The 72,089-nt window shown below is 36.0% G+C and overlaps 2 protein-coding genes across 4 annotated transcripts in view; one reads left to right on the top strand and one right to left on the bottom strand.

Annotated features, from left to right (window-relative positions):
• Positions 1-13,145: 13,145 nt before the first annotated feature.
• LOC116017876 (myosin-12-like) lies at positions 13,146-16,077 on the bottom strand. 2 transcript variants are annotated; one of them, XR_004097983.1, is made up of 7 exons: positions 16,017-16,077; positions 15,598-15,775; positions 15,268-15,451; positions 14,325-14,411; positions 13,889-13,960; positions 13,698-13,770; positions 13,146-13,271 (listed from the first exon to the last, which is right to left on the bottom strand). XR_004097983.1 is itself a non-coding variant. In XM_031258534.1 (6 exons), the coding sequence occupies exons 1-4, from the start codon at positions 16,050-16,052 to the stop codon at positions 14,399-14,401; spliced, it is 411 nt and encodes a 136-aa protein (XP_031114394.1). In that variant the 5' UTR covers positions 16,053-16,071; the 3' UTR covers positions 13,540-13,770; positions 13,889-13,960; positions 14,325-14,398. The 2 variants fall into 2 exon arrangements, 1 of the variants encoding a protein (XP_031114394.1); XM_031258534.1 differs by lacking the exon at positions 13,146-13,271 and having other exon boundaries at positions 13,540-13,770; positions 16,017-16,071.
• Positions 16,078-46,814: 30,737 nt separating this feature from the next.
• Positions 46,815-72,089, top strand: part of LOC116015398 (phospholipid-transporting ATPase 2-like) — a 30,083-nt gene continuing 4,808 nt past the window's right edge. The window contains exons 1-19 of one of the 2 annotated variants that reach the window (XM_031255448.1): positions 46,815-47,076; positions 55,825-55,956; positions 56,204-56,417; positions 57,193-57,309; positions 57,718-57,810; positions 57,946-58,120; positions 58,681-58,847; positions 63,541-63,645; positions 66,241-66,338; positions 66,448-66,590; positions 67,922-68,018; positions 68,184-68,293; positions 68,374-68,538; positions 69,571-69,725; positions 69,885-69,965; positions 70,116-70,236; positions 70,788-70,900; positions 71,240-71,371; positions 71,940-72,089. The exon at positions 71,940-72,089 is cut by the window's right edge and continues 4 nt beyond it. In XM_031255448.1, coding sequence (XP_031111308.1) covers positions 55,832-55,956; positions 56,204-56,417; positions 57,193-57,309; positions 57,718-57,810; positions 57,946-58,120; positions 58,681-58,847; positions 63,541-63,645; positions 66,241-66,338; positions 66,448-66,590; positions 67,922-68,018; positions 68,184-68,293; positions 68,374-68,538; positions 69,571-69,725; positions 69,885-69,965; positions 70,116-70,236; positions 70,788-70,900; positions 71,240-71,371; positions 71,940-72,089 — 2,361 coding nt within the window. In that variant the 5' untranslated portion in view covers positions 46,815-47,076; positions 55,825-55,831. The remainder of the gene's footprint in view (positions 47,077-55,824; positions 55,957-56,203; positions 56,418-57,192; positions 57,310-57,717; positions 57,811-57,945; positions 58,121-58,680; positions 58,848-63,540; positions 63,646-66,240; positions 66,339-66,447; positions 66,591-67,921; positions 68,019-68,183; positions 68,294-68,373; positions 68,539-69,570; positions 69,726-69,884; positions 69,966-70,115; positions 70,237-70,787; positions 70,901-71,239; positions 71,372-71,939) is intronic. The other variant, XM_031255449.1, reaches the window with a different exon arrangement.

Here is a 72,089-nt window from a genome sequence, read left to right on the forward strand (position 1 = left end):
AAATTATTCATTTCATGGGCCTAAATTCTTTTTAATAAGCATAGTTTCCAAGAATGTCTTACCTTAAGCCCAATTCTTACAAGATTTTACTAATACATGCATATATGTACCTATATAAACTTCTAAGATATTTAATCGACTACCTTATGGACTTCAAATTATTTCCTTATGCTTGTATTAATTCTTGTAGCTCAACTTAGTCAAATATTTATATTCATATAAGCCTTGTAATGAAATAAGACCCATTTATTCAATTATTTTACCTAATACATATATATGAGTATATGTATGTATGTATATATATATATATCTACCTTATCCTATCCACCCATATATATACCAAGACTTAGATATTACAAGATCATTCATCCCTTCTCTTCTTCAACTCACACGCCATTTCCACCCTTCCCCTACCAAATATCCATCTTCCTTTCTTCTTCAATATTCAAGCTAAGATTCATACTTTATGCTATATCAAGTTGGATTATGGTAAAAACTCACCTTGTATCTCATTTTCCCCTTCTATTTCACTATTCTTATGGTTTCTTTCTATCTTTTTATGGTGGGTTTGGGGTCTTTTCAGTTTAAATTGTATTAAGTGTTACAATTTAATTGTGGAGTATTGAGTTATGATATGCATAATCAACATGTTTTTTTTTGTTTTTTTTTTAATGTTTATTGCATTAATTACTCGATTGTTATAATTATGCCATTTAGAAAAACATGTTCTTTTAAGTATGAATTTAGAGCCTTTTAGGTCTGAATTATATGCCTATTATGCATGGTATAGTGCATTTTAGGTGAATTTAGTGCCTTTAAGGATAACTTAAGCATATTATTGTACTCTTCCATTCTTACTCCACTTGTGCCTTTTAAAGCACATTAAAGCATTTTAAAAAGATAGTTCACCCTATTTTAAAAACCTAAACCATGGTGAACTCTCCTTTTTTCAGTTTAGAATCAATCAAACAGTTTTACTTCAAATATGAGAACACAAGATTTAGGGTAGTTTCTGGGGGAGGAATACTAGTTCTATGGCCCTGGCTTAAACGCCTTATTGCTACGTACTAGTTCCCTTGCGACGCTACTCTGTCTAAGGAGTTAATTTTTAATGAAGTATTAGCACCAACCAACTTTCCTGGGAGTATATCTAATGATTATCTATCATATATTGGTTTAATCAATTTGCTATACTTTAAATTTCCCTTTGCCAAGTGATTACAATTTTGTAATTAAAGAGTAGCCACAACATCTTTAATTGCTTGAATTGTCTTAAGATTAACTCACATAAAGAATTGGTAATGACCTTGTAATTAATTCTATGCGATATGACAAAATTTAACCCATAGGCAATTTTTTTGTATTTGTAGGATTGATTAGGATGAAATTCCAAAATATGTTCATAATTTGCCTACAGGGATTATGAATCGGTATATAGTTTGGTGGTTTTATCATTAAGGATAGAACATCCAAAAATCCAAATTGTGCCATATTCTTAAGTTCTATCATTTGTCTTGATGGGTTCATTTTGCCTAAAAATTTAGCCCACAGGTAATTTTTATGACATTTGAACCTATCTTTTGCATAAATTTACATTGGTAAAATATGTACTTCAGTACCTTAGTGCCTCGAATTTTAACCAACTTAAAATCTTTCTTCCTCAGCAACTATCACAACTGTCATGAACATTGACGTATCAACACTTACCTCAAACAATCATAAAGAATGGAAGGATGTCCTTCTTCCGTATTTTGGCTGGCTCGAGATGGACTATGTTCTCGACCATCCAGAACCTGCAGCTATCACCGCGGAAAGCACTGTAGAAGAGAGAGCTTTATGCTAGATGGGAAAGATCCAATCGTCTGTGCATTTTGTTCATCAAGTCTCGGCTTCCCAATGACATTTGTGGCATAGTTGACCACATTGTGAAGGTTCAAGAGTATATTAAGGCCATAGACGCTTAGTTTGATGGTTCAAATGAAGCCCTTGCAAGCACCCTAATAATGAGATTCACCTCCACCCGATTTCCCCCCACTAAAGGTGTGCGCAGTCACATCATGCAGTTGCGAGATATTGCGGCTCAGTTGGACAAGATGGATATCAAACTCCTAGAATCATTCGTGATGCACTATGCACTCAACACTCTCCCTTCTGAGTATAGCCCCTTTAAAATCCACACATGACCAGAAATGATCCATTAATGATTTAATCACTATGTGTGTTCAAGGGGAAGGGAGGGAGAGTGGGGGGGGGGGGTGAGTGTCATGCTTACAACTGGAAAGCCTAAAGTTAAGTCTAGGAAACACTCCACTTCGGCTAAAGGGAAAGGGAAAGTAACCCCTCAAGCCAACATTAAAAAGACTCAAAATGCTTCTTCTGTAAGAATAAGGGGCATATGAAGAAAGATTGTTCAAAGTTTAAGAAGTGGACTAACTCTGGGTGAATTGATTTTGGTTGAACAATCCACATTGCAAATTCTTTACAAGATATGCAAAATCAGAGTCCACCGAAAGCAAATGAGCGGAACATCTTCTCGGGAAATAAGATGGGCTTTTCGGTTGAAGCTGTGGGGACATGCAATTTGATGTTAGATACTAGTTTTGTTTTAGTATTAGAGCGGACATTTTATGTACCAAGATTTTCACGAAACTTGGTTTCTATTTCCAGGCTGGTTTCACCAAGTATTTATGTTGTGCAAATTAAGTACAAGCCAGACATATTGGCTTCAAAACAAACAAAGGAAGAGATTATACCTTTCTCAGCAATCCACTTCTTAAACATTGAACAGTCTTTCTTCATATGCCCCTTCTTCTTACCGAAGAAGCATTTTTTAGACTTCTTAATGTTGGCTTGAGGGGTTACTTTCCCCTTCCCTTTAGCCGAAGTGGAATGCTTCCCTGGCTTTGCAGTTGTAAGCATGACACTCTCCCCCTTGCTCTTGAAGTAGCCTCCCCTCCTCTTTCACACACATAGTGATTAAATCATTAATGGACCATTTTTGGTCATGTGTGTTGTAAGGGATTCTAAAGGGGCTATACTTAGAAGGGAGAGTGTTGAGTGCAAAGTGCACCACGAATGATTCTGGGAGTTTGGTCTCATCTTGTCTAGCTGAGCCACAATATCTCACAATTGCATGATGTGACTACGCACACCTAGTGGAGAAAAACCGGGTGAAGGTGAATCTCATGATTAGGGTGCTTGCAAGGGCTTTGTTTGAACCAGCAAACTGGGCGTCGATGATCTTAATATACTCTTGAACCTTCAAAATGTGGTCAACTGTGTCACGAATGTCACTGGGAAACCGAGACTTGATGAACAGAATGCATAGATGATTGGATTTTTCTCATCTAGCATAAATCTCTCTCTCTTCTACAATGCTTTCCGCGGTGATAACCGTAGGTTCCGAATGGTTGGAGAGCATAGTCCATCTCGAGCCAGCCAAAACCGAGAAGAAGGGCATCCTTTCATTCTTTATGATTGTTTAAGGTAAGTGTTGGCATGTCAATGTTCATGACAGTTGGGATAGTTGCCGAGGAAAAAAAATTTTAAGTTGTTTAAAATTAGAGACACTAAGGAACTGAAGTACATACTTTACCAATGTAAATTTATGCAAAAGATAGATTCAAATGCCATAAAAATTGCTTGTGGGCTAAATTTTTAGGCAAAATGAACCCATCAAGACAAATGATAGAACTTGGGAATAGGGCACGATTTGGATTTTTGGATGTTCTATCCTTAATGATAAAACCACCAAACTATATACCGATTCATAATCCCTGTGGGCAAATTATGAACATATTTTGGAATTTCATCCTAATCAATCCTACAAATACAACAAAATTGCCTACGGGCTAGATTTTGCCATATCGCGTAGAATTAATTACAAGGTTATTACCAATTCTTTATGTGAATTAATCTTAAGACAATTTAAGCCATTAAAGATGTGGCTACTCTTTAATTACAAAACTATATACCGATTCATAATCCCTGTGGGCAAATTATGAACATATTTTGGAATTTCATCCTAATCAATCCTACAAATACAACAAAATTGCCTATGGGCTAAATTTTGCCATATCGCGTATAATTAATTACAAGGTTATTACCAATTCTTTATGTGAGTTAATCTTAAGACAATTTAAGCAATTAAAGATGTGGCTACTCTTTAATTACAAAATTGTAATCACTTGGCAAAGTGGAATTTAAAGCCTAGCGAACTGATTAAACCAATATATGATAGACAATCATTGGTATACTCTCAGGAAAGTTGGTTGGTGCTAAGACTTCATTAAAAATCAACTCCTTAGATAGAGTAGCGTCGCAAGGGAATTAGTAGCAACAAGGCGTTTAAGCCAGGGCCATAGAACTAGTATTCCTTCCCAAGAAACTACTCTAAGTCATGTGTTCTCATATTTGAAGTTAAACAGTTTGAGTGATTCTAAACCAGAAAATGAGAGTTCACCTATGGTTTAGGCTTTTAAAATAGGGTGAACTATCTTTTTAAAATGCTTTAGGGTGTGTTTGGAAGCCCGGAAAATGACTTCCGGAAATCATTTTCCGTTGACTGGGGAAAATAAGCTTCATTTTGCGGAAAATGACTTCCGCCAAATTTGGGCGGAAGTCATTTTCCGCCCACAACAACACACACTCACATCACCGTTTCCGGCGGAAACCATGGTATGGTTTCCGCCGGAAACCAAGTGCTCTAGTTTCTGGCGAGAGAGCACTGCTCTGGTTCCCGGCGAGGAACCAGAGCTGCGGGAACCAGAGTGGTTTCCGCCGGAAACCGGGGGGGGGGGGGGGTTTCTTTTTTTATTTTTTATTTTTTTTATTTTAATTATTATTATAAATTATAAATATTATTTTAAATATTTTAATATTTTAAATAAAGTATTAAAAATATATAATTATATATTTCTATCCATTTTCCGGAAAATGAACCAAACACACAAATACAGTTTTCCAGAATGCATCCAAACACTGAAAATTAAACCATTTTCCAGAAAATGACTCATTTTCCAGAAGTCATTTTCCTGCTTTCCAAACACACCCTTAATGTGCTCTAAAAGGCACAAGTCGGGTAAGAATGGAAGAGTACAATAATATGCTTAATTTATCCTTAAAGGCACTAAATTCACCTAAAAGACACTATATCATGCATAATAGGCATATAATTAAGACCTAAAAGGCTCTGAATTTATACTTAAAAAAACATACTTTTCTAAAGAGCATAATTATAACAATTGAATAATTAATGCAATAAACATAAAAAAAAAAACATGCTCAGATTATGTATATCATAACTCAATACTCCACAATTAAATTGTAGCACTTAATACAATTTAAACTGAAAATTTAATATTAAATTAAAATTCAAACAAATTAAAAGCTTAATAATTTGTTCAAAAATTGAATAATAATTTAATATTGACTATAGGCAAAATTCAATTCGATAAATTAATAGAAAAAGTCCAAATATGATGAAGGTTTAAAAAAAAAAACTTAAGCAAGCCCAAACCAAACAAGCCCATAATTTATTTTATTTATTTATTTTTTTTGAAGGACCCCGACCGGGCCGGATTGGGCCAGACCCGACCCATAATATTAAGCTTCATTATCTTCTTCCTAAACTAAGCGTAGCAGCCAGAACACAAAGCAACCATGAAGGACGAAGCATAGTAGTGGAGAAGTGCAAGGTCGCCAGTCGCCTGAAGGAGGAGATAGTGGCAGCGTCATCGCCGGTAAGCTCGGCTCCGCCACCACCGCCCAACCTCTTCGCGAACCAGCACCGCCGCCCTCCGCCTGCCTCCGTTGCGTCGTGAACCAGTTCGGCCGCAATGGCCGCCGTCCCAAACGAGTTACCAGAGGAGCTCCGTCACGTCAGCCTAGAAGCCATTGACAATGTTAGTAGCCGAATGGAGAGAATGGCGGAGGTAAAAAACTCCAATTGTTTTCCGATGTCATCAATGGCCGCCAATGTGGATCGTAAATACGGAGTCCAACAAAAAATTCGGTGCCCAAATTTTATCTAATTGAAACAAATTTTATTCTTAATGCGGAAGGAAAAAAAATTTCTAGCGGCCCACAAACAATTGCAAAAGAAACCATTCACATATGCATACTCAATCATTCAATGCATAAGACATGTGAATACTAAATACTAAATATTTATGCAATAAAAAAAAACTAGGCAAGGATTAAATTAGCTCATACCAAATGTAAGCACATAATTCACACTTAGGCACATGATATGTGGCAATAAACGTAAACCCACTAACCTCCTCCAACTATAGCTTTATCTCGTTGATTGCTTGTATCCTTTGTGCTGAACAAGAGTTCCTCGGACTGGTGTAGAATCTTCTGTCACTTCTTCTCACTGTACTCTAGATAGTGTATGAGTCGTGAGGACTAGAACTAGAAGTCTATATATATATATACCTAAATCCCATCAATGTAGCCATGTAGGTAACCAACTCATAGTCACCCTAAATAATTTGCACCACATAAATACTTAATATTTAATAATAATACTTAAAAGGAAAACATTACATATCCATCTCACTGCATTCTTAGAATCACTGTGCACAATTCCTTTACGAAATCCTTTACTCCACAATAAACACAAGCCATGAAAGATAGCCCGGCCACACTTGTGCATTAATAGCTGAGCATGATCCAATACCTGCAGGCTGCAGTAAAACCAATTATCCATTTCTGACTGAGTGGTCCGGAGCACCTCCCTGGAGGCCGTTCGCTGACAATTCCATACTATACTAATCATAATAAAAAAACACACAGCGCACATACACAAATACAAAGAAAAAAATTAGGGGACAAAGGAAACAAACCTGTGGCTTTCCAGACCGAGCCGCTCTCGAGGTCGGGCAGTCTTCATCCATTTGATCGATCTCCCATGTCGTGTGAGATTTGGCCTGAGGATGTGGCCACCCAACGATTAATCAGCTTGCCACGAACCACGCACAATATAATGTGTTTTTGTATGTTCCGATCCGCAGCAGCTTGCCTTTGAGTCAATTCTGTTGGACCTCCCATCCTCTTCCGATCGATGTTACCAGTTGAATTGGGCCGTCTCCGGAACGACTGTTACAGAGTCGACGTCCATTGCCGTATCTCCGGCCTACTTTCTTCTTCTTCTTCTTCATACTATATATGTTCCAGGAGGTCTTCATCCTCTGCTGCTGTGACCATTCTTGACTCTTAGAGCGTGTTTTGCCTTTCTTGAGAACAACTTGCGAACCCTATAGACTTCAAGGAGAAATCAAACACAATTTTGGGGATTTTCAACCACATGGAGAATATGTCTTTGCCGTGTTTTTATGCTTCACTTATAAAAACTATTTTAAAATAAAATTTACTTTTTATCACTACAAGTTTCTATTGTGCAGTTACGTATTCGAAGTTGGGTTAACTAAATTTTAAAAAAAAAAAATCTATGAAAATGTTTTTTTTTTTTTTTTTTTTTTTTTTGTGAAAACATAAAACTTTTTAGCATTAACTTTTTGTATAAACTAGTATGCCACCTATGCAATGCATATTATAAAAATTAAAATATTATTATAATGCCTTGATAATAGGATATAAGTTCAAACTTCAAAGCATTGAATATGGTATAAATCTAGCATTGTTCCAAGCATTAGCAATTGAATATTTCACTATAATTTTGTATTTCAATATTAACTTGACTCATACACAAGCATATTACAGTTATTTAAAAATCAATCTCAAAACTAGATTTATAAATAGCATTTATAAATTATTAAACACTCCCTTGTATACAACTTTTGTAGTTAACGGATTGAAGTGTAGCTGTGGATGGAAAGAAAGTTGAGCAAGATGAATCTTCTTCGAGATGTTGTTCTCAAGGGATCACATGTGGGAATCGGTCAATGCATGGTTAACCACAAGTGAACAAGGACCACACGAAGCTAGGTTTCAAAGCTTTGGCAAGAAACATGTGTGAAGTAGAGAGCAATAACAAGAAGTAAGTAAAGGAAGCAATGTAAAGAGAGCAAAGTGCACAATTAAACAAGTAAACGATCAAAAGGGGAAAGGGACTTGGATTAAGCTTTCCTTGCTTAGGTGCAATGTAGATTCTTAAGTAGGAAGTAGGTTATGCATTTATCGGGATTCTAGGAAGATGTTATCCATTGTCAAGGCCGAATCGGACTCCTTGGTCTATCAATTAGTATAATCTTACCCCTTGTAATCACCCAACTACTTGAGTCATTTTATCAAAAACATTATGTCTACATCTTCTTCTAAGTTTTGCATTGCGACCTAAAGTCGGAATTACAAGTGGAGTAGACTTTGGCGTAGTCCCAATCTCTTGGCAACTACACACCTCATAGACTTCTTGTATGTTTGGGACTTGAAAGTTCGATTTAGCCTTGGGGGGGGGGGGTGAATTAGGCTATAAACAAATTTGTGTTGATTTATCCTAAGTGATTATATCCCTTAATTATATTTGATGCAATTCTAGGTGATCAAGTAAATATGCATAATTGAATGTACTTGAAATGTAAATAGTAAGGAAAAAGAACACGAAATTTAGAGTGGTCTGGCCGAGCCTACTCCACTACTTAAGGGAACCTCCCTGAGGATTTCTAACTCCACTATCCAGGCCTCTTTAAAACCTTGGTGTTCTTGAGATCTGGATAGTAACTACCGAGTAGAGAATACATAGTTAGAAGAAAATGGTTCTTCTTTATCCAACTAAGATCTTGGCTTTGAGAGTCTTGATATTCACTAAGCAGCACAAGTCTCTTGAGATCTGGATAGTAACTTTGAGTTTTTTCTCTCTCACTGGTCACTAGATGTTTTTGAATTGCTTGGACACTTTGAATATTTTTTGAATTGACCACCACCTTCGTTAGTCTTAGAAGGGTATATATAGGTGTGTTAAAAAATGGTCTGTTGGGTGGAAACTAATTTCAAACGGCTATTAATCAATGGGTAGAGACTGTCGCGGGTAATCTGGAGGGTAGGTGAGTGTGTCAGATTTTCTAACTGTTGGTGACTTTAATCTGCACAAATTGTCTAGGATTTTAAGGGAAAATCTTCCTTGGGATGTGTTTCTTGAACTCACTTTGCCCTAGACATATTCGCTCAGGTTTTTAATGTTTCGAACTATTGGCTCAGAGAATGTCTCAATAGTTCATTCGAATGGTTAATTAAATAGGTTAATGTTTCGAACATTAAACCTCTCAAATACAAATAGTTAATCTTACCATTCGTCCATATTACTCATCGAAAGGTATGTCCTTCCAACTTTCGACCTTTTGCAACCTTTTGGTTATGAATGGTTGACCTTAACATTCGTTCTTCTTAACTTCAAAAGGTAGGCCATTCCACCTTTCGGCCTTTGCAACCTTTCGGTCTTGTAGTCTTCTACTCTTTGAATCTTCGTCTTCAATTGTTCGAGGTCTTCTTCTTGAACTCTTCGAAGGGTAGCCATTCAAGTTACTATTCGAATTTTGTTATTGAGACTAACCGAAATGTAACATATCGAGTTATCATTCGAATTGTTTTGACTATTTGAAATATGACTTCTTGTGTTACTATTCGGGCTATTCGAAGTTTTGAGCAGAATAACTCTAAGTCTAGAAAATAAAATAATTTGGGGACTAAAATTCCTAATCATTTGGTATCATTCAAATCTAAATACAAAATGTTCCTAACAATAACTAAGTAAGAAAATGTAATAAATAATTTGGTAATTAACTTACCAATACTAAATGCTTGCAATCAATTAAGAGTGTAAATAAGTGATTACACATTCTCAGGCAACATACTACTTATGTATTTTGTAAGCACAGGAGCACCAATAGAAAATGTAGACTCTGATGCAAATAGTGGTTTGCAAAATAATATAAAATGTGGACTCTGATGCAACTAGGGTTGAGCAAAATAACTGGATGGACTAAAAAACTTATCAGTGATAACCAAACCGCCTAAAATTTTCAATTATCGGTTCGGTTGAAGTTATACAGTTAAAAAAAGTCTGTTATTTCAATTTTTCGATCGGTTATTGATTTTTTAAAATTAAAAGTAAAATATTGACTGAAAAATCTATGCTTAATTTATATATATAAATGGGGTCAAAGCACCATTAAAATTAAAAGTAAAATATTATGTGTTTAGAAAGTTGCTTTTCCTTGAGTATTTGAATGTATTTAAAAAAAACCTTTCTAAAAAATAATGCGTGCATACATGTTAAAAGATTTAAATATATGAGCAGCATAACAATTTACGATTAACAGTGATCGAAATTAAATGGAAAATATACTTTGATCGAATTCTTCCATCGGAGGACAATCGCTACAGTTTTGCCTAATGCTTAGGTATAGAGAAAGATGAAAAGAGTTCTGAAAAGATAACAAATGGGGATTAGGAAAGAGAGATGGAAGAGGATATTGTCAAAGGTGGTTAGGAGTTGGTTATTGATATTACAAAAGACAAAGAACCCCTAATTAGTGTTAAACGTTAAAAAAAGGCGATGAATTTGATAGCGCTCCTATCAATGATTTAGATTTAACCTTATTTTTAAGGAGCAGCCCCTACACACACATGTTCTAGTATTGATTAGAGGGAAAATTATACTATGACCAGGTCCACCTTTCAATATGGACTCTGATCGAAAAGGGTTACACTTGTGTGAGACCGTCTCACGGATCCTTATTCGTGAGACGGGTCGGGTCGGGTCAAAGCACCATGCAAATGTCATACTTATATGTGCAAATATCATACTTATATGCTCAAATATAACACTAATCAAAAATACAATTTTTGTTACTTATAAGAGAAAAAGTAATACATTTTTCATAAGTAATGTTGACAAGTGCCTTTCACTTATAAGGGCAAATATAATACTTTTGAGGAAAAATTTAATACTTTTAAATCGAAATATAAAAGTATTGTATTTTCCCTTAAAAGTATTACATTTACACTAATAAGTAACAAAAATTTTATTCCTGATTAGTATTACATTTGAGTATATAAGTATGACATTTGTGCATATAAGTGTTACATTTGCATCTTGACCCGACCCGACCCGTCTAATGGTAAGACGGTCTCACACAAGTTTTTGCCATAAAAATGAGGTCCAGTACCCAAACTAAGTCCAATAAATAAATAATTACTTATGCCCATTTGAGGTATGTTATATTCATTGATAGGCCCACCATATTTATCTTAATTATTCTTGCATTTTCCTCACTCTTCACCGTCTCTACCATACTCATAGCTAAAAACTTTATCACACCACATCGTCTCTACCTCCACTTCTACTTCCAGCCTCATGCCTTCTCACCGAGATCTCAAAGTTCCACTGCAACATGTCGCCCTTGCCTGTGCCCTCACGCCGCATGCCCACCACCGACTCCTACCTAACACCTTCTCACCAAAGTCTTAAAGTTCCACTGCAACACACCGCCACTGTCTCCAACCTCACGCCTCACATTATCAACATAGTACCCATAAACCATCGCGGTTTACAAATGTAGAAGGTAGCCTTGAGTTATCGTTCTTCTACATCGACGGTGAATTATTTATTCAATTATTTGTATTCAATATTTCTAAAAATTATAAATTACTTTGTCAAAGTCGTCATAGATTGATCTAATTAAAAAATGAATAGCTTTGTTTGTAATTTAGATTTTGCCATTTTGCTTGCAATTTGCTCGGTAGGCAGCAATATTTGAATTGGATTTTTCTACTTTGCAATTTGCTAAGTAGTATATAAGAAATTAATTATTATATACATTCATTGTTTTAATTTTTAAAATGTTTTAAGTTTTAAGTTTTATGTTTATAATGTTTAACACTTGAAATTTGATTTTCACTTTGTTGAATTTGACTCTGTCGGTTAAACAAAACCGACTTGAAACCATCGGTTTTGGTTATGTCGGTTATGCATATCAATAGGCCAGTTTCGGTCGATTATAGGGTTTCAAAATATTTTTTGGTTATTTCAGTTATGAGTTTTTTTTTTTTTCACTTTTGGTCCTATGACTTTAGTGTCTCCGTCAACTTAGGTTCACAACTTTCATTCCTAACATGAGTAGTGCATGACCTTCATTTTTTTTTTCACTTTTGGTTCTTCAGGTTATCTGAGTTGCCGGAATCAATAAATTGCCATATATATTTAAATTTTAAAGGGGTAAATAATTCTTTCTATAATTATTTCACTTAAACAATAAACAAAATAAAAAGAAAAAAGTTAAAGTCATCTGATATCTTTCTTCTTCACGTATCTTTTCCCTCCTTTACTATAAGCGACAAAGCCTATACAAACCCTAACCCAAATCAAGCTCTCATATTCTTCTCATTCAGCAATGCCTGGACGAAATCAAGGAAGAAACGTTCTGCTTCGCTTTGTTCGTTGACTAGGGAAACCCTAACCCCTAACTCCATTGCCAAAGAAATCAAAGTAAATTGAAGGTAATTGAGAATGTCACATCCTTCGGCATCGAATTCTACAGGTATGTACAACGAGTATGGTGAATGGCTTCCTATTATACATTATGGTTGTGGGCATCAATTGAAGTTACGAACGTCTTGGACAAATGAAAATTCTGGCCGTAAATTTTGGCAATGCCCAATGAGTGGAGTAAGATTTTTATATTGTTGTATTTTTGAAATATTTATTTTATTTTATTTTTATTATTATAGTGTTCAATACCCTGTGAATCATGTCACTTAGTACAAAATTGCACATCCGCTACTGTTGTAAAAGACATTTCGCAACTGTTGTACAACAGTAGCGGATGGCATAGTCACTAAAAGTCATGTACTTTTTCGCTACTGTTGTGGAACAATAGCGAAATGTTGAGTCATCCGCTACTGTTCTTATATAAGAACAGTGGCGAATTATTATTATTGTTATTTTTAAAAAGGGTATCAGCTACTGTTCTTATGGTAGAACAGTAGCGGATACCCTTTTAAAACAAAATAAAAAATTGGGTATCTGCCACAGTTTTTAATTAAAAACGGTGGCGGATACCCCAATTAGAAAATTTAAAAAAAAAAAAAAACAGATTCATTTTTCTAAATGAAAAAATAATTACAAATAATAAATGAAATATTAAACATCATATTCTTCTAATTTTTCAGTATGCTTACTACATCACAAATATCAAATTTACTATTTTGAATCTTTATTGTACCCTAGTCTTGGAATTTAAAACTTGATAAAAGACGTTCACTTATTTTCGTCAACCTTTTTCACCTGCATAGCGCAGTCAGCTCAAATCCTAAGGGGATAAGCAAAGGAAAAAATTAGAGGTTTAAAATAAATTAATTATGCAGTTGCAAAAAAAAAAAAAGAAGTAATAAGAATGAAATAGAGATGTAAAGAAATCAAATAGACATAAATCAAATGATAGCAACATCAAAAAGAAATCAACACACTTCTATATATGGAGAATTCTCACAACAAAAGCAGTAGAAACAATAATAAGTCATTTAACCTAGGAGTAATGAATAAACAAAAATACATAAAGTTCTTCAATACCTCACATATTCATAGCAAATATCAAATCCAATAATTTACCAAATCCTATAAGTATGCACATGTATCTAAGAACAAACCAAGAAAAAAAATGCTATAATCTTACAAACAATAAAACTACTATAATGACATTTCACAAATTCAAACAGTTAATAAATAGTCATCTAACCTGGGATTAATGATCTAGCAGTAGAAAAATACAAATGGACCACCATATGAGGAATAGACAAATAGCTCCTCAACTGCAACGGTAAAAGCAAAGGAAAAACAAAAAGAAAAGAAAAGAAATTAGAGGGCACCACTCACTAAGATCCCAGTTCATATCTTTCAATGCATTAACATTCAAACGAGGTTCCTTACACAAGAGAACAATGCATAAGTTGGTTATAAATGCATTTCAAATATCATGGTGTGTCTCCATCCACCTGAAATCTGTTAAAAAAAAAAAAGGAAAGTACAAGAAAAATTACAATATGTCCATTTGCATAAGTTGGTTATAAATGCATTTCAAATATCAATGCATAAGTTGGATAGTATGTGTATTGTTGAGATAAAAACAGTTCTCTGGATTCATGGAGTTAATAAAAAAAACAGTTCTCCAAAAATCTCTGGATTCATGGAGATAAAAACCTCACATATTCATAGCAAAAATACATAAAATGCTACCATTACCATCTTTTCTCCCTGCAAATTTAAACTATCATAAAGAAGCCAAAGAAGGGACTATGAGCACATAGCAAGTACAGGCCAATAGAGACCAATCTAGGAGCATTAAGCCATTAATAGAAGTACTTACATGCTAGTCCCAAGCGTAAAGCTCACCATCTTCTGTCACAGCAGCTGTATGTTCAGCACCGGCAGCAACCATTTTCACAGGAACTCCCTACAAGGACATTCCAGTAAGTGAATTGCAACATCATTGAGCAATCACTTTTCTTTGCCAAATGGAGCAGAATAGAAGTTTACACAAGCTTTGCAGTGGATGATTAAAACCAAAATTCTTTGTAAAAGGAAATGAAGAACACAATAGTAAGTGTTACTCTCTTACTGTACGAAGTATCATTTACCTTCTCTCCAAAACAACACCAAAAAACAAAGACACAGGAAGAACAACATTGTTCAACTCAATTTTAAGTTCAACCATGCAAATAAATATGAAACAGAACAGCTAGCTATGCAAAAAAGAACACCAGTAAACCAACCCAGTTTACCTCAGAGATCAATATAAGTAGAAATGACATAAAAATGTTAAACTAAAAAGATCACCAAAGGAAGGAATCGGTTTGATAATGGTTTCTGGTTTGCGGTAGGACACAAGAACATATTAGCAAGTATATATAATTCACTGAATATAACCAATTTCCCAATAAAATCCAAGTAAAGACAGACTATTTGGTTTTACAGATTAAAAGAATAAACCTAAATGGGGGTTCATAAAAATGTAAAAATCAAACAAAAAATTATAAAATTAAGCTCAATTAACTATCATCCCAGCTCGAATTTTATTAGTCACAAACTAACAAGAGACTAATCAAGTGAAAAGAAAATCAAACAGGAAAACGGAAGACAAGTTGTTGATATGAGGAAACGCAAGTAAACACAGCAATTTGTTCCGTCAAATTAGGAACTGGAATCTGCATGTTCATACCAAAATCATATATTAAATATCACATTAATCAATATTAATAAAACATAAATATATTATTAACCAAAAATTATTTTTAAAAAAAACACCTAACCTGCAGATCAAATCTACTGTTTGCGGTGGAGGATTGGACGCATGGCAGACGACGCGGTGGCTGGAGCGGTTGGTGGTTGGGGTGGAGGCGAGTGGTCGCGGAGGCAGGAAAGAAGGCAGCAATGGCGGCGGTGGCTGGAGTAGATCTGTTTGCGACGAACCGGACGAGGTGGTGGCTACGGTGGCTGATAATTGAAACATATAAGAAAAGTTTAAACATAAAATCAGGATTTATATAGTGGCTAGATTAAACAGGTAACAAAGCATTAAAAAGATGAATTTAAAAAGCTAGTAAATTTTGTCAAGAGACACACTACTTCTAATTGGATACCTCGCCAACATGATTGCATTTGAACTGCAGCTTGACGCAATGCAATGAATTCCTTCCGTGTAATGTAGGTTCTAATTTGCCTTTGAATGATCCTGGCTGCAATGAAAACTTTGTAGGTTCTTCTAGCATCAAGCTCAGCCATCTGACCAGCCCGCAGAAAGACCTTGTTCTTTCCTATCTGGAAAAATTAGTGGTTTACTAATGTGATGCACAAACACTTACCAATAGAACAAAGTATAAGGCTTTGTAAAAGCAATTATAAAGGAAATACGGTTAAAAGAAATCTCATAAATTTGACATAAAAAGTATGTTATGAACTTAACTATCCCACAAATGCTCAACACCAAAATATAATATCTCCAGCTTTGACCCATGCTAGAATAATGAAGAGAATATTTAATGAAAACATCAAACTTTACCTGATAGCCTTTCAATCCCATTTTGTCTAGAATCATATGAGATGCAACCTTGTCATCTTGACTGCAAAAGGGGTTAGCAAAGACGCAAAATTACTCATGAAATGGACATTAAGTTCATTTGACAACCCTAGCACATCAAGGACTTAAGAAACATAAAGTTGTTTCTTACTTTCCTGCTAAAACTTCTGGAGCAAGAACACCAAATCAAAGAATAAACTCATAGAAAGTACACTTGGTGGTGTAACCAGCACAGCTAATTCTGATAGCTTCCAGTACACCCTAAGTAAAAAAGCAATTGGATGACTTTAAAAAGTGTAACCTATTCTGTTTAAAACTTTCAAATCCATATATATCGATATAAACCCTCGAAATTTTGAGCAAGATACCAAAGAACTCAAACAGCTTACAGAAAAGCACGAAATCGGAGTCCAAAAAATCAAGGAAATGTCAGTAATGGCCAACTTACAGTAATGTCGGTTCCAGATCTGTATCTTCGGGCCGTCGCGGTGGAGGCGGCGTTGGTCACGGTGGTGCAGATCGAAACGACTAGGCCAGGCGTCGACAAATGAAGGTTGTGGCGGTCGCGGTGTCGGCGGTTGTGGTGATAGTGGTGACTGCGGTGGCAGATTTGCGGAGGAAGACACAGCGGCAGAGGAAGTGGCTGTGACGACAGCTGGGGCGGAGGCGCAGTCGCGTAGGCTGCAATGGTGGCGGTGGTGGCTGCGACGGTGGAAGGCGGAGGCGGTAGCGGTGGAGGCTGCGAGCTGCGGGCTGCGCGATGGACGGTGGTGAGGAAATGGTCTGGATGCGGGTGGAGCGCAGAAGGCAGAGATCTGATCTGTTTGTTCGAATTTTTTTTTAAATCATTAATACTCCATATTTCGCTATCGTTTCTTTAAGAAACGGTAGCGAAATGTATATCTATTATACCTTTTTCGCTACCGTTTCATTTTGAAACGGTAGCGAAATACGTTTTTTTATTTTTTTAAATCGCATCTGTTCCAGCTAAAAACAGTAGCGAATTGTTTTTCACTTATTTACAAAATTGTCATCGCGCGTTTTTTTTAAGAATACACTACCGTTCTTGTAAGAACGGTAGCTAAATGTTGGTGTTTTATGTGTTTTTTTGTACTAGTGTGTGATTACATGAAATCTAAATTCTAATTTTTTTTTATTGGTGTTCAACACCCTGTGATTACATGCAATGGTTCGAACCTCCGATGTGCAAGAGGTCAAAGAAAATAATTCCGAATTTGCTAAGGAAGATATATAAGCATGAAGATGAAATTAAAAGGTTGCAAGAGCAGCTTAGTGTTGGTGGAAGAGTGGCCCGAAATCAAGCAGTATGGAAACAAAATTTAGTTGTTGTGTTTGTAGCTAGTGTTGTGATCATATTTTGTGTTTATCTCAAATCTTCTAGGAGTGTTGTTATGTATCCTGAGCAATTAGCACTTTACTAATGTAATTTGTAGTTCATTTTGGATTGCAGTTTAGTTTGTTATTTTTATGTTAATTTTGATTGCGGTGTACTGTAATTTGTATGTTAATTTGTAGTTCACTGTATTGCAGTTTAGTTTGTTAATTTTGTGGTTCATGTATTTTTGAATCCTCCTATCCACCAGTGCAATGTAGTGTAATTTTTATGTTAATTTGTAGTTCACTAGATTTTAGTTTAGTTTGTTAATTTTGTGGTTAATTTTGTTGTCCATAACTAGTCTCTTTCAATAAAAAGAATAGGAATAAGGTCCAAATTGACCACTAAACGTACTCTAAAAGTGCAATTATGTCATTGAACAAAAAAAAGTGCAATTAAGCCACTGAATTCTTCAAATGCATTCAATTTCACCAGATAGCAGGTTACCATCCATTTTATCAGGTTACTTGCTTATGTGGACGGTGAATTGACATTTTAAAATAAATTTTAATAATAAACTATTAAAATAAAAAAATAAAATAATTTTAAAAAAAAACACACCATAATAAAGCAAAAGTTGTTTTGTGAAAGAAGTTGACTTTCTGTAAATAATAATAATAATAATAATAATAATAATAATAATTAATTAATTAAATTTGATTCATTCGCAAGTTTCCTATGATGGTGGCAAGGGTATTATTGGGGGAGCGGGGTGGCCACAGGTGTGTTTTATTATTATTATTTTTTAATTTTTTATTTTAATAGTTTATTATTAATCAAGTAACCTAATAAAATGCATGGTAACCTGCTATCAGGTGAGATCGCATGCATTTAGAGTGTTTAGTGGCCTAATTGCACTTCCAAATTACGTTCAGTGGCTAATTTGAACCTTATTCCAAAATAATATAAGTGCTGAAAAGGTCTGTAAGGCCAATGATAATTGATCATTCTACATGAAGAGCAATTAAGGGAGATACTTCCTTTAATATTACCGACAAAATAATCATAATTTAATACTCTACCATATATCTATAAAGATAAAGCCTAACAGTGACAAGTAGTGGCAATAAAGAGCTATTAATTAACCTCCAAAATACCTGGTTTTTGTACACTAAAACTTCAAAATACAATATTTAGCTTCACAATTAATCCTAGACAAAGTTTCAACCAATACGATATTCAGTGAGCAAAAACAAAAACATTATATTACAAATTAACATTGTTACTGCTAACATAAAAAAACATGATTAGTGAATATCCACGGGGTCATCCTTGTATAGGTTTTGTAAACTTCTTTAAGGGTGGTGGTAGTCCATAGCACATCCTAATTCCATGTTCATTTTGTTGGATGGTAAAAGCTGAGCCAAGATGTTCTTCAACTATGACAGGTTGTTCTTGAAAAGGGGTAAGGTTTTCTCCAAATGGTGTTGAGAAATCAAACATATTCATGAAGTCAATATCTTCTTGAGTCATATTTTGTTCTTCATTTATTGGAATGCTTGCATGCTCTTCAATTGTTGGAATGCCTTGTAGTTGTTCAGTGGTGGGAATGTTCTTGTTGTTCACTGGTTGAAGTGCCTTGTTGCTCTTCAATAAATATTTGAATTGATTCACTTGGTTTCAATGTCCTTTTCCTTGGTTTCATCTAAAATAAAATTGGAATAAAAGTTGTAATCATTGATTAAATTACATAAAATGATTGAAAAATATGAGAATATATTATACATTTACATGTTTAGATTTCTTATTGACCTTCTCTGGACAACTTCTACAGCCTTCTAACATATGGTGCAATACAATTGGATATGTTTCCTAGCCATTGATACTCCATCTTTACTTATTTTTAAACTGGGTAACTCACCAGCTGACTTTTTCCCCTTGATTTCCTTGGTCTACCCGACCTAGAAGTGTATAGAGGTGGAAGAGGTGGTTTTCTATCAGATATTGGCCATTGCTCAGGCCCTGCCATTGCATGTATGGATTATCCATATATTTACATATAAGAATTTTCGAAATAACACTTGTCAACAAATTCATGAATTGACCCTTTGATTAGCCAGATAGCACACACTGCATGCTTACATGGGATTCCTACAACACAATTTCTGTTGTTAGTGTTTTAGCTATAATAAAAATGTAAAAGAAGAAGAAGAATATACTATGCAATTACCTGTTAAGTCCCACTTTATGCAAGAACAACTTTTCATCTCCAAGTTAACCTCTTGTTGACCCATACATCCTCTAACTTCAAAGAGATGGTAATCACATTGGGTAGCAATGCAACTTGCAGCTTGTTTCTCAATCACAGCTAATTTATTTAAAATCCTAGGACAGATACTATTAATCCATGCTTTGGCAGTCTCCCTACAGTTATACATTCTTTTCATTAACATTTTCCTCAAAAAAAAACATTTTCCTCATTGATTCTAAGCATCCAATAATTGGTTGTTGTCTTGCTTCAGATATGGCACTGTCAAAACATTCACAAATATTATTTACCAACATATCACTATGTGAGTGACATGAGAAGTATGATCGTGACCATTCTCTAGGGTATTTATTAACTAACCACTCAAATGCATTAAGATCTAACTCCTTTAAAGCTCTAAAAGCTATAGTGAACTCAGGGACAACATGCTCTAGCACATCTCCACAATGCATCTTTAATAGACTTACCTTGGAAGCCTGCTACCTTCATATTTCCATGGAGATGTCTAACACAAAATATGTGTTCCATTCTTGGTATAACATCTTGATGGAGTTAATTACCGATTTGGTCCCTCGACTATGAGGATTTCACCACTTCGGTCCTTGACTTTCAAAATTGTCCAATTGCGTCATCGACTATGGAATTTTTGATCGATTTAGTCCTCATCCTAAACAACCGTCTGTTAGACGTTAAAATGGAGGATAGAAATGTAATTTCATTGTCCAGGTGTATATTTGCTCATCAGTTCGACACTTAGTAGACAGAAACAAGAGAGAAAAGCGATACAAATGAAGTTGTGCTGCAAGTACAGGGTCTTGGTGACGCAATGCTCTGGAAGTACTATGGCGGCACAGTCCCGACGAAGAGGTTGGTATTGAGGAAGACGCTCTCCGCCCTGGCCAGCGCGACGGTGATTTTGTCGGTGAGGGAGTTGTGGCTGAGGTCTAGTACAGATCTGGGGTCGTACGAGAGGATCAGGGGGGGCTGGTGGTTGCGGACGCCATCGGAGAAATTGTCCGGTTGGAGAAAAACAGATGTGTGAGAAGGGCGGAAGATGCGAGAGGTCGAGGTACTGTAAATCTGAGAGCAATTCCAGTCTGTTGAGTGGGCCCCACCATCTGGTTCACGGAAGTCGACACATAATGGAGCGAAGTCGGCATGTGATACGGCAGCTCCCCTGATGGCTCGTTCTCGCTCAAATCCAAATGGAGCAACTGCCCCGGCAACTCTGCCAAGAACTCGCCGGAAAGATGGTTTTCGGCCAGAATCATAACCCTCAGCTTCGTCATCTCGTTACGACTCAGATCGAGGATGTGAAGATTCGGTAGAGCAAAAATCGACGCCGAAATCGACCCCTTCAAGTGGTTATTCGTCAGGCTAAGAACCCTTGCATTCTGAGAACCCCGTCAATGGAAAAAACTATTCTGAAGACCTAGTTTAGGGAAGATGAAGAATATGTTTGAACTTCCAATTTCACCCTTGCATTTTGACGGGAAAACAAACTGAGGACCATTTTGGTTAACGTTTTCATAGTCGAGGACGCAATTGGACAATTTTGAAAGTCAAGGACCGAAGTGGTGAAATCCTTATAGTCGAGGGACCAAATCGGTAATTAACTCCATCTTGATGTACTACAATTATACCCTTCTGTTTGTCAGAAATTAGAGTAAATTCATGCTTGAAATCATACGAAATATCCAAATCCCTTCTCAACAATTGTAAAAACAAAATCCATGATTGTTTAGTTTCCTTCTCAAAAATAGCATAACATAAAAGGGAAAATGCTATCATTGGAATCTATTCTAATTGCAGTTAACAACACACCTCCTATTAAATTCTTCAAGTGAGTGTCATCAACTCCAATAATTGGACTACAATACTTAAGCCCTTCTTGCATGCATCCCAACACATGTAGAACCTTAGAAATCTTTTATCCCCATTCAATTCTTGTAGTTCACTCAACTTTACTGAACATGTGAACATTGGATTTGTTCTATTAATTTCCAACACATAATTCCAAATCTTGTTAAAATTTTCTCTTCATTTCCTTGAATCATGGGTTTTGCTTTGGCTAGCACCTTATAAGTTTGTCTTTCACTCATATTAAACTTGTCATCATTGTTAAATTTATCTTTAAACTTGAGCATTTTCCAGTTTGGATGAAATTTGATCTCATTACACCATCTCTTAGCTATCTTAGATGAGTTCAACATCCCATTATCAAAGCTAAGGCCCATGAACAACCTTCATGCTATTCCTCCATCTTTAAAATCCTCCATGATAAAGAGTTAATCACTTTTCTAAGACTTATTCTAGAAGGACATCCATCAGTTTTGCATTCTACAATGAATCTCTCTTTATCATTCTTCACAACCTTAAGATCTTTACCATTTTTAATTGGATAGTTTTGCAATGCACCTTGAATTCTTGCTTAGAGGCAAAAGTCATACCTAGAGTGAAATGTGGGTCATTCATATCTCTAGTTGGCCTAAAACTAGTCCACAAACTGCCTGCTATCTCACCATCAGTATCTGAATCCACAACAGAGGCATCATAAGAAAGGTTTGGTTCATATGAATTATATAAAATATCCCTAACCCTACCAGTTTCAAGCAATGGGTCTACATGAGTCTCAAAATCCATGTCATCCCTAATTTCATTATTATCAAACTCCCCATCAGAACAATTTTGTTCATAGTTCCAATCAGTCTCATCACTCTCACTGCTATTAGTTCCTGCATTTTCACCTTCAAAAACAAATAAATTTTCAATACTTAGAATGAAAATTGCATTTACTTGGAATACCATTATTTAACACACTATTGAATAAAAATAGCATCTACTTGAAATTATTAAATTATTACATACATTAAAATTCATCCAATAGGTGACTTTGTATAATGCCTACTGCATGATTCATAACAGTACACTTGAAAGCACTTTTAGTTAATTACATAACAAAAGGCACCAAACTTTTTTTTTTTTTATAGAATTTACTAATTATAATTTAAGAATAACTCTAATTCCTTAAGCAGCAACTATTTGTGAAGACATTCCAAATACGCCAATATTATACTTGTTTCTTCCTTGATTTCGTCCAAGCATTGCTGATTGAGAAGAATATGAGAGCTTGATTTGGGTTAGGGTTTGTAGAGGCTTTGTCGGTTATAGTAAGGGAGGGAGAATATACGGGATGAAGACAAATATCATATGGCTTTAATTTTTTTCTTTTTTATTTTGTTTATTGTTTAAGTGATAAAATTATAGAAAGACTTATTTACCCCTTTAAAATTTAAATGTATATGATAATTTATTGATTCCGGTCACTCAGATGGCTGGAAAGACCAAAAGTGGAAAAAAATGAAAGTCATGCACTACTTATGTCAGGAATGAAAATTGTGAACCTAAGTTGACGGAGACACTAAAGTCATAGGACCAAAAGTGGAAAAACTCTTTAAGTTATTAGCTGAAAATCAACCAAAATCAACGGACACTCACCCCTAGATGCAAAAATTGTGATATGAATAGCCAATACATCACATTCCATCAACAAAAGTATTGGATATATATGCACAAGTCCTTTCCAATAATCCAAGATATCTTGATAAGTGTCAAAATGTGCTACTTTTGTGGGGTATAAGATAGTCATATTATGCTATAATTAGAGTTCTTTGAGCATATTACATGCTTAGAATAACTTATTTTGGTAAAAGATATGAACAATGACTGATTGTGGGTGCATTTGTGGAAAATAGCAAAACATTGTCATTTTTAGGGCATTTCGGCGATAGTTCGGTAATTTGAGCATATAAAGAGCTAGGGGTGTCCAAATGAGGTGATTCCAACAATATTAAAATAAAAACTCAAAGGGCTACAACTTTTATGAAGATCACAAAGGCTGATTCGGGTTTCTCTGGCTATGACCAAGTCACCATCGTGACAAAAGAGTGGCAAAACTTCATAGAGCTATCACGACTTTTGTCACGATAGTGACTGCAAGTCACGATGGCCGCAAATTTTTTTAAAGATCCAATTGGACTAATATTTAAGGGGGCTTAGATCAGATTTTTAGGCATCAAATTCATCAATTAGGCATTAGTTTAGATTTACTTTCTCTCTCTAGACCAAAGCTCTCAATTCTCTCCATTTGGGAAGGAAGATCTTCAAGGATTCAAGAGGAATTGACAACTCTTCTTCAACGTATGAGCTCTCTTCTTGCTTGATTGGATGTATCTTGTGGATTGATTGTCAATTGCAATTGAATTAGGTATTCTCTTGCATTTTCTCTCTTTAATTTCATCATCCATCTTCATTTTCTTATTCAATTGATGATTGCAATTTAATCTAGACAATGTTTGGCTATAATAATCTCTATGTTAATTGGATATTTCCTTGTGATTGTGTATGGATTGATTGAGGTAGATTTGGCTATGTGTTGATGTCTTGTTGGAAGTGGAATTTATATTGACTCTTGTATATGAGTGCACCACATGCATGAAGGTTTAGGAAGAATTATGTTAACAAGAGATTGAGGCAAGGACCTATACACACACACACACACACACACGTATATTCTATTTTATATCTAATATGTTTTTATATTTACAATATAACCCCAAGTATATATAATTATCAAGCCCTAACCCTCCACCTCCAAAATCTCATTCTAAATTATGATTCAACTATAAACATTGCTGCTAATCATGTTATAAGTGTTCTTATTGTTTAATTTTTTTATTAACTGTTCATACTGTTATATATTTAATAAAACGTCTCAACTTAATTACGTGAGTTGATTGTTAATTATTTATGAGATTATATAAGATAACAAACAATAATACAATTGAATTTATTTCTTAACAAGTTAACGGGCATGCTGAAGTCGTGGCTTGTTTTATTTTATTTTATATTTTAATGCTATTATATTTGCATTGATATACTTATGTAATTATATTTTAGTTTTGTATTAGGTGTATTTCTTAAATTATTTAGATATACCTATTAAAGTTTTTAAAAATTCTTAACATGTAGGCATTAAATAGGCTCAAAGTAGGATTTACTTTGAAGCCTTTTTAATGGCCTAAATATTAAATAGACTTTTAAAAAGGCTTCAGGCTTGACCAGACCAATTGTAGGCTCAGGCTTGGGCCTAACAAAAAGCTTACATACAGGCTCATGCTCAGGCTCAGGGCTAGGCTTTAGATTTTTGTAACAGGCCCAAGCTTAATTTTCTAAAGCTTAGCTCGGCTAGACTTGACCTGACCTATATCCATCCCTAGTCATATCCAAATTCTCATGATACGCTAATTCATATAATTGTTCATCTAAATAGCGATCCAATTTAGATTTTTCAATAGTTCTAACATGTTGGCTACTAATACCTTTAATATCTTACATTATGTAAATTATATTATTACAATATATAATCAAATTAGAAAGACTAAATAATATTATATAAGTAAATTACAAAGATTAAATAACATGATTAATATATAAAGATTAAAGAGTTTGAATACTCACATCAAAAAGTACTTTCCCTTTATTTTTGACCCCTGCTTGACTTTGCGTTCTTGAATGTATAACAAAAGAAGAATATGGTAGTGAAGTAATCGACTTGCTAGCAATAACATATTGATAAAAAAAACCTTAGTCTTATACTATACATTTTTCTTTTCAAAAGTGACATTTTCTCTTCACATTTAATTGGATCTTTCTCAATATTATCATACAAATGCTCCAACATAGTAATCTTTAACTATGAGTTAAAGAAAACCCCAAAAGCAAGCACCACATTGTATTTACCCCAATATTTTTTAAAATTTTCCTAACATCCTTCTACACATATCAATTATCAACGATTCTTCATCATGCAAACTATTTTTCAACATATGCTCAATCTTTCAAACTTGCATAAAATACATGTTTGATGTAGGATAAGATGAGCCAGAAATCAAGTTAGTAATTTCATAAAATGCTTAAGTAACTCACATAGTCTCTCAACTCTTTGTCAATATTTACTTAAAGACAATGCTTAAAATTCCTATCATTCAATTGGAGAGTACTAAAAGCCCTTTTGTAATTAATGTCACTATCCAACATTAAATATGTAGAGTTCCAATGATTTTACACATCCATTCTCAAACCAATACTAGTATCATTATTACCAACTTCATTTATACATTCCTAAAATTTTTCTTCTTACTCTCAAGTCATTTTGAAATATTTCATAGATTCCCTAATTCTATCCAACGACCCACCACCACCACGAACAACTTCCCTAATTCTATCCAACGACCCACCACCACCACTAACAACTTTCAAACTTTTTTTGGCAATCAGATTCAAAATATGAGCAAAACAATGAATATGAAAAAACAATAAGCTCAACTATCATGCAAAGATAATTTATCTTTCAAAATATCTTGCATACAATCATTATTAGAGGCATTGTCCAATGTCAAACTAATTTTTTTTTTCAATCTCCCATTCTTTCAAAAATCCATATATTTTTTATACTAATTCAACACCCGTGGGGGTGGGGGAGGGGGGCATCTTATCAAAAGAGAGTATTTTACTAGTCAATTTCAACCTTTCATCAACAAAATGAGTAGTAAAAGAAATATATGCATTAGTAGCACATGCAATTCATAAATCATAAGTCTAACAAGCTATGATTGAAATATTCCTCAAAACTTGTTTCTTGTTCTCTTTCTACCTTATGTAAACTTTGTTAACATTAGACACAAATGCATTCTAGAGATAATAGGAATTTCAGAATTCGAATATAACATAAGCCTCATAAAATTAGCATACTCAACAAATAAAAATGAGATATCGTGTTCAATAATTGTTTCAACTAACATCTCATGATACACTTTTGGATTGAACTTCTTAGACCGCATTTTTCCTTTAGGATCAAAATGCATTTGTTCGAAATGTTTAAGCCTCATTTGCAATAATTTGCATCTATATTTATGTCGCCTCATTGATGAAGTGGCGTATTGCTTAGCCCCATAATTTATTTCTTTTTAAAAACCTTTACATTGAGATCTTTGTACCTGATCTTCGCCAACCCCTTTGTTTATAAAAAAAATTCCCAAACATCTGAGTTACGTTTGTTAGATTTACCTTTAATTTTTGTTATTTACTAGCTACTAGTATGCTCACCAGCACTTTGGTCCAATGAGTATGAGTCCATCACTACTTGTTTGAGGTTTTTCCACTAATAAATACTCATCTACAAAAAGTAAAAAATAGAAACTAGTAGACCATTAAGTCAATAAACATTATACATTAAATATTAGTATATACTATAAATTAACACATTCAATAATATAAATAAAAAGTTACCTAATTTGTCAATAGCTCTCTTTTCATGATTATTGTAATTTTCAATGGTAGGATAATAATTGATAGTACCCGAGCTCTATTCAACATTTGAAATCTTTTGGGATCTAAGTTCTACATCATCTTTTGCCTCATTTTCTAACAAATACAAACAAATACTATGTTTAAAATATAAATTCACTTGAAAATTTACCACATTTAACTAATAACATAAAATTCTTCATATAATATCTGATTGTTTACAAATTTCATAAGTATATATACAGACACTAACACTATCATACCCTAACAAATAAAGAATAAATTAAATTTCCGCTTAAATTATTGAATCAATGAAATATTTTTTTTAGTACTATTGACCTCGTTACATGTAGTATGTCTGTATATACTTTCTCAACCTACTGAAGCCCAACGAGTCAATATCACCTTTATTGAGGCTCGAACCCATGACCTCCCACTTGGGAGAATCAATGAAATATTAAATTCAAAAAAATGATTTTTTTTCTATTTAATAACTTAGTAACCATTCCTCAAATTAAAACACTAAAAGAAGTTTTCGATAATGTACATTAACATTGCTATTCAAACAAGGATTCTCCATCGATGAGGTTTGAATGCAGGATAGTACTGTCTATACACAAGTGTTAATACAAAAATAGAAACAACAATATAATATATATTAACTCGGATATGGCTTCCAATTGTAGCTACCATTTTTCTCAATGCTCAACGGTCTAGACAGTGAAGCTCTAAAGCCTTCAACAAATGATCCCGTATGGGAATGTAATGCATGCTCACTATCTTTTTGACTCTGAATATTGGTATGTAATTCTCCATCAATATTCTCTACCTGAAGAAAATTGGCATAAGTTAAACTTCTTTTAGAAACATACTATAAACTTCAAATAATTTGTATTTTACATTTTAAATAAATAGTTAAAACTTACTTAAGAGCAATTATAGCATAACTATTACAATTTTTTTCTTTTACATAAATATTAAAAAAAATAACAAAATAGGTTCTAATTTTTACTAATTCTGGCCCAATATATATAAATATAAATGTATAAATATTTTGTTTTTTTCGGCCTAAAACTGAAGCACATCTGCTATCCAACCCAACCTAAAGAAAGCCCATATATAAAACTCAACCCCAAACCATATATACAAGCTAGGCAAATTATACTGTGCACCACGTACGTAAACGATGTCGTTTTGAGCATTGTAAATTAACCGCGCGTTTTTTTGGAAATCATATTTCCCATTTCAGCCGATCTATGTATTTATGTTAATATTCTGTGTATTCTAGGCAATCATTCTGTGTATTCTAGGCAACCGATCTGTGTATTCGAGGCAACCGTTCTGTGTATTCATGTTAGTAACACGTGTTGTGATGTGTTTGTGCATTCGAATGTTTAGGAGGATGAGTTCTGTGTATTTTGTGTCAATATTCTGTGTATTTATGTTATTAACATTGGTTGTGATGTGTTTGTGCATTCGAATGTTACGAGGATGAGTTCTGTGTATTTTGTGTCAATATTCTGTGTATTCTGGGCAAACAGTCTGTGTATTCTAGGCAAACGTTCTGTGTATTCTATATAATGATTATGTGTATTATAGATAATGAATTCCCTGGAGTCATTCGCGTCCGCGTCCACTAACACCAAAACAACGTCGTTTTACGTACTTGGTGTACATTGCTATGTGCACCGTGGTACAGGGTATAACGATCGTACAAGCTATACTCTGTGACAATGTGACATGTTCTAATTAAGTTAGAGATTATAATTTGAAATCATAATGGCGATTGGAGGTCATTTTTTTATTTTTATTTTTTAAATAGAGAAACATAAGTGGGACTTGCGTGTTTGTTTTGTTAGGAACATCATGTAATAGGTTTTGATGATACCAACTGTTAAGTAGAAATCCCCGAGTCTCGACGCATAGGCAAAACGCTGTAAGTTCGACAAGTAAACCAAGAGCGAAAATACAACCGAGTAACTTTGAGCTCAACTCGGAAAATATTTAAGCTTGAGGTAAATTTGTTTGAACATCTTAGAAGTCCCGTGTGTTGTAATCATATAGACAGATCAGAAGAAGGCATGGGACAACACTGGAGGAATAAGGGTCTGCGAGACATCAACTAAGTCTCGAGACATAAGCAGAGTTCGAGAGGTAGGACCTCTCGATACAGTTATCCAGTTCGAGACATAAACAGAGTTCGAGAGATAGACCTCTCGATATTTGAGTTCGAGACATCAAGCAATCAAGATATCAACCTTGGTCTCGATACACTAACAACTCTCCAACAAAGCTGAATGACGGCCTTACTTAAAGTGTGGAGAAGAAGAATATCATGGAGATGGAACAATGAAGAGGTGCCGAAACGTGAAGATTTCAAAATGGGCGGAAATGGATGACACGTCAGATTTCCACCACAAACGGTCAAAAGGTGCACCAATGCTGAAGTGATCTGATTCCCTACAAACAAGGAATAATGGGAATATAAAAAGAGTAACTTTTACCAAAAGACGAAAGTGGAGCATGGACTCAAGAAAGTGAACTATGGAATATTCACTACAAGACAAAGAGGTTCAAGTTACAAGATCACCACTCCATGAAATATGCTGAAAATACGCAAGACCCATGATCAGCATGGGAGACAAATTTCAAACGGAATAATTTTCCCTCCAACGGAATTATTCCTCTACTCTCATATATAAGGACGTAAAGACACAGAAGAAAAAAGGAAAAAAGAAAATTCGAAATTCTTAAGAAGTGTCTGTCTAAAACGTTCAAGTGCAAGTGCTTAACTTGGAATATCATCCTGATATTCAAAACAGCGAGAAAACACATCTTAGTGTTTCAAGAGAGTTACAAAGCTTAAACTGTTATACATACAGAAGGTGACCGAAGCTGCTCTACATCGAAGTTGATTCAACGATAGCTTGTGGTCAGATTGGAGTCTGTTACATTCAACTGTGACAACCAAAAACACCTTGCTTTGGATTAAGCAAGAGAGGTGGAGTAACCTGGCAGCTGTCCGAGTGAAAGAAACCTGAGGCTTGACGCGGGCTTGGTGATCAAAGGTCAAGTGCTCGAGAGGTGGAGTAGCTGGAAGCGGGGAGAAAGACCTTGGAGAGGCGGAGTAACCTGGGAGCTGTCTTGTGAAGATCCTGAGGCTTGACGCGTGCTTGGTGATCAAAGGTCAAGCGCTCGATATTGTACTAAAAAGGGAAGTTTTTAGTGCAATCCTTCCAGGGAGTTTCTGGAAGAAGAGTGGACGTAGGCGGGTTGGCCGAACCACTTAAAAATCTCTCTTGCATTTACTTACTGTTTTTATCTCTCGCTAACCTCTCGATTGCACTGCATATAAACGCACTTCTTGAACTAACTCAAACTCGTGCTAACTAAAAGGGGATAACATTTCCGCTGCGCATAAAACTTTGTCTTCACCTCGTGAGGTATCGAACCTAAACATCCTAAGTTCAATACACACGAGAGGTTGAAAAGATTTGCAAAATCTTATACAAGTCTATTCACCCCCCCCTCTAGACTTGTACCCCATCCCCTTGGGACCAAAATGTTTGACCGCGAAAAAAATTAAAAACAGAAAAAATTTTGAACAAAAAATGCATTTGACAAATGAGTTTTGCTTATTTTTGTCTAACTTTCAGAAGTTTCCTACTTTTGTCAATTTTTTTTACTTATTCTCATTTCAGTCTTTAACCCCAATTTATTATCTGTACACTTTATCATTAACATATTTCGCATACTAATGGAATAATATTTCACATATTATTATCATTATTATCTATGAAGGAGGATGCAATCAAATAACAGAGAGTCAGACCAAAGTTTATGTGCCCTTGATATTAGGGAAAGTTGCAACTGATGACCTTATATAAAGGCTCAGGAATTAAACAAAGGGACATACTCATTAAGTCCGAAACTCTTCTACATACTTTTCTTCCTCTTTCACTCCATGGTCATGGCTTCTCTATCAATAATGCTCTAGTGGAGAGCTGATTAAACACTCAAGTTTAATTTGCTCTCTAATGACACTTTGTTTGTGTGGGTCAAAGGATAGATGTATGTAGATGATAGTGAGTAGAAATAGATATTCCTGGATTGTCGTTCTCTAAGGAAAACAACTTGTACGTGTTGATATGTGGGTAAAGTAGGGAATCAATCCAAGCTTGCAAATACAAGATTCAAAGAAAATCATAGTGCACAAGATTCACAAGTAAAAGAGAGCAAAGTACTCACACAAGTAAAGATATCAAATTGTAAAGAAAATGGAGTTGAATTATTCATTTATTGCAACATGCTTTTAGTGTCTAAGGTAGGATTTGTGATAGCAATTATTGGACTTCTAGTGAGGCTTACAACAATGTCGTCGCCATTCTAGGTCTTAACGGCCTATCATAGGTCAAGGAAGTACACAAGTGACAACCTATTCCTATGAGTCATTTTATCAAACACTTTAGCTACGCCTCATCCCGGGCTACGTCCTCTCAGACCAAAGGCGGGGAATACAAGTGGAAATGAGTCTACCTTGCCCTAGCAATCTCTTACCTAGGGTGGAGGTTCCTAAATCGTCTATAGAGTTGGGTCCTAACTCACAAGACACCATAAAAGCTCCCACTTCCAACAAGAAGCTAGATAGACAATAATCACAATTCACAAATCCTAATTAGCAAATTGAACACAAATTGAATTGAAAGAAAACATGAAATTGAAATTGGAAATTAAAAGATTACCACAATCCAACCCAAAATTGAGTTCAATCTACAGATGAAATCCAAAGGTCCAAGGAATTGGGAGAGTTGTCAAGTCTCCTTCAAACCTAGGTTCTTCTTCAATTGAGAGTGTTCTTGAGTAGCTAGAGAGATACAAAATGAAATGAAAATGATACAAAATGATCCAACCCTCTAACTCTCTAAAAATCTCTTATTTATATCAAAACCTCTCGAGCTCTTCAAAGAAACTCTTCCGCCACCCCGTCACGACCGCTTCACAATCGTGATCGGGACACTTAATGCACCCAAGACCCAGGTCACGATCGTGAGCTGGCTCGTGACCGGGTCTGTTTCTCCCTCACGACCCCACCACGATCGTGGGTGGGGCTCTGCAAAAAATCTCCATTTGCACTCTTTTTTTCCCCCCTCCAAATCAAGCTCAAATGTCATCCTTTTAGCTCAAGAATCCTTCAAAATAGAAAAGTGTACACATGATAGGGCTTTGCCACACATAAGCACATTTCAAAGAATTTTACTCATAAATAATCAACCACAAAACACTCCACATAAGCATAAAACAACCCCTAAATGACCCTTAAAGTAAGCATCTTTGGCACTTATCACTTTCCATCCTGTATCTCACAACAAAATACATCCCTAATAAAGAATTTTGGCTTAACTTAGCCTAAAAAGGCCCATGATTTTTAAAATTTTGGTTTCTACATTAAATCCTTGTGTTCTTATTATTTATTAATTCCCTGCAATTATCATATATCATTCTTCTTTTCTTATGGATAAATCAATTTTCTCCATTAATGGTGCTCTAGTTGTGAGCTGATTAAACACTCAAGTTTAATTTGCTCTCCATCCTGTATCTCACAACAAAATACATTCATAATTTCAACCACCCCATCACCGTGCTTAATTGCATCTAATTGGCAATGATTTAATTGCCTCTTCACTAATAATCCTCTTCTGTATCAAAATTGCGTTGACAACTTCTTCTGGATACCCCGATTAGGGTACCTGACCCGAGAAGACAGGTATCTAGAGCCTGCTGCCTGCCAAGTCTAGGGGAATGTGTAGCCCGGTTGTTTAAATTTGTGTGGCTCAAGCCAGGTAGGCAATCGGGAGGCGGTGCCCGACCAGGTGCGCTCTGAAAAGCGGTTACCAAGCACGGAATTAGGAAACCTGGGGCGAGATTAAGGGAATTTTGCCTTAAGCAGAGTATAGTAACCCTAAACCGCCTTCCTAAATAATATTTGTTAACAGATTTACTTATTTAGGCTTATTATTCTTATATAAATACCCCCCCCGGGGGGTCCGATTGTAGAGGGGGCTCATTTTCTTTTTCTCCCAAGTCAAAATACAAGTACAATCATTCTCTTTAAAGTTTGAATATTCTTCTCTAAGTTCTACGGTAGTGTTGGCCAACCGAAATAGTTGACTCGCAACCGTAAAAACAACATTGGCGCCGTCTGCAGGGACTGATATGAAAAGTCCCGTCTTATACTGATTCTATTGTACAAACACGATGTAGTCGGTGTTTAGGCCCGACTAACCCGAATTCTAATGATGTGGCAAATGAAAACGCAAATGGCAACGTAATCGTCATCGCCCCTCAGGAAGCCGACCGTGCCTCGGTAGGAGACTTATGCCAAAGCTAAGTCGTTCGCCGCCCGATCTAAGTCAACAACTCAGTCGTCGCAACTCGGTTGAACAATCGATGCCTAATAATGCACAACCGGTTGCACCTCTGGTAGCGATGCCAGTGGCACCACCCAATCCCCTAGTAGCACCTATGTTGGGTATTACTGAGGTAATCGCCTAGGTGATTGTAGCTTATAGAAGAGCGGGTGTGTTACCATTACCGCCTGAGCAGCAGGTACCCCTCCCATAGAACAAAATAAGTAGGCAGCCTCATGGAAGTCTTGATAGCCAAGTCCGGAATCAGTCGTATGTGTAGTCGCACCTAGGTCCTACAACTCCCGCTCGGTCAGTTAGAGATCGGCTGAGCGGTTGAGCCAGAAGTCGCCCACCCCACCAACCAGAGAGGGGGATCGTAGAGCACATTGGAGCAGGACTCAGGCAAGACGACTTGTGCAGACGCCTGATTAATCGACGTGAGTAGGGAAATTTGGTGCATGATGTAGAAAGCAATGGTGAAACACCGTCCAGGAGAGCGCGCGCCCAACCTGACGAGCTTAGCATTGCGGTCCTAACTAGGGAGATCAAGGATTTAAAACGACAAATAGAGGAGAAGGAGAGATCGATCGTTATACCATTGATGATTGCTTACCCATTTATAGATGAAGTGAGGAATTACAAGGCACCCACTGGTTTCAAGTTGCTTGAGCATCCTACATACGATGGTTCTGGGGACTCTCGTGATCACGTAATCAGCTACCAAGCTAAGATGTAGGTAGTCGACATTGCCGACTAGTTGGTTTGTTGGGCATTTGTACTGACGCTAACCGGTTAGGCACAAAGGTGGTTTGTTAGATTGCCTACTTGATCCATCAGTCTTCTCGAACAACTGGTAGAAGCTTTCGCGACACATTATGCAGGCAGTATGAGACCTAAGAAGAAGTTATCCGACTTAGTCTTGGTACGGCTAGATGAGGGGGAAAGTTTGCGAAGCTTCATGACTAGATGGCAAAAAGAAGTCCAAGTAGTCGAAGGAGGATGGGATGACCAGACAGCGTTGGCTTTCTTTATTGAATCCTTGCACCCAGACGGGCAGTATGGAAAAATGCGAGATGAAAATCCGCGGACATACACTCAGGTCATTCAGAGAGCCAATCAGCTAGCGAATACTGAGGAAGCAATAAAAAAAAAAAGAGAAAGCAAGCTGACGGTGCTTCTAAGCGACCCCGACCAGAGGACTTTAAAAGTACCAGTGCAGAAGGAATCTCTACTGGGCGAATAAACTCCAGGCGAGTGCACGACAGGTTAGGACCGAGCGGTTATCAGCTGCTTGTTCAACCCATCCAAGAAGTACAAGAACAGTTGCCACCTCCACCAACCGTCCTTCTTGGAGATAATCCGCAAGTGCTAGATGAGCACGCACCATACTGTCGATATCATCAGAACAGCTCACACTCAACGGAAGACTACGAGGTATTAAAAGTCGAGCTCGAAAAGTCAATCCAGCGTGCGCGATCGGCCAATTAGTGGCGTCGCTCCGTCCCGCCATGGCGGCAAGATAATGTTCCCCAACGGGCTAAAAGAGCAGCGGACAAGGGTAAGCAACCCTTGATAGAAGGAGAAAGTAGTAAAAGCTAGAAGGGCAAGCCCGTTATTAACATGATCATAGGAGGCCCTACGGGGGGAGATACGGCAGGCGCTCGAAAGGCATGGGCTAGACAATTATACATTGGGGCAGTCGCCACTCAGGGATTTGACCGGAATAGGCTGTGCCGAGATCCCATTACGTTCACTAATGAGGACTTGCTACAAGGCTCAACCCTGCACCATGGTGCCTTGTTAATTGCAATGGATGTGTAGGGGATAGTAGTCCGAAGGGTACTGGTCGATATGGGCAGTAGTGTAAATGTAATGTATCTAGCCACGTACAAGAAGCTGGGGCTGCTAATGGAGAGACTACGTCCTGTTAGGACCCCGCTGGCTGGTTTCACTAGGGACTCGATCGATCCCGAGGGATCTACTTCTCTGATCGTGGAACTAGGGACCTGGCCGAATGTGAAAAAGATGGATATAGAATTCGTAGCGGTCGGCTTAGAATGCGTACACAACATTATCCTTGGTCGGACAAGTTTGGAGGATTTGGGAGCTCTAATCTCAATCGAGCACCTGTGCATGAAGTTCCGCACACCGACGGGAGTCGGCGTAGTGCGATGTGACCAAAAGATGACTAGAAGTTGTTATTTACAAGCCTGCCGACGAGTGGGAGAGAAGGACTTGTGAATAAACACCATCGCCCATTAGGCGACCGAGAAGCCGGTCGATCGATTGAAAACGGTGGTCAAGTTGGAAGAAGTTGCTCTAGACTTATACCGACCAGAAAGGAAAGTGAGAATTGGGGTTGGACTAAGCGAGGAAATAGGAAGGCAGTCATTCAAGTACTAAGGGACTTCAAGGAAATATTCGCTTGGGGACTTGGACATGTTGGGAGTCGATATAGCTATCATTACTCACAAATTGACAGTGGACCCAGGATTAAAGCCCGTGGCCCAAAAGCGGCGTTACCTATCAAATTACCGACAAGACTTTATAAAATAGGAAGTCGACATGTTGCTAGCAGTCATACATATATGGGAGGTTAAGTACCAGGGTTGGTTGGCCAATGTAGTACTGGTACCTAAACCACCGGCCTGGCAGATGTGTGTTGATTAGACGAACCTAAATAAAGCCTGCCCTAAGGACCTTTTCCACTACCACGGATCGATTAGCTGGTGGACGAAACAGCTGGTTGTGCACTGTTAAGCTTCATGGACACATTTCGCGGATACCATCAAATCTTTATGCACGTGGAAGATCAGGAAAAGACTGTCTTCATTATGCCGGATAGTGTCTATTGTTATCGAGTAATGCCCTTCGGGTTGATAAATTCAAGAGCCACTTATACTCGCATGGTGGCTAAACTATTCAAGAGCTTGATTGGCAAGTCTATGGCTTCCTACGTGGATGACATCCTGGTCAAAAGTAAGGAAGAAGAGGAGTATGTGAAAGATCTGACCGACTGCTTCAGCATAGCCTTAAGATATAACTTGAGGCTGAACGCGAAGAAATGCGCCTTTGCAGTCAAAGGAGGGAAATTCTTGGGATACATGGTCACTAGGCGTGGGATTGAGCCTAATCCTGAGAAAGTCAAAGCAATCTTGGATATGCAGCCCCCAAAGAACTTGAAGGAGATGCAACGCTTGACTGGCGGTCGGCGGCCCTCAATCGGTTCTTGTCTAAGTCAGTCGACCGTGCCCTACCATTCTTTGAGACTATGAAGAAACGAGAGGAATTTTAGTGGACAGAAGAGTGTTAGATTACCTTTGAGGAACTGAAGAAATACTTGTTGACCCCTCCCCTACTATCTAAGCCCAAGGAGGGAGAAACATTGTTCTTATACTTGGCCGCCTCTCAGAAAGCGGTCAGATCGGTTTTAGTGCGCGAGGATGATAGAACGCCGCACTCGGTCTATTATGTGGGACCGACGCTCAAAGGTGTAGAAATTAGATACACGTCACTAGAGAAAGTGGTCTTCGCTTTGATCGTGACTGTCCTAAAGTTGGTGCCTTACTTCCAAGCATATCATGTCAAGGTTTTCACTAACTGGCCGTTAGCTAGCATTTTGCGGAGTTCGAACTCGTCTAATAGATTGATCAAGTGGGCAGTCGAGCTCACTCAATATGGGCTAGAATACCTTCCCAAACCCTCGATTAAAGCCTAGGACTTGGCAGACTTCATAGTAGAATGCTCAGCGCAAGTTGAGAAGCCTCATACCGACGAGGAACTTAATGAAGCTGAATGGTGGGAAATTTAGACAGATGGTGCTGCTAATACAAGGCATTGTAGCAGAGGGGTAATGATACTACCCCGGAAGACTTCCACCTTTACTATGCCCTGCAATATCAGTTTCGCACCTCAAATAATGAGGCCAAGTACAAGGCAATCATTGGTGGTCTGCACTTGGTTTAGGCATTAAAAACCATGCGAGTAAGGATTAAGCGACTAATGAATGTGAGACCCGTGAAGAAAGGTTGAAGATGTATAAAGATGTGACTGAGGGATTTCTTGGAAAGTTAACCACATATGAAGTTATTCATGTTCTAAGAGCTAAGAATGTAGAAGCAGATATCTTGTCAAAATTAGCGGTCAGTGAGTTGCCCAACAACCTGTCGCAAGTCTACCGGATTGAGATTGTAGAGAGGCCAAGCACTGAGAGTTTGTTGGCCTGGCCCATAACTGAGATGCATTTTCCGTATCCTGATTCGGTCGCGCAGCCTGAATGGTTTTGGATAGCTAAAATCATGAGATACAAGGAAAAATGTGAACTACTCGATGATAAGGCTAAGGTCGACCGAATACAGAGGAGAGCTCCGCTTTACGAAGTAGTGGATGGTTAGCTATACAAGCGGTCGTTCAGCAGTCCCTTGCTGCGCTTGCAAGTAGCAGACCGGCCTTTTGCATAGCACTCAAGCGAGACTACTGATGAGCCGAGAGAAGTTCTCCCTCAACTAAGGCCCTAACTAGCGGTAGCGGGTCAGGGGGACACGGTGATCTCCTATCTAAATGATAGCAGGAGGCTGCCCAAGTAAGAGGAAAATCGAAAGGTGGGTCTGGGGGAGCCGGCCTAACAAAGAATAATTCCTCCTTCCAGCCCTTGTGGGAGGACTCCAACTTGTCCAAAAATTTGCGACCATCCCGAGCACACATTTGTACATGTCCAGGGGCCACAGCAGATGATAGGCATGAGCATAGTCGATGGCGAAAATCGAAGAACGACGGGGTACGGGGCGCTCCAAGTTCTCAAAGTAGCCCGTGTCTCTCTCAATGACTCGGGCCATAGAGGTGGCTTGGGTAGTGGCTACTGGATGAAGGGAAGAAGAGGTAGCCGGAAGAGGTCCTCAAATACTCGATTTGCAGGTCAAGATAATACTTGGTTTTCCAAATCCTTTTATTTCTAAAATTCGTTTTTAGAGCTAATACCATTAAGCTCTTTACGATGTTTATAATACCAACATAGGTTGCGGTAACGATTAGTAGCCCCTTAATAAGTACTAATGGTTTGTCTTTGATTGCGCTTTGATGCTATTAAGAAATGTCTTTGTAGTTTATCTACTGGAATTTGGGTAGTTGAATACTGGGAAAAATCGATAAATATGAATGTTTTGTAGGGAAAAAATGCATATACATGAGTATTGTTTGCTTTTATGATTTTTGCTGAAGAAAAAAGATCTTGTTCGATGGTTTTCGAAGCAAAAAATTGGTTTTAAAAAAAATTCCGGAAATATTCGGAGAAAAATATTATACCATATCTTGCATATAATCCAATAAAATTTCAGCATAGATATATTACTAGAATATGTAATTAGATACAGATCAAGTAAATATGCAATTTGAGGCATATAGAGATAATAAGGCTTGGAAAATGCATAAAAGTACCGTTCACGAGCGTGTTGATAACGTGTTGTAATGTAGTTTGTTGTGCCCGTTGGCCTGTTAGCTCCTAACCGGTGAATTGTTAACAATAGATGGTAGAGATACAAAGTAATATAAGTTAGGAGAAGGGGAGATCTTTTCATTAGAGCCACACCTTTACAAAGAAGATACAAGTATATATATAATATACAACTACAACGGAAAATATAAGTAGGGACATAAATATGTTCGTTACAAGTAATAATTTCTACTAAATATTTTTTATAACAAATGTAAAATAACATTGGTGTAATGAGTTGGAGATGAAAAAATTTGGTGTGAGAATATTCCTTTTGATGTGATATTTGATGGAGATTTTTGGTGTTTTGGTGTAAGTTGAGTTGGAGATGGTCTTAGGGAGTTTAGAGGTTTAAATATCATTTATTCAGTAATTGATTCCCTTAATTTTTAAGAGTAAATTGAAATTGCATGTAGAATTAAATAAATAAGGAAAAAGTGTCAAATTGGCCCCCTAAGCCGAATTGATAGTCCAATTAGTCCCTAACTGAAAAAAGCTCCATTCAAGCCCCTTAAACTGGTAAAAAAGTGCAATCTCATCCTAAATGACTTGTTTAACAGGTTACTACTCCTTCGACTGAAATTAGGCACAAAACTTTGTAATTTGTATCACATTTGATCCTACTGTCAAATTAATTTGTATTTTATAAATAATTTTAATAAATTTTAAATATTTTTTTTTTAAAAAAAAAAGCAAAAGTTGGCAGTCCAGTTGGGGACTGCCGACTTTTCTTTTGTTTTGTTTTTTTCTTTAAATTATTTAAAATAATTGTTTTTATATTATTAAAAAAGTTTTGTAAAATTATTTTAAATAATTTAAAAATAATTATTATAAATAATTTAAAAAACAACAACGAAAAATTACATTTTTCGTCCTTAGGTTATAGGGTAATTGTATAATTCATCCCTAAGTGTTGACCATGCTCACTTTTCGTCCTTAAGTTATCATTAATGTTGCACTTTTTGTCCCTTTACTAATAAAACATTAGGGACGAAATTTAGAATTTTAGTATAACTCAGGGATGAAAAGTGAGCACGAAAGGACGAAAAGTGCAACGCCAACATAGAATTCGTCCCTGAGGGTTGGTCATGCTCACTTTTCGTCCTTAAGTTATCATTGGCGTTGCACTTTTCATCTTTTCATGCTCACTTTTAGTCCCTGAGTTATACTAAAATTGTAAATTCCATCCCTAATGTTTTATTAGTAAAGTGACAAAAAGTGCGACGTTAATGATAACTTAGGGACGAAAAGTGAGTATGACTAACACTTGGGGAAGAATTCTACAAATTAATATGACAGTAGGACCAAATTATTAAACAGCCGGTGGCTTTCTTTTAATATTTTTTATTTTTTATTTATAATAAATAATATTTTTAATAAATAAAAAATATTTATTTTGAAAAATAAAATAAAAAATGTAAAGTATCAAATTGGCCCCCTAAGTCAGGTGGATAGTGCAATTAGGCTCCCAACTGATTTGACCTAATAAACAAGTCATTTAGGACTCAATTGCACTTTTTTGCCAGTTTAGGGGGCTTGAATGGAACCTTTTTCAGTTAGGAGAACTAATTGCACTATCTACCCTACTTAGGGGGCCAATTTGACACTTTTTCCAATAAATAAATAAATACATAAACAAGAATTACAAATGTATTGATAGCATAATAATCTATTTTATAAGTGAGACTAAAAATGTTTTAAAAAAAAGTATAAAATATATATTATCTTTGTAAAGAATTATGAATATTTCAAAAAATAATACTCCGGTATAATTTAAAAGTGAGAAGGAGCTGCAAGATTGAGGTTGAGATTTAGATATGTTTAAGATGAGAAACTGAAAGATTTCGTTTTTTTTTTTTTGAATATTATTAACTCTATTACAATGCAATATATGTTCATAACTACTTTCTCAATCTATTGAAACACAAGAATGTTTGATGTCATTGGACTACAAGGTCCTTGGCAAAGATTTCGTCTTTTGTAAATAAGAATTGGGAATTATATGGTAAACATAATCTTATTGTCTCATCAGCTGTCTACTATACAGCGGTTTCCACGTGATAGAATAGTGTGGATGTTGTACTTGCAAGAAGCTTCGCCATTGGTTGCAAGCCGACAAATTATCCTAAGAAAGGTGGAAAGGTCATAGACTCATAGCTCTGTCGTTGGCATATCAAAATCAAATACTCCGTATAAGTTGGTTCTTGCTGGCCTGTTGTATATGAGATTTTTACCAGCTAAAGTTCAAAATCTTGTCACACTTTGCATTAAAATATGAAATTAATACATACATAAAAGAGATTTAACATGCTTTGCAAATTTATTTTGAAACACTCACCCCATCTTCAGGATTCGATCTTATGACCGCTCATTTAAAATGGTAATAATAAATATGTTTTTTTTTAAAAAAAAAAATTGAATCCTACTGACTCTATTACAATGCAGTATCTGTTCATAACTACTTTCTCAATTGATTGAAGCACAAAAAGTCAATATCGCCTCCACTAAGGCGGAGGCCACAACCTCCCATATAAGAGAGCAACTTGGTGCCACTGGAATACAAGGTCCAGTAACAAATATGTTATTACAGTAACAATAGTTAACCAAATTTTTTCATTTTCTTAAATAAGGATACTTTTAAATTTTATTCCTCAAATGAAAATACTTTTGAATTTATCTTATAGACATGATGTTTTTAATTTCATCATCGCCTTATCACTTAGTCATTTATGCATTGTCATGACCAACACTACCCTAAAACAAAATTGAATTGTGAAAATAAATTGATGAATGATAAAAAGGAAGCAGACGAAAAATGGGAGAAGGAAGAATATGAATGGCCCTTTATATATGTAAACACAATGACTAATCCTCTTGTGGGTTAGAAATTTAAAGTTATTCATATCCAAAGACAAAGAATGAACCATGGACCTTTGATTAAGGATGGATGAGCCCATTCCACTCCACCAAATTCACAAGTTATTATTAATGTTATTTTATAAATAGTCAAAATTAAAATATTTATAAGAATCAAACCAATTTAGAATTTTAATTGCATTACCTACTACGACAACTATTTTCATTTTATTTAACTAATTAAACATTTAAAAACAAAACACTCTAGCTACTGCAACTCTTTAATTTTTAATAATGTCTTTTGTTTTAGCTAGATAAACATTTGAAAACAATATTAAAAAAATTGTTTTAATATTAGATCACTTGTGTATTTCGTTAATCATAATATCTTGCTGATGTAATAATAAAACTAATTACGGAGTAATTTTTTAAAATATATTTTTCAAATGTTTAATTACGTAAAATAAAAGACATTAATAAAAATTAAAAGAGTTATATTAGAGTTTTTTTTTTGGTGCGTAAGAGGGGCTAAGCCCCGGTGATTAGCGGATCCTCCTGGTGGCGATGTTCCTAGCGTCCCTGTTGAGGAAGTCTTGGATCCCTTCAGGCGGGTGGTTAAGAATCGTAGTCCCCCACTCGCAGTTTTGACCCATGTTTGCAAGGAAGTCGGCACAAAAGTTTCCTTCCCTGTAAACATGGATGAGCTCGACATCCTGAATTTTCCGCATCAGCGAGTTGCAGTCTGTTATCAGGGTGTCGGTTTCCGGCCTTGATTCGCCATCTCTGTTCAAGACTTGGACCATAGCATTTGAGTCGGACTCAATTACGAGTTTGTTGAAGCCACGGTCGATTGCAATCTTCAGACCTTCCCGGAGCCCCCATAGTTCGGCAATGTAGCTATTCGTAGCCCCGATTTTTGAGGCGAAACCCACGATCCAGGACCCCGTGTGATCTCGAAAGAAACCACCTGCGCTAGCCATACCAGAATTCGCTTTCTTGGTGCCGTCGGTGTTTAATTTGAGAAAACCGTGTTGTGGCGGCGACCAATTAACCTAAACTTGATTGCTTCGCAAGGGACTAAGATTTCTAGACAACAGGTTCCTTGCTTCTTGAGCCTCCTTGTTAGCTTTACCGTTTATTTCCCTCACCGGTGTGTCGACATTGTTAAAGACCAAGTGATTCCTGGCTTTCCACAAGTTCCAGAGCAGGTAGGGGAACCGTGCGTTCCAACTGACGTTGTTTGCCCGTGACGTCCCTCCACCGCAGTTATTTTCGATCCATTTCGTCAAAGGCATATGTGAGTTTATGTTAAAGCCGACCGGTGTGTTGTATTGGCTCCAACAGTCAACTGCTTTGTGACACCTTCTAAAAATATGGTCAAGGGATTCTTCACCTTCGTCGCATCTCGGACATTCGCTGTGTATCGTCAGCCCACGTCTCCTACGTTCAGAGTTGGTGAGCAGGCCTTGTGAGTGATTTTCCAAATGAACATTTTCACCCGCTCTGTGCATTGGATCCTCCACACCCATCCCATGCTTCCTTCGTCGTCCGAGTGTCCTGCAATGAGAGAAAAAACAGACTTAACCGTGAGAAGACCGGTACCTGAATGCGGCCACGATCGTGTGTCTCTCTGATTGTCTACCACCGGGATCGGATAGGCTCGTATGCACTTGAGGATGTCTACGGGTATGATCTCTTCCAGCGTATTCACATTCCATGTTTTCTCGTGAGTAATGAAGTGGCTGACCATCGCGTGTTTGTGTGCTTCCGGAACTTGCATGTTAGTATAATTCGCAATGGGCCCGTCACCCAGCCACCAATCGTACCAGAAGTTGACTGAGGACCCCGTACCAATCTTCCATTTCACTCCTTTCTCCAGGGCCTCCTTACCTTTTAAGATACTTCGCCAAACCCAAGAACAATTGTTTGTGGATGTCGAATTGCGGAAGTCCCCATGGTTCAAGTACTTCTCTTTCATAGCTTTGACCCAGAGCTTATCATCATTAGTCAGGATTTGCCAACCGAGTTTTGTGAGAAAGCTAGGCCTGGTTGAAATCCTTGGCCTTCCTAAGTCCCAAACCTCCCTCATCACGTGGTTTGCATACCTCGGTCCAATTCACTGTGTGGATTTTTCTTGTGTCTTCCGAGTGACCCCATAGGAAATTCCTACATAATTTGTCAATTTCGTTACAGGTACTAACCGGGAGGGCCATGGATTGCATGGCATATGTTGGAACTGTGGCGAGCGAAGATTGAACGAAAGTATTTAGGGAGACCAGACTTTCTGAATATTTAATTCGTTATATAAAATAAGAAAGTATTTTGTTTTTGAAAACTAAAATAAGAAAGTATTAATTAAATGGTTTTTTTTTTGAAAACTTAATTAAATGGTTTGTAGTAAAGTTGTTAAAGTTCGAAAATTGTCATATAATTATCAAGTCTTTCCATCGAATTTCTATTGCTCATATTCCCAAAGATCAGAGAAGAATGTTTTTGCCCATGAGTTGGCTAAGTCTACGTTTTTGTTTAGGGAGACCAGACTTTGGCAGTGTGATTATCCTCTTTCTTGTAACTTTGACATTTCTTCTTCATAATTGAGTTTCCTTTTGGTTTAAAAAAAAATCATTATTCAACACCTATATATATATATATATATATATATATATATTCTTTCAACATGGACAACAATTTTTCAAAATGTTTCCATGCCTCTTTTTCTTGACTTATATATGTGCATACTTTGAAAATTAATTTTAACTTTCATTCATTGATTAATCATTTTGAGCATATAAATATATAAAATTTATTTTCTCACTTACAATAATTTGAATCTCTTTTTGACTAGGTTCAAATTGTTAGTGGACCATATTAAAAATGTTTCAAAATTACCACTTACACGTAATTTTTCAACATATACATTTATAAATTAAAGACTAATAATGAAGTTGGGTAAATCTAAATAAAATTTGTGGGATATAAATTTCTAAAGCATTATTTTCACTTTTGGTCGTATGACTATTATATTGTCACTTCCACATTTGGCCGCACTAAAATATTATTTTTGTCACAAATTTCTAAAGCATTATTTCTAAACTCATTGGATCTATGTTTGGTCCTTCTGATTTTTTTTTCTTGTGATAAAAAAAAAACATATTACATTCACCCGAAAGAGTCGAGGTTATCAAGCTTGTATATTTTTTAACTAATAATGTGAAGATTTTGACTATTTTTCTACATAAAATTTGGCTAGGATGATTAAATGTTTTTTTAAAAATATTTTCCAAATATGAAAAAATAATAGGGTCTAAATATTAAAGTGGCCTAATAGTTATGAAATAAAACTAGAAATAATTCAAGTTCTGAATAACTTTGGTAATTGAATGTGACAAAAAATAAAGTTATCTCTTCAAATGTGACAAAATAGTATTTAGGAATTAGAGTTAATGTCGTATGAGGTCCTATGAGTATATAGTGATTTTGTTAGTTTAGTCCTAAACTTTCAAATTTACTACTTGTGGTCTTTCAATTTTCAAATTGTTACCATACATGGTCCAAGTTAAGCAGTTAACCACTCATGGTCCTTCAACTTTTAAAATTTAACCAAGGTCTTCCTAGAAGGATCATGATTGGTTAAATATTTAATAGTTGAAGGACCATGGATGAATAACTTGGACCACGGATAGTAACAATTTGAAAGTCTAGGATCACTATGGTCAATTTGAAAGTTTAAGATTAAACGTGACAAAATCACTATACTCGGAGGACCCTAGATGGTATTAACTCTTAGAAATTAACTATGTAAATGACTTTATAGTTATGAATCAAAATTGGAAATAATTCAATTTCTGAAAAACGTAACATATTGAAGAAATTGACCATAAAAGGAATGAAGTCAAGCTTGGAGCGGAGCTACAATTAGGAATGACAACGAGGCGAGAATAGGACGCCGTCCCATTCTTGCTCCCGCCCCATTCCCCAATGGAGATGGAGAATTACCCCATCTTTGTCTCCGTGGAGACTTTTTGAGGACAAGATTCTTCGCCCCTATTTTTTTTTTTTTTTGTTTTGTAGAGTATAAAATAATATATGTTATTTCACATATATAAATAGTTTGAAAATTAATATATTTAAATATCCAATTAGTCTAACATTCATACAATTTTCTCAACTAAAAATACTACCAAATATTTCAAAACATTAAACAATACTTAAATATTAAAATTGTTCAAATATTAAGTGCTCAAGCAAAATGTCAATTACCAAATGTAAGTCCCAAATACCCAAACATAAATACATAAGAATGTAACTAAAATATCAAATATCTAAATATTCAAATTGTTCCATACTCCAACATAACAAAACAATTTCTTCAAGGACCTTGTGGTCTAGTGGCATTCGGTGTCCTAATTAACACTCTGATGATGGGAGTGGGTTCGAGCCTGTTGACTTTTTGTACTTCATTAGGTTGAGAAAGTAGTTATGAACAGATACTACATTGTAACAGAGTCCGTAGTATTAAAAAAAAAAACAAAACAATTTCTTCAATCAATTTACTTTTTAATTTATATCATATAACTAAATAATTAATTAAATATTATATAAAAATATAATATAATATAATTCAAGGAAATCATTGTCAGGACGGGATTTTTCTTTTTGGGGTCGAGTTGAATTGTCATCTCCATTTAAATTTTTTGACCAATTCCAAAATACATCTTTCTAGTATTATCAGCTAATCAAACACGTTGACCCAATACACTAACAATAGTTATTTTAATAATTTAATCAAGTCAAAACAGCTAAAATAGTCAAATTCACTAATTTTTAGCTAAAATGTCAAATATCATACAATTTCAATAAAAATTAAAATTACAATATTACCTTTTAATTTTTTTTAATAAAAAAATCAACCAGAACAAATTACGCCAAAAAATAAAAGATAAAAAAAAAAGTTAAAGCAATTAGAATAGTATTTCCTCTTTAATATTCCATACTTGCAGTTATTAAAAGCTAAAAATGATACGGAACATACGGCTTGGCCGTTGGGGTAAATATTTTTTTTTTTTATGGCGATGGCCTTGACCGTTACGCAATCCAAAACGAAAGTGCTCTTCTTTTCCGGAATATTCGAATTTCCTATTCGAATTTCCCGGCTAATAAGCCTCCCATTCGACACGTGGATGCAGCGTGTAAACGGCGAACCCGTCCCTGCCCCGCCCAACGCCACCGCCTGCAAAAACCGACGGCATTCCACTGACCACTGTCGGCGACCACGCACACTCATATCTCGCTTCCCTTCTCTCAGCCTCTCCGAATCGGTAAAGTTTCATTTCTATAGAAATTCGTTAGGTTGCGGAGCCACGGTCAAATCTTCATCTATACTGCTGATAAAACAGTGTGATTCTGAATTCAATCTGTTTAGACTCCCAGGAATAGGTGTTTTCTTTGATTCCATTTCTTCTATTATCTCCTACTGACAAAATATAATTTAACAACTTTTCCTCATAATTTTTTAAACTACTTTGTTGCTTTGATTCTGTGAATTTGGTAAGTTGAAGTTGATGGATGTGGTTTCTATCTTGTGCATTATATTTTAAAGGCGATCACTATAGATGAAAGTCATGAAACTCACCGATCAGCAAAAAATTCAGAGAACGAAGCATCAAAGATTCACCGAGTACAGTTGTTTGCATTTGTGGAGTGCATACATCATCAGTATACAATCTACTAGAAGAGTGTGGATCCTTTTTTTTGAGGCGCCATGGAGTTTTTTGCATCAATTTCTGGCATCCTACAACTGTCTGCCCATGGATTAGTATACTTTGATTTTATAGAAAACCATATAAAGAGCTTATCGAAAACTTTGGGTTCATTTGGGAGAGCAATTGAGCAGTCCATTACTCCAACGACTTTCCAAAAGATTGTTTGGATGAATTGTGGAGCGGTCCAATTGGAAAATGTACAATGGTGGGAGTAGTGCAATGGAGTGGTCCAACCATCTAATCTCACCAGTACCGCTTCAACTGTTTCAATTTCACTGCTTTGCAAAACTCACCCTTAGACTAGTCATGTAAGAAATTAGTGCTTTGGATATAATGCAATAGATGATCCCAGCTTAGAAATGTAGATTGACTGTCTGACCTAGGGATGATGTGGTTGATGGATCATCTAGGGGCTTATGTCACAGAGAATAACTGGAGGACCATTGCAGAGTGGTGAATTGAGAAGGTGCCAGCTTCTATGCTTCTTGACCAGGGTTGAGATAATAGGATAAGTTAAATATTTGCTAGTGGGAGAACACCTAACCTTTATGCCTGATTATCTTGCTTATTTTGGTGCTTATCTACTTTGGAAAGTATAAGCTAAACCAAGCACTAAAAAGAGAGAAAAAGTTTTAAATAAAGCTTGATAAGAGGCAAACTACCTCATTTAAGAAGCTCTAAAGTTGAGGATTTTTTGAAAGAAAATAATTTTCAATAAGCTTCAACAGGGAAACACTAGAAACAATGTCTTGGCATTTAGGATGCATTCTTCAACAGTTTATGCTTTGCATAGTTTCTTATGCCTCTTATAGTATCCTAAGTATCTTTTTGAGGATGTATTTTGATACTATGTGTAGAAAACTGATGTTTCAGACCAGAAAAAATGCAGAAAACTGATGTTCAGAACTGAAAGAAAAGTTTCTGATTTATATTTCTGATCTATACAAAGATTACAAGATGTTTCTACTCTCTACACTATTATTTCAGATATACACACTAATATATATACACACAAGAGACATAATAAAACTACACTGCTCTAGGTAGACACTACACTGCACTGCTCAAGAAGTCTGCCCAAGAAGTCAAAGATGTGGACTGCCCAAGGCAGACNACTTTGTTGCTTTGATTCTGTGAATTTGGTAAGTTGAAGTTGATGGATGTGGTTTCTATCTTGTGCATTATATTTTAAAGGCGATCACTATAGATGAAAGTCATGAAACTCACCGATCAGCAAAAAATTCAGAGAACGAAGCATCAAAGATTCACCGAGTACAGTTGTTTGCATTTGTGGAGTGCATACATCATCAGTATACAATCTACTAGAAGAGTGTGGATCCTTTTTTTTGAGGCGCCATGGAGTTTTTTGCATCAATTTCTGGCATCCTACAACTGTCTGCCCATGGATTAGTATACTTTGATTTTATAGAAAACCATATAAAGAGCTTATCGAAAACTTTGGGTTCATTTGGGAGAGCAATTGAGCAGTCCATTACTCCAACGACTTTCCAAAAGATTGTTTGGATGAATTGTGGAGCGGTCCAATTGGAAAATGTACAATGGTGGGAGTAGTGCAATGGAGTGGTCCAACCATCTAATCTCACCAGTACCGCTTCAACTGTTTCAATTTCACTGCTTTGCAAAACTCACCCTTAGACTAGTCATGTAAGAAATTAGTGCTTTGGATATAATGCAATAGATGATCCCAGCTTAGAAATGTAGATTGACTGTCTGACCTAGGGATGATGTGGTTGATGGATCATCTAGGGGCTTATGTCACAGAGAATAACTGGAGGACCATTGCAGAGTGGTGAATTGAGAAGGTGCCAGCTTCTATGCTTCTTGACCAGGGTTGAGATAATAGGATAAGTTAAATATTTGCTAGTGGGAGAACACCTAACCTTTATGCCTGATTATCTTGCTTATTTTGGTGCTTATCTACTTTGGAAAGTATAAGCTAAACCAAGCACTAAAAAGAGAGAAAAAGTTTTAAATAAAGCTTGATAAGAGGCAAACTACCTCATTTAAGAAGCTCTAAAGTTGAGGATTTTTTGAAAGAAAATAATTTTCAATAAGCTTCAACAGGGAAACACTAGAAACAATGTCTTGGCATTTAGGATGCATTCTTCAACAGTTTATGCTTTGCATAGTTTCTTATGCCTCTTATAGTATCCTAAGTATCTTTTTGAGGATGTATTTTGATACTATGTGTAGAAAACTGATGTTTCAGACCAGAAAAAATGCAGAAAACTGATGTTCAGAACTGAAAGAAAAGTTTCTGATTTATATTTCTGATCTATACAAAGATTACAAGATGTTTCTACTCTCTACACTATTATTTCAGATATACACACTAATATATATACACACAAGAGACATAATAAAACTACACTGCTCTAGGTAGACACTACACTGCACTGCTCAAGAAGTCTGCCCAAGAAGTCAAAGATGTGGACTGCCCAAGGCAGACTGCCCAAGGCAGATATATTTAATATTTCAACACTCCCCCTCAAGCTGAGTTGTATATATTATACAAACCCAGCTTGGAATTGAATTCTTCAAATCTTGTCCTAGGTAGAGCCTTTGTGAATATGTCAGCAATTTGTTTCTTTGTATGAATGTAGTTGAGTTCAATGGTTCTTGAATTCATCTTCTCATAAATGAAATGCCTGTCTATTTCAACATGCTTTGTTCTATCGTGATGAACTGGGTTCTTAGCAATGCTGATGGCAGCTTGACTATCACTGTGCATTTTGAAGGATCTAGGAACCTCAATTTTCAATTCATTCAACAACCTTTTAATCCACATCCCTTCACATATACCTAATGCCAGTGCACGATATTCTGATTCAGCACTGCTCCGAGAGACCACTGACTGTTTTTTGCTACGCCAAGTGACCAGATTTCCCCATACATAGGTACAGTAACCACTAACTGATCGCCTATCAGTCAACTCTCCAGCCCAACTAGAATCCGTGTAGACTTCTAGGTCTCGATTGTCATGTTTTCTGAAGTGTAACCCAAGACCTGGTGTCATTTTGAGGTACCTCAGAATACGATAAACTGCTTCCAAATGCTCCTCATTGGGGTTGTGCATATGTTGACTTACAATACTAACAGGGAAAGCAATATCTGGCCTAGTATGGGAGAGATAAATTAGTTTTCCCACTAATCTTTGATAACTCCCCCTCTCCACTGGAGTTGGTTCCCCACTCCGGTTTGTCTTTAAGTTAGGATCCATTGGAGTATCTGCTGGCTTACTCCCAAGCATTCCAGTCTCATTTAGAAGATCTAAGATATACTTCCTTTGAGATACAACAATCCCTTCTTTAGATCGAGCTACCTCCATTCCAAGAAAGTATTTGAGGGGTCCTAAGTCTTTGATCTCAAATTCTGATGCAAGAAATCTCTTGAGATTTGAAATCTCACTTGAATCATCTCCAGTTAGGATTATGTCATCCACATAGACAATAAGAATCGCTAATTTTCCTGTTGAAGAGAATTTCACAAACAAGGTATGATCAGCTTGGCACTGGGTGTATCCAATTTTTACAATTGACTTTGCAAACCTATCAAACCATGCCCGAGGTGATTGTTTCAAGCCATAGAGAGCCTTTTTTTGGTTTGCATACCAATCTTCCGCTAGAGTTCTTCTCAAAACCTGGTGGAATTTCCATATAGACTTCTTCTTCCAATTCTCCATTTAAGAATGCATTTTTTACATCCAATTGATATAAAGGCCAATCACAATTTACAGCAAGTGATAACAAAACTCTTACTGTATTGAGTTTGGCAACAGGCGCAAAGGTCTCCTGATAGTCAACACCATATGATTGAGTGAACCCCTTAGCAACCAACCGAGCCTTGAATCTATTGATGCTCCCATTTGGATTGTACTTGATAGTGAAAATCCACTTACATCCAACTGCATGTTTTCCTTGAGGTAAGTTAACAAGAACCCATGTGCCATTTTTCTCAAGAGCATTGATTTCCTCATCGATAGCAACCTTCCATTTGGGATCTCTTAGTGCCTCATAGATGTTTGTGGGAATCTGGACAAGATCAAGAGAAGAGACAAAAGCTCGATACATAGGAGTTAATTTCCCATAGGCAACATACCTTTCTATAGGATGACTAGTGCATGTTCTAGTACCCTTTCGATGAGCAATAGGCAAATCAATATTATCAATGGTAGTAGGTACAAACGCATTGGACATAGGGTCCTTACCTTCATGATTTTCAAGGTCAAGTGAGCTCGGATGTGTGCTTGAACAGTCCTTGCTTTGTATGTTGGCCTCTATATTTTCAAATTTTCTCCTTCTATAAACACGAAGTTCTTTGTTTCTTTCTTCAAGTGGTGCTTGAGGAGGTGAATTTGGTAGCGTGTTTTCTGAGGATGGGTGGTTGATTAGAGGTGAAGGTGGGTTGATTGTAGGGAGAGAGGATGGTGGTTGACAGACCATGTTTTCTGGAGTCGCATCTGATTGAAAAGGCAAAGGAAAACCAGATGATGGAGGTGATAAATTTGGTTGTGTTAGAGTGGTTTGATGCTGGTATGATGGGACATTAGGGAAAAAAAGAGGTAGCCTGGTTGTCCTGAAGTGTTTCCCAGAGTTGGTATTCCCTCGAATTCTCCCCCTGAATACCAGATTTGGGAAAGAATGATTGGTGTTCAAAAAAGGTGACATCCAGAGTATGATAAACTCTTTTTGTGGATGGGGAGTAACATTTGTACCCCTTTCGAGTACTAGAGTACCCAATGAAGATGCATTTGTGTGATTTGGGGTCAAGTTTTGTTCTTTTGTGATCATAGATATGGACAAACGCAGTACAACCAAAGATTTTAAGTGGCAATTCTGAAGAAAAAACTGAGTGATGAGGGAATGCTTGTAGGAACAGAGTTCGTGGTGTTTTGAACTTTAAAACACGACTAGGCATACGGTTTATGAGATAAGTGGCAGTAAGAACAGCTTCCCCCCAAAAATGTTTAGGCACATGATTTGAAAACATGATGGATCGAGATACTTCAAGGAGGTGCCTATTTTTTCTTTCAGCCACCCCATTTTGTTGAGGGGTGTCGACACAGGAACTAATATGGACAATTCCTTGATCTAACAAGTATGAACCAAGAATTGAGTTGAAATATTCTTTCCCATTATCAGTTTTCAAGACTTGAACTTTTTGTTTGAACTGATTTTGAATCATGGAATGAAAAACTTTAAAGATTGATGCAGTTTCAGATTTTTCTTTCATGAGGAATGTCCATGTGAGTCTAGTGTGGTCATCAATAAAGGATACAAACCATCTAGAACCATTAACATTTTTCACCCTTGAAGGTCCCCAAATGTCACTATGAATTAATGAAAATGGTTGAGAAGGTTTGTAAGGGTTACTTGGATAAATGCTTCGAGTATGTTTTGCGAGTTGACATACTTCGCAATGAAAAAGGTTGGGCTTTTTACTGGTAAATAAACTAGGAAACAATTTTTCAAGATAAATAAAATTTGGATGTCCAAGACGAAAATGCCACAACATGACTAGACTCTCATTGGAAACAGAAACAGAAACAGAATTGAAACCAGAATTGAAAGCATAACCTGACTTGGGAACTTGTTTATTTTCATGAGTGTTTTTGAGAATATAGAGACCACCACAAACTTCAGCACTGCCAATCACCTTCCCTGAGCCCACAACCTGAAATTCACAATGATTAGGATAGAATTTAGTCACACAATTCATGTCCGTAGTGAGTTTGCTGATGGAGAGTAGGTTGCAGTTTAGTTTAGGAACAAAGAGAACGGATGAAAGGAGAAGTTCATTAGTTAGTCTGACTGATCCTGTTCCTATCACACTGGAGAGGGATCCATCAGCAATTCTGACCGTGGTGGGATAAATACACGGTTTGAATGTATGGAAAACCTTTAGATCACCTGACATATGGTCTGATGCCCCAGAATCCACAATCCAAGGACTTGTGTTGTTGGAATTTGCAGCAAATGCATGAGAGGTGTTACCTTGATGACTTATCATACTACCATGTGCTTTGGCTGAAGGTGGAATTGGTTGTTTTGCAGCAGATAGCTGCCCAAATATCTTCTGCAGTGCCTCAAGTTGAATTTTTGAGCACGGACCGACTTCATTGGGTGATGCTTCAGATGTTGTAGCCACATTGAGGGCTTGAGGAAGGTTGGGATGATTTGTGACAGCCGAGTGAGAAGGATGTGATGAATTGGATGAATAATCCAAAGGTAAAGAATCTGCTGGAAGGATTTCATCAAGTTTAGACATAGCTGCTGCAGATTTTTATGGTGAGGGATGACAAAACAAAAAATCTGCTGTAGAGATTTGGTGAAGGATGATTATCAGAACTGGAATGGATTTAGGACTGATATTCTGGGTAGAAATGGAGATTTTCTGGGATATCAGAACTGAAATTGATTTAGGACTAATATTCTGGGCAGAAATGGAGATTTTCTGCTGCAGAAATGGAGACTTGCAGAGCAGAAAATGAGGTTTTCAGAGCAGAAAATGGAGATTTTTCAAGACTTTCAGGTTTCAGAACTTGAGCTCTGATACCATGTAGAAAACTGATGTTTCAGACCAGAAAAAATGCAGAAAACTGATGTTCAGAACTGAAAGAAAAGTTTCTGATTTATATTTCTGATCTATACAAAGATTACAAGATGTTTCTACTCTCTACACTCTATTATTTCAGATATACACACTAATATATATACACACAAGAGACATAATAAAACTACACTGCTCTAGGTAGACACTACACTGCACTGCTCAAGAAGTCTGCCCAAGAAGTCAAAGATGTGGACTGCCCAAGGCAGACTGCCCAAGGCAGATATATTTAATATTTCAACACTATGGAGTATTAGTTTTTATATATTTTATAATTTTATTACTTGATATTCTTAGTCAAGTGTTATTTTTTCTTGATGCCATCTTTCTCTTCACCTTAACTTGAATAAACCAGTTTGGAAGCTCAAGGTCACTACCAAAATGAAATTTGAATTAGTTATTAATTACTAATAGTATGGAAAACAGTTTTATGCTGTTGGAATATATGGAACTGTTGGGATTATAAATCTTTAGCATTTACAAAAATGCTCATTCATAGCAGCACAATTCAAAGTGCAAAGAATTACATTTATGTTGGTGTCCTGGGAGTCCTCTACTCTTGCTTTAGCTTTTCTTGTTGTCTTAATTGTTGTTGACAGATGCACGAAAACTCTTGGAGGCTAGCGTTTCTCCATTTTGAAAACGTTTCATTTTTGAAACTTCTTGAAACTGGTGCGGAAATATTTCTGGTCCATTTTTTTTTTTTTTAAATAAAATAAAAGTTTTCAGGTCATTTCATACTTAACCAAAAATATAGAAATGTGTTTTTGGTCCAAATTACTATTTATTTTTTTGGGTTCAAAGTTTGGAAAATTGAAATTAGAACCTAAAGTTCAACTTTTACCCCTAAGACCTATATCGCCAATTGCATCCCTCTCTCAGTTTTTGACTCCTAAGACATATTGGCGAATCTTTCAAATTTTCAATCATGATTCGCATCAATGTTTGGCATCTAACATTGGGGAACCTACTTCTTCCTTTTGTTGTGAAAGGAATTGGAGTAGTTGTTCCTTCATTCATTTAGAAAGAGCAAATTAACTTCTAAATGTGCTAAAGGCTTAATTTTTATTCACAACAATCTTCGTCTTCTGCAAGGAATACCTTTGAATATTATGATGACAAAGAAAAATTGTGGGATGTTGGAAGAGATGAATTTGCAGGCATAAATGATGTTGGCATCCTTAAGTTTGCAAACCTATTTTTAGATGAGTTTGAGTTGGAGTTTGCATTTTTTGGTGGAAATGCTAATGAAAATATGAACAATTAGAATGTTTAAGTTTAAAAATGTTTTGAAGTTTGGACTATGTATTCTTATTTCAATAGACTGTGTCATATTTAACTATTTATTAGTGATTTAGTGGATTACTTTTATTTGTTAGCTTCATATTTTTAAACTAGTAAAAAATTTATATTTATACATATTTAAGAAAAAATATATGCAAATATATCCCCTATATTTTTTATATTTATACAAACCCCAAAGTTTTGTTTCATATATTTTTGGAAATTGCTGTTTCCCCATTTCCCGTTTCTGAAGTACATACTTGTTCGATTATCAGTTCATATATTTTTCAGGTTTTAATTTTTTTTTTTCCATTATTTTTGGATCCAAATAGTACTACAATTGGTGGTAATGCGCATGTGACCTTGTTTCATATTCTTGGCTGCATTTAGGTGAAAGATGATCCGCTATGTTTATATCAATGATGATGATGCATCACATGATATTTTTTGTGACAACCACATATCGAACAAAAAATATACATTATGGAATTTCCTTCCAAAGAATTTGTGTGAACAATTCAGGTATTGTTAAATTTAAATATTTCTTTCTATTCATATATCCTATCCTTGCTATTTATATGCAACTCTTCTAATGGGGCTTTATTATGTACTGGATTTTATCCTGCAGTAGACTTATAAAATTTATTGTGAAAGGATAATATGGTTTTTATTTTTTAGTTATCTTTTGCTGGCATGCGTTTAGCATTTAGAACTGATTTTTTTAGTTCTCTATATTGGTTCCCAATGAATTTATTATTTCTATTTCCAGACGATTTATAAATCAGTACTTTTTGTTGATTGCTTGCCTTCAACTGTGGCCACTCATAGCTCCAGTCAGTCCAGTTACTACATGGGGTCCGCTCTTTATTATATTTGCAGTCTCAGCAATAAAAGAAGCATATGATGATTACAAGCGACATCTCTGCGACAAGAAAGCGAATGAGAAAGAAGTTTGGGTTGTGCAGCATGGCTTTAAAAAACAGGTATGTTAGCTGGAATATCCCATTCCTAAACATTTTTAGTGGTTAGTTTGTACGCATGTAATCTGCATCATAATTAACATGTAAGAAATGCCCTTGAAAAAGAAGTGAATCCTTAGAATGAATCATTAGAATGCATAGTACAAGGACTTACTGGGGGCATATAAGGCTGCATCTGACCTTAGGAAACTGCTGTTCTCCAGCACATGAGTAACTGCTGAAGGTGGTTTGCTAAAACCATTTCAAAGAGGCTTGGTATTGTACAGAAAATTATCTTTATTGCTACCTTCTTTATGCTAGGTCAGTTATATTTAGAATTTCATTTCTTATGGCCTAGAATTCACTCATTCAAGATATTCAAACATGAATTTTTGATAGGTAAGTAAATTTTACTCCTTGATAAAAAATGTATCAATTACACAAAGATGGTGCAACTTATTATAGTATAAGAACGATCAATCTATTTATCAAATTTCTGGTATCCTCTCCAAACTTGTATTTGCATTGCAATAACAGGGCCAAATGGCATTTATGCTATAACTATGGTTGGTACTTGGGATTTGATACTCCTTCAAAATAGTGTCTAGCCCTGTCCACTTCCTACATATTATTTCCTCCTTTATAATGTCCATGGTTTTATTGTCTTAGTTGTGTACTTGTATCTTCTTTCTTTACTCATTGTCCATTTATTTGTCTCCTATCCTTCTTTCATCTTGTCTTAACCTTCTGAGTTCTGATGAAGAATGGCCATTTTGTTGTTGCTTGTGTTTCTGTGTAGATACAAGCTCAAGATGTTCATGTTGGTAATATAGTATGGCTTTGGGAAAATGATGCAGTCCCATGTGATCTTGTTTTAATTGGAAGTTCCAACCCACAAGGTCTCTGCTATGTCGAGGTAATTATCATTATTTTGCTATGTTCTCAATGCATTTAGAGAGGTACCTTGGACTGCAAAATTTCTTCCTTTTTTTTTTTTTTTTTTTTTTTTTTTTTTTTTAATATAACTTCCTTGTGCTTATGCATGGGGAATAATGCTTCCTTCATCAGTCCATCCCATTCTCTTTGTTACCAAAAGAATTTTCTAGACCAGTTTATCCAAATTTCACCTCAAGTTTTATACTAATAAGTTGTACCAAGGTGTATTAGTGTATTACCAGCAGGCGGTGGCTTTTTGATTTAATGATTCTGGCGCTATATTATAAGCTTATCCCAATTGAAAATCCATTTGAGAATTTCTTCCAAGAATGCAGTGATTTCTGCTTTCAACATATAGGAATCATTGTAATTCAACTGATCTTTGCAGACATCTGCACTTGATGGTGAAACTGATCTCAAGACAAGGGTAGTGGCCCCTGCTTGTATGGGAATTGATTCAGAATTATTGCACAAAATTAAGGCAAGTATACTATTTATAATAAAGAAAATATGCATTAGCATATGCTAAACTCAGCTAATATATATAGGTCTGTGTGTGTGTGTATCTATATATTATACATGTATGTATGTTTTCAATTGCATCTTTCTTTTTTAGGGTGTGATTGAGTGTCCCAGCCCTGATAAAGATATCAGAAGATTTGATGCAACTTTGAGATTGTTTCCTCCATTTCTTGATAATGATAAATGTCCCTTGACTATAAACAATATAATACTTCAATCATGCTACTTAAGGAACACGGAATGGGCTTGTGGTGTTGCTGTTTATACAGGTATGCTTCCATCTAAGTTTGTCTGTTGATGCTAGCCACCTGCTATTTGTTCGAATTGCTCTATTTTTTTTTATAGTTGGAGCGGCCAATTGAAGCTTTTTTTTTCCTTGAATTGATAGTGCCAATTTCATTTGTGTATAGTAATCATAACTTCTCATAAGACTTGTACTCATTTAGCAAAAAGACAATCAGCTTTCTTAGTTGCCATAGAGATTACATTTTTTAATATTTTTATTTTGGTTGACAAGGTGGTGGGTATCATTTGAAATATTTTGAATGGCAAATTTGCTAGATTGACATTCTGGTCTGATGGTGAAATTGTGAAAACCACAAGTAGAGCCCAGTTGACTGGGTTATAAGGTGAAGGATAAGTGTTTGAAGTTCCTTTTCTTATGGTGTAAAGAAATGTTTATAGATATGGAATTCATGAACTCTGTGAATCTGACTTATTTGTAAATCTGCATAAGTAGCTGTTAGGTGTATTCATTTTGTGAATAAATTTTATTGGATATAAAAAGAGAATATAGTGCCTTGTCTTCCTTTGCATGTCTCTATTCCAGGAAATGAAACAAAACTGGGCATGAGTAGGGGCTTACCTGAACCCAAGCTTGCAGCTGTTGATGCTATGATTGACAAGCTGACAGGAGCATTATTTGTTTTTCAGCTTGTGGTTGTTACTGTTTTAGGCACAGCTGGGAACATCTGGAAAGATAAATTAGCAGAAAAGGTTTATTTTAGTGCAATATTTTATTTCTATTTCATTTTGTTCCCTTATGGGTACTTGCATGCAGAGTATTTGCATTTCTTAGTTTTTAAATTTTGAAATACAAATACTCTGCAAGGTAGTACTTCTTATGTAATTCCTTTATATCTATGGAGCAATTTTTATTTTCAGTAGTTAAAATTTATCAGCATCAAATTTAAGTTGAAAAACTGACCCATAAAACAACGAAAGTGACGATCAGTATAGAGCAGAGGGGCTGAGGGGTTATGAAGATTGTTGGAAATAGGCAGCCATATTTACTCTACTCTAGGAAGTTGTAGCCTTGAGAAGAGTAGTAGTTTTTATCATTTATTATGCCCTTTCAAAAGGTTTCTTTATGCCTATATATATGGTTGTAATCTGGAGGACCAAAAACATGAAATAAAATATCATTTCTACCTTTTCCTTCTACTGTTTTAACATGGTATTAGAGCCTCTTTTGTGGGGCCTGAAATTTTCCATATGAACTCACTGTTAAAAACAGTGTTCATCATCATTTTTCTATATTATCTAAAACTAAAGAGTTTTCTTTACTAAATTGGTGCCACACCTTCAAAAGGAGCTCTGGCAACACTATTCACACTTTTCCGGTCACCTGAAACTGCCGCATGCGCTCTCACGCGCCACCACAAAGGTCGCCCTCCGCGCCATGCGCCAGCGCGTGAAGACTTTTCCTGAAGCTTTTTCCGGCCAAAACCAGATCAACTCTTCTTGTATTTTGCGACCCTACAATGTTTTTCTCACATTTTTTTTGACAACTATGGCAGAACATATAATTCCAAGCAGTGTACTAAAGTCTGCCTAGGTCACCAAAAATCAGACTCATACTGCTCTTGCATTAAAATCAGACTCAGTTTGGGTCTTGGATTATGGAGCAACTAATCACATATCTGGTAACCCTTCTTTTTCTCCCATATTGATTTCTCAAACTCTCTTCTTGCTGTCACATTTGGTGATGGCTCAAAAGGAAAGGCTATAGGAATTGGAAAAGTCACCATTTGTTCTTTATCTTTATCCAATGTCCTTTACATTCGCGGTTGTCCCTTCAATTTGATTTCAATTAATCAACTTATTCACTCTCTTAATTGCCTTGTTACCTTTTCCTGTGATTCTGTAATTGTTCAGGACCGTCAAACAAAGGAGACAATTGGTGTAGGATATGAATCACGAGGTCTCTACCACCTTTTATGTTCTACCAATACCAAAATAGCTTGCACTGCTATTGTTTCACCTCTTCTTAACCATTTTCGCTTACAACATCCTAATCTCAATAAATTAAAACAACTTGTTCCTAGTTTGTCAAATTTAAAAGCCATAGAGTGTAAATCGTGTCAACTTGGGAAACACTCAAGAGCCTCATATCCTAGTAAAGTGAATAGGAGGGTTGATACCCCATTCTCTCTAGTTCACTCCGATGTTTGGGGACCATGTCGAGTTTCATTGACTTTGGGTTTCTCATATTATGCTGTCTTCATTGATGGTTTCTCTTGGTGCACTTGGGTATTTTTAATGAAGAACCATTTTGAATTATTTCATGTGTTTTAAGAATTCTACAATGAAATTGTGAATCAATTTGGGGTATCTTTCAAAATCTTACGCAGTGATAATGTAAGAGAATATTTTTCTGACCCTTTCACTTCATTTTTTTCATCACATGGAATACTTCATGAAATTTCATATGCTAGAACTCCTCACCAAAATGGAGTTGCTGAATGAAAAATTTGACATCTTGTTGAAACAACCTGTACTTTGCTTATTCATAACAAGGATGCTAAGAGTTTTTGGGGGCATGCTATACTTAACTCTTGCTATCTCATAAATCAAATGCCTTCTTCTGTTTTGCAAGGAAAAATTCCTCTTCATATTTTGCGCCCACAGGAACCTCTCCATAAACTCCCATTGTGGATATTTGGGTGTACTTGTTTCGTTCATGATTCTTTTCGAGGGTGTGATGAACTTGATACCAAAGCAATAAAGTGTGCTTTCATTGGATATTCTCGCCTCCAAAAAGGCTTTAGGTGTTATTGTCCTAAAACACATCGTTTCTATACTTCCTTTGATGTTACCTTCTTTAAAACAACACCTTTTTTCTCTTCCACCTCTTTGAGTTTGACTTCCTAGGGGAATCCATTGAAGTAGCAGAAGTTCCCCTTATTCCTACTTTTTCAGAGCTTGTATCTCGCACTCTTCCTGAAAGAAATATTTAGACTCTTGAAAGAACTATACCGATTCTTGAAAGAACTACACCAAATCCAACCATTCAAGAGGAAGGACATGTTTCACCATTTCTATACACCTACCATCGTCAAGATTCCCAAGAGGATGGACGTACGATTGATTCATGTCTTACATTATTACTTCCCATTGACACGGCCCAAACCACAACAAAAATAGACTCCCATTGCCAGTCGAATAGGTAAAAGATCCACTCAAAATCCTTATCTTATCTATAATTTCCTCAAACAAAAACGATTGTCTACATCGTATTGTGCTTTCATTTCTAGTTTGTCTATTGTTTTTGTTCCAAAGAATGTCAAGGAGGCATTAACTCATCCAGGATGGAAGCAAACAATGATTGATGGAATGGAGGCACTTGATTCTTTTGGAACTTGAGAGTTAGTATCTTTACTTCCTAGAAAAACTATGGTTGGTTGTAGATGGATGTATAATGTTAAGGTTGGTCCAGATGGACAAGTTGATAGACTCAAAGCTTGACTTGTTACTAAAGGATACACACAGGTATTTGGCATTGACCACACAGGCGCTGTCTCACTAGTAGCCAAAATCACCTCTATCCGCCTCTTCCTCTCAATGGCACTGGCCGTTATATCGGTTTGATATAAAAAATGCTTTCTTACATTGTGATTTGAAGGAGGAAGTATATATGGAGCAGCCCCCTAGCTTTGTGGTTAAGACGAGAACAAATCTTGTTTGTCGTCTCGAATACTCTCTTTATGGGTTGAAGCAATCTCCATGTGCCTGGTTTGGGAGATTTAGTGATGTGGTCCAACAATTTGGCATGATTCAAAGCAAAGCTGGACGTTCTGTCTTCTATAAACAACTTCTTGGAAAAAACATATATCTTGTGGTTTATGTTGACGACATTGTCATCACAGGAGATGATACAGAAGGAATAAAACAGCTCAAGAAACATTTGTTTCAACATTTTGAGACAAAATACCTTGGGAAATTAAAATATTTTCTTGGTACTGAAGTTGCTCAATCGAAAAAGGGTATCTATGTGTCCCAACGGAAATACGTTTTAGACATTCTTGAAGAAACAAGTATGACAAATTGCAAGCTAGTTGACACACCCATGGATCCAAATGCCAAACTTCTTCTAAGATAGGGGGAGCCTCTATCCAATCCAAGTAGATAGTGAAGATTAGTTGGCAAGCTGCTATACATGACGATCACCCGTCCTGATATCTCTTTTGCTGTAAGTGTAGTTAACCAATTTCTACAAGAGCCATGTCAAAGTCATTGGGATGCAACCATTAGAATCTTAAGATATACGAAAAGATCTCTAGGTATAGGATTACTTTATAAGGATCATGGACATACAAAAATTGTTGGATATACAGATGTAGATTGGGTTGGCCCTTGGGATAGGAGATCAACATCAGGATATTGTATTCTTTTTGGTGGTAATCTTGTTTCTTGGAAAAATAAGTAACAAGATGTATCCGCCCAGTCAAGCGCAGAAGCAGAATACCGAGCAACGACACTTGGTATATGGAGCTAATTTGGATTAAACAGCTTCTCATAGAACTCAATTTCTATAAACTAAACTTGGTCCCATGAAATTGATTTGTGATAATCAAACAGCTCAGCATATTGCATCTTATCCTGTCTATCATGAAAGAATGAAACATATTGAGGTTGATTGTCACTTTATACGAGAAAAGGTTGCATCTGGAGACATCATTACAACATTTGTTGGGTCAAATGATCAACTTGTTGATGTCCTCACTAAACCTCTTCGTGGACCTAGGATTGAATACATTTGTAGCAAGCTTGGAACATTTGATTTATATGCTCCAGCTTGAGGGGAGTGTTTGTAATATGGAGAACCAAAAACATGAAATAATATATCATTTCCATTTTTTCCTTGTACTGTTTTAACAAAGATAATTGAAAATTTGATTCATAGAATATAAAATAAATATTTAGATTTAGTATGATGAGTAGAACAAGTTTGTTTAATAATCAAATATTAAAAACTCTATGGGTCTTGCTTGGTATATTAGACAAAGAATTAATTTCATTTATGGTCACACGACTATCGAGTGACATATTTACTATAGTCTTTGACTACATTTAATCCTTCGACTTTTTAAAATTGTCGTCCAATTCCAAAAGTGGAATGAATTTGGTCGATTTTAAAAAATCGGACAAAATTTAATCAAATTAACAATCGAGGACTAAAAGTGAAAATGCCACTGTAGTTGTGTAACTAAATGGAATTAAGTAATTTAACAAACAATACTGACTTGAGCAATCAAATGATTTGGTTTGCTAAAACTTACCTGCATGCAAAAGCTTTTGTTTCTTGTTTAATTTATTTTCTTGGGAAGTGGCTTTCTTTTTTTGATTGAGTTCCAAGATTATCATATTATTTTATTTAATTAAGCCACATCATGTTTATATCTTGTAGGAATGGTATCTTAGACATACAGAAGAAGATCCGTGGTACGGGTTAGTGGTTATTCCTCTTCGGTTTGAGCTTCTTTGTTCCATCATGATTCCCATTTCAATAAAGGTAAATGTAAAGTCTCCATTTTCTGTATTGCAGCTTATATGAACTAATGTAGTGGTTTATTCTTGTCCAATTTAATCCTTTTCCACATGATTAAAACTGCTAGTTGGGGAAAACTGCTAGTCTTGTATATACGCTAGGTCGCTAGCTGCAGCATATGAATAATAATTGTAACTATGTATTCAAGAGAATACTAGCTTGTGTATTGACTAATAAGAGTTCAACTATGGAACAATCTGTGTGTGCATATATACCATGGTTATCAAGGCGTCGCCTAGGCATCTGGTCGGTGGAGACTGGACGCCTAATGAGGTCGCCTCGCCAACCGAGCTCGTCGCACCTTTCCACCACCGACTCGCCTTCTTTCTTCTTGGCTGATTGGCCTTTCTTTTTTCTTTTTCTTTCTGATTTCACTCTTCTTTATTTCAAAGTAGAGAAGAGGGGTTTATCTTGTTCATTACTTAGAATACTCCAGATTATACACCATATATATAGGCCTAAAGAATATTGGAAAGATGCAAAATAAATACTACAATAAATACTAGACTTCTCACTACTCTGGGAAAAACTATTAGTCTCTTTAAGGAAACTTAGAGTAAATAGGGCTGCGAAAAGGCTGCCCAAGAGAAGATATTTTCAATATATATATATACACACTCATCGCCTAGGCGGTCGGTGGCATCTCACCTAAAAAGTCCGCCTTGATAACTGTGGAAATATTAGAATTGATATGTGGAAATATTAGATTGATATGCTGCATATATTTTAGGATCTGTAATTAGTGATATTGATTTTATTCTTTCCTAGTTTTGTTATCCTTTTATTTACTTTCCCAGATTATAGGATTCTCTTCCCTATAATCAATCTTCTTGTTTGTATAAATTAGGGCTTGTATTTTTCAATTATCAAGAAGAACTATTCAGGATTTCTTACAATAACCATGATATATACTGATATCTATCCTTAAAAAGGGTTGATTTTTCTCCTTTGTGGGTATCTAGCTTCATTTTAGATTGCAATTTGTTGAAATATAGAAAGCAGAAATCCTAGTGTAGTCGTATGGCCCATTATATTCCTATATAAGCATGTCTAACCCTTTTTAGTTTCTCTACAATTTAGTGCAATCTATTATTATTAATAAAATCATTTACTCTCTAGTCTCTATTCACTTTCTTTGGTTCCTCACATATTTTGCTTCACCCTAGCTGCTGTGTGGTGACTATTTGCTACCTGCAAGTCTTTCAGTCTCTCAATTTCAATATGGTATCAGAGCTCCAAACCCTAAATACCTTTTCTTTTCAAAAATTTTCACCAGAAAATCAATTTTTGGGTGAAGTTAGTACTTCGCATAACTATTCTTAAGTTTTGGCCTTTTTCTGGTGTCTATCCATGTAAACTGAAACCACTGTGCTGTTCAGAACCTTGTTCCAAACCTTTGCCAAAATGGCCATCACCGGAGTCACTAAGGTTGTTGGATTTCCAGATTGCTTTTAGCTCAGATCTCCGCTTCCTTGTAACCATCAAACCTCACTGCCAGTACCGATGGGCGTTGAATTCCCCTTCTTTCATTGACCCTTTCTAGAAAGTTCACTGTCATCTGTCATTCTATTGTCTTTGGCCATCACTTGCCGACGTGTGCGGCTACCAGCGATGACTTTTTCCAACTTAAATTTCTAGATTCCATTCTTGCCCTTAGTATTTGTGAAATTTGAAGGCTTTCATTGTTCCAATATTGTTGTATTTAATTCTTCAAGATCACTTTTGGTATGCCGTGTATATTTTTGAGGGTGTTGAGTTGGCATTGCCATGTTTGGTTTCATTGTTTATTGCTAATGTGCCATATTTATTTCCCAAGGATTTTTAGTTCTAGTGTTTATTAATTCCAACAATGTTGTGATTATTTTTCAAGTTTCAAGGGGGAGTGCTGCTATCAACAATCAACTAGTGTTCTATTTTATTCTCTTCATCGTTATGGACATCTCTTCATTGCAACGGGCTTTATCTCATTATAGGTGTTTCTTCATTGCTATGGGTTCTACCACTATGGGCTTGTTGCTCATGTTTCGTTCACTTCTCTTGATGAAGGTCTTTTTGGCGTTTTTGTCATAGAGTGCTTGTGTTGCCATACTATTTTGAGATTGTTCGTGTTCGGCTTTGTCCCTTGGTGCTTACATCTTCATTCCTAAGGGTCGTGTATAATGTCATGTTTTCTGAAGCCATCTTGCACTGTTATCCTCTAACATCTTCTTTTGTTGTTTTGAATAAGGGTGGGGTGTTTGTATTAATTCAAGTTTGTGGAACTTCTAGATGTTACAACTTGAGGGGAGTGTTGAATTATAGGAATTAGATATTGTACCGTAGCCCTGATTGTAACTTAGCCCATTAGTTAGGCCCATTATATTATTATATAAGCATGTGTAAAATCATATACGCAATCTAGTGCAATTCATTATTGATAAAATCATATATTCTCTCTTTCTTTGATTTCACATATTTTGTTTTTACCCTTACTGGTGGGTGGTGCCTATTCACCATCTACAGGCCTTTCAATCCCTCAATTTCAACATAAATCAATTGTATGCTTCATCTTTGTGGCAGGTATCACTAGATCTTGTTAAAAGCTTGTATGCAAAGTTCATTGAGTGGGACAGTGAGATGGTTGATGTGGAAACTAGGACACCATGTAATGCAGCAAAGTAAGAGATAACCTTCAAGTTTCTATGTACCGCATAAATTCACTTCACGGAATATGTATACATATGTATGTGCATATATAATATATATTTCAACTTAATGTATTGACAGCACAGCAATAAGTGAGGACTTGGGGCAAGTAGAGTACATATTGACTGATAAAACAGGGACACTTACTGAAAACAGGATGATTTTTAAAAGATGTTTTATCAGTGGAAGATTCTATGGAAATGAAAATGGAGATGCTACAAAAGGTAAGATTTTTATTTGCCTTAACTGTGACTAAGAGCATGCACATTACCTGGCCAACATTCATGTTCCATTTCTTAAACAACTCCTTGCCTTATGTTATTGATGTGGTGTTGTTGCCAGCAGTGAGTTCTTGTATGTCCTACTCCTTAAGATAAAAGCCACTGCTCCTATGCACATCAGTCATCAGGGTTGTTGTCACTATATTCTCCCAACCATTTCAAGGCTTCAATGCATATATATATATATATTATAGGTGTATGTGTGTGTGTGTAATATTATATAGGTGTATACACCCCTGTAAATTTTGTAAGGAATACAGTTCATGGTGTATACCTTTGCTACTTCTGAAACGTACATACTCGTAATACCTACTATTAAGTTATATGACCAAAATAAACTATGACAAGCTTAAATTCACTTAGGAGTGAAAAATAAGTCACAACACTTCTAATGTACAATAAATGGTAGCAAACTATACTAGCATTATGACTAAGAGTCTAAGACTTGCGATCACTTGCACAAGCTTTGCACTTTCATTGTTTCTTTGTTAGTTGCTTTTATGCATTAGCTCCCACTTGCGTCCTATCTCGTCTTTCTTGGTATATAGTAATTTCTCAGGCCTACAAATGTCCATTTATGGTTTGCTTGTTTTGATTTTGACATTAAGAAGTAGAGAAACTTCTATCATACTCCTTGAAGCCAGAAATTAAGGCAAATATTTGCCTCATTTCTAAATTCCCCCCACTTGCTTTTCAAGCTTTGGATCTTCGATATAGGTTGGACTAAGCACTTTAGAAATTCTGAAGGAGCAGAAATGTAACTTTCTATTAGTGAAAGTGCATATGCAAGTTTCTTCTGTGGATATATGGGAAACTACAGTACTCAGTCAGTCAGTCTAGAAATACACTTTTATGTATTGATATTGAACTTTATAAATATAAACACTCCCTGAAACTACACCCTGCTTATACGTGGAAAGAAACCCTCAGTTCTAAAATTATCAGATAAAAGTTTGCTTATCTGATAAAGATGAATATACTAGTATTATTTCACTTTCCCTTCACTCTCCCTCCCTCTCTCTCTCTCTCTCTCTCTCTATTGCTCTCTCATGTTACATTTTTATTGGCTATTGAAGTCTATGTCTTTGGGCCTGGGGAATCTTGTTTAAGAAAACAACAGTAATAATTCTATTTTGGGCCTGTATCTCAGTGGAAGAGCATGTTCTGGATATTTTTCTATCTTAATGTTTTCTGTTTATTTTTGTTCTTAGTTTGTTTTAGATGATAAGGAAAATGGTTATAGTGTGTTCTTTCTCCTTCGACCTTCATGGCAGATGTAGAGCTACTTAACACTGTTGCCTCTAGTTCTCCTGATGTGGTTTGGTTTCTGAAAATAATGGCAATATGTAACACTGTGGTTCCTTTACAAAGGTAATTCTTTTGTATTTATGTCAATTGGTAGAAATCTCAAGGATTGATATCTTTGTCACTTGTCAGTGGCTAAATTGTCATTTCTGCACTGTTCTTATTGCTGGAGCCTTGCTAGTGCTTTTCTTGCAGTAATATCCTATTATTTCCTTAATGAATTGTTCACAGCAAAACTGGACATATTTCATATAAAGCACATTCTCTAGATGAGGAAGCTCTTGTATACGCTGCCTCTCATTTAAATATGATCTTTATCAACAGGAATGGCAATATTCTTGGTATGAATGATTTTGGTTTCATTATTATAACAACCTCAGAAGGCAAGTCATTGATAATTTATTTCTTCTTGTTTTTGCAGAAATCAACTTTAATTCTTTGAGAATTCAATATGAAGTATTGGACACTCTTGAGTTCACTCCTGACAGGAAAAGAATGTCTGTGGTGGTGAAAGACTCTCAAAGTGGAAAAGTCTTCCTCTTGTCCAAAGGAGCAGATGAGGCAATGTTTCCTCATGCATGTGTTGGTTGTAATTTTTTGTCCTATTATTTACATTTGATTATTTAGAAAAGTATTAATTTCTGCAAGATGAGGAATTACCAAATTACTGATTTTGGTTTTGTGCGTCTAAACCTTACTACCACTTCTAGGAAATGTGGTATGTTTCTTTTTTCTTTGCTGCCTCCTGATTTCTGATATGACCTTTAAAATGTTTTAAGAGAAGAAGCAGAAACTCAACTGAAAGATCCTTTATAGGTAAAGATTAAATTTGGATTCTAAATATGGAAATCAAAGGGGTTTATAAGTAACTAACTAGAAAATAATTAAATGGTGGGGTAAGGCAGCTAGTAGTTCTTGCTAAGGGAAGGATATCATTTCTATTCATCCTTTCTTGTTATTGGAAAATGACCGCATCCTGTTTTGTTGGTTTTGGCTTGCTACGCATGCAGGTCGTTACATGGTTGAATTTATTCTTTTTGTGTTTTTTTTTTCTGGCTATTTAGTAAGAGCAAATGTATCCTGATGCTTGTCTTGAGATTTTGGTTTGTCTGTGTTGAAATCTATCTATTTCAATTAATTAAAAGCTTATATAGGCAGCCACACTGATGGTTATGGATGGTAGTACCTTTTAGTATATTTTCTTCATGGATTCCTTAGAGATGATATTTTGCTGTGTCCTTACTTACAAATGCTGTAGGGCAAATTTTTATGCCAAAGCACTTGAACCAACCACATTCTATATAGATACAGGTTCCGTAATTGTCTTAGACAGGCACGCTAGGTTCTTTTTCTGAAAAAAAAAAATTCTTTCCTCATTATTCCTGATATGTTTCAGTATACAGCTTTATCTTTTGTCATTCATGCTAAGGCTTTCATGGCATGGCATTTCATCATTTATATGCAAGTACTCTATCTTGATAGTATTTTGCTGAACTTCTGTGCACCATTGCTTAAAATAGGTTAGATTTAGTTTGTAAATACAAGTCAAAATAGCTGTTATGCTATCTTGCTCCCTGGTGTATCAAATGTTTTTAATTTATTATGTAATATGTATCAGGACAACAAACAAGAATGTTCTCTGAGGCTGTAGATCACTATGCTCAGCTAGGTCTCCGGACTCTATGCTTGGCTTGGCGTGAATTGGAGGAAGATGAGTATCAAGAATGGTCATTGATGTTTAAAGATGCTAACAGTTCATTGGTAGATAGGGAGGTTAGAAATTCAACTAGAATTATTTATTTATTTTAAAGTTTTACCTTTACTTGCTTTTCCCACTCCCTCGTCCTTCTTGGACATTCCTATACCTTGAATGTATGTTTTAGTTTTTACTAAAGAGGCCTGGCATTTTATCTAATATTTTAACTTTTGCAGGGGATGGTAGCTGAGGTCTGCCAAAGAATAGAGCATGACTTGAAGATCATAGGAGTTGCTGCAATTGAAGATAAACTACAGGTAATACCTTTGTGATAAATTCCTTTAAGCAGCCATTTTTAATTTCCTTTTTATAAATCTAAATTACCTTTCTAGCTTTATTGTTCAAACATGGATATACTGACTTGGGTAACTATTACTTAAATAAATTTAAATTGTTTGTCTAGTCAGGATGGTGTTTCTGAAACAATTGAGACACTCAGGAAAGCAGGAATAAACCTTTGGATGCTGACTGGTGACAAGAAGGAAACTGCTATACAGATTGCTCGGTCATGCAATTTTATTTCTCCAGGTAGATTCATTTTCTATTCTCTTCCTACTACTTTGACTTTGGTTGTTGAAGGGGGATTGATTCTGTTCTTTTTTTCTTTTTCTTTTTTTGAGTGGCTACACAGCAGCCACAACCCATCTTTTGTAAATTTGGAAGAGCAAATCATGTCATTGGTTCCTAATGTTTGATTTTTCAGTTAGTCTCCTAACTTATTTTGTCATCATCAAGGACCTTGTAGTTTAGCAGCATAAACATGTTAATCTAGTAGTAGGTCAGACGTTCCATCCTTATTCCCCTCAGATACACCTAAAAAGAAAAAGAAATTATTTTGTCATCAAACTATTATATCCTTCAAATAGCCATTGTTACATTTGGCTTTCCAATTCTAGTAGTAGGTCAGACGTTACAGCTAGATTTGTCGATTTGACCAAGGTCTACTGCATTTGATTAAAGTAATTGCATTACCACTTTGGGGTGAACAGGACATGCATAATTTATTTCATGTGTTAATGTATCTACGGACTAATTTTTTATGATATTGTCTTCATCTTTTTGTGGTTGGAAATTTGCAGAGCTTAAATGTCAACTTTTACACATTGATGGAAAAACTGAGGATGAAGTGTTTAGAAGCCTAGAAAGAGTTCAACTCACAATAAGAATAAGAATAACAAATTCTAAAGCTGAGGTAAGGTCTACTCTCATACTGCATATCTTATTCTGCACTATTGTTGTTCTTTAACTTCGGAGATAATAAGATAAAAATGAGAAACCTAATATACAAGTGAGCATGCATGAGTGTGTCTGAGAGAGAGAGAGTGTGTGTGTGTGTGCATTTGTTTACTAGACTTTGCATGCATATAAATTCTGTTTACCAAACCCAGCCTATGACAGTTTGGATTTAGTGGCTTTAAATTAGAGTTGTTTCATTGTTCTTGACTGTGTGTTATGTTGAAAGTTTATGCTTAAATAATCCTGTTCTGCTGTCTTCTCGGAAACCTTTATAGCTAATATTCTACTTTAGCAGGACACGGCCTTTGTAATTGATGGTTGGGCTCTTGAAATTGTCCTTAAGCATTACCGAGAAGCATTCACTGAACTTGCTATACTCTCAAAGACAGCTATATATTGTCGTGTGGCTCCATCCCAAAAAGCTCAGGTGTTTTCATTTGCTTGAATTTCTGTAGTTGACTGGTTCCCCAATCCCCAAAGTAGAAACTTTAACTTTTTACTTTGCACCCCCATTCCCCCTACCCATCCCCCACCCCCTAAAATAAAAAGAAAGAAGCCCCCACTGCTTTAGTCTATGTCCCATGTAAGTCAAGATTTCTTTTTAAAGCTGTGTTAGGCAACACTGTTATATTTAACTATCAAAACCCTTCTATATGCACATCATGTTCCAAGTTACTGAAGTGGAGCTTGATCAAGGAAACTTGTCACTAAGTCTGGACATTGCTAGCAGTGTCGCATCTGAATACCTCTATATGAACATATTATAGAACTAATTTGAGGCACTTTTGGAATGTAAAGTACAGAGATAGAGAGTAAAGCATCAGGTCTTTATCTCTTTGGCAGCTTAGATATTGGCTAGTTCTGCTTTTTGTATGACAAAAATAAATGTTAGCTAGTTCCAAATCTTTCTATAATTGTATGTCTATTTTGAATATGAACCTCAGTTATGTCTGACTAACGCATTTAATTTTGAACCCTTTTTATTATTGTTCCAGCTTGTAGAACTCCTAAAATCTTGTGATTACAGAACACTGGCAATTGGGGATGGCGGAAATGATGTGAGAATGATCCAGCATGCTGATGTTGGGGTTGGTATAAGTGGGAGAGAAGGATTGCAGGCAGCTAGAGCAGCTGATTATAGTATT

The sequence above is a fragment of the Ipomoea triloba genome, chromosome 4 (assembly GCF_003576645.1).
Source record: "Ipomoea triloba cultivar NCNSP0323 chromosome 4, ASM357664v1".
Classification (NCBI taxonomy): domain Eukaryota; kingdom Viridiplantae; phylum Streptophyta; class Magnoliopsida; order Solanales; family Convolvulaceae; genus Ipomoea; species Ipomoea triloba.

Bases quoted from the DNA above. Each gene is read 5' to 3' on its own strand.
- LOC116017876 (XM_031258534.1), bottom strand. From the start codon at position 16,052: ATGATTCTAGACAAAATGGGATTGAAAGGCTATCAG. The intron at 15,776-16,016 runs GTAAAGTTTGAT...TAATTTTTCCAG, and splicing joins TGGGATTGAAAGGCTATCAG to ATAGGAAAGAACAAGGTCTT. The intron at 15,452-15,597 runs GTATCCAATTAG...TTCAATTATCAG, and splicing joins AATGCAATCATGTTGGCGAG to CCACCGTAGCCACCACCTCG.